Here is a 72,089-nt window from a genome sequence, read left to right as displayed (position 1 = left end):
CTATAATATAAACATCTAAATGATTAAATTACAATTTACCCTATCCACCCATATTATTTCAACTCTCTCTCTCTCTCTCTCTCTCTCTCTCTCTCTCTCTCTCTCTCTCTCTCTATATATATATATATATAATATATTTATATTTTCCCATTATTAAAAATGTCCATGAAAACCCTAATCTTCTTTATTATTATAAAACCCCCTTTTATTTTATTTTAACCACATTACATGCCCTAACCCCAAATTTTTTGGGCTAGGGCTTTATTTATTTTTTATTTCAAAATTTGCAGGGCCGAATGAAATGCATGGTGGGGTTTTTAGGAGAGGCGGCTTTGGAGGAGGAGGCGGGTTCTCCCCGGCCGACACTGTGTGTACACATAGCGGCGGCGGTGGCCGGGCACCACTGACTGTGTGTCCACACAGTGGCGGGGCTGCGGACCCCGCCCACTATGTGCCCACATAGTGGCAGTGCATACACACAGTGGGGTTCCCCCCCCGAAAACCCCTACTTTTTTTTATTTATTATTTTTTTTATATATATTTTTTTTTGTTGAGTTTTTTAATTAATTTAATATATATATATATATTTATGTTTATATATTTTAAATATATTTTTAAGTATTTTAGATGCTCTGGATTTCTAAGGTTAATTTTTTTTTCATGCAAATTTATGGTGTATATTTAAAAAAAAAAAAAACTTTTAACAGATCCATTAAAAAAATTCTAGATTTAAAACAATGTACTCTTTTTTTTTATATATTGTTTAGCTAGAATTGAGATAACTAATTAATTTAGGTTTAATTTCTGTAATAAATGATTGAAAAAATCCAATAAAAAATTAAACAACAATCTAGAGAAATATCATATTATTTAATTCAAATAATCTATTTAACCCTAGATTTTATTTTCTTCAAATAAACAAATGGCAGAATTAAATATATTTATCCAGCAATTATATAAATAGGTTATTATTTAAAATAGATAGATATTTAACTTTAGATTTTAATTTGCTGCAAATAAGTAATAGATAGAGTAAATCACTATATTTGCAGTTCCATAAATAGATCTAAATGTTTTATTTTCAGTCTACTACATTTACTACATGCATGCTAACCTATTTCATTTCTTTTCTAATATTTTTTTTTTTAAATGCATAAAGGGATAAAATAAATTTTTTGCTTTTAGAAATATTATAAACACAACAAATGTTATTTTCAGATCTATAGAAACTAAACCCAGAATACTCATTTCTTTTCTGCAAAATAGCATAATAAAATATTACATTTCTTTAAAACGTATTTAAAAGACACTATTGTCAACTTTACAATGGATCTCTCATTTCTAATAAATGAGGTCTTTAAAAATAATAGATACATTTCTTTTCGAAAATAGATAAAACATAGTTTTCCTTTACATTGCTGCAACTTAAAATATAAATATTTCATTTTCCAAATCTTTTTCTGCAACCACATACCTCCAGCAAACTTACACTTGTCCTATTCTCTTATTCCAACAACCTGCAAATAAATCATAGGATATGACCATGAAGTGCTCACCTCCCAGCCTAGAGTAACTAGTAGCCACCCTCGAGCCTGGAGAACCAAGCCCTAGATAGGTAACACACATGCAAACACAACAACCCAGAGAAAACAATCACAACAACATATTCCCAACCAAGGCTACACTTCACCATGCTATGTTATGATTTTACATGGGTGGTAGTGGACCAAATACCCTGAGGAGACTACAAGTCTGGTAAAACACATAGCCACCTCATGGAAAACAAGATATATCATAAGCATAATAATCCCCACATCCTTATGCCCCCCAAGGCATTCATGCCTTATTTCCCTCCTTATGGCCCCCAAATGCATAAACAAGCCATGCAGGAAGGATCACATAAATATCCCTTGAGATCACTCTCATAGCGAGAGCCTCTCACTCGAGGGCTGTCATACTTCTACCACCTACAAGAACATGATCTCTCCCAAGAGTAGGAGGTCTTGGTTACTTCCAAAACACAGAATGCATACAAGAAAACAAAGACATAATGCGTAATAATTTTCACAACCTAAAATGCAAGAGAATAAATTTTTCCACACAAACAACCTTTCCATAATAACATGCATATCATTTGTCTACACATTCTTTATGGATCATTGTCTCTTTCTTACCGATGAAATGCTTACTGGTTGGAAACCATACACTGCCAACAGATCACTCACCGGTTGGCATACCATACCGGTTTCCAATACTTATGTCTTCAACACAAGCACACACTAACTTGTGTACCAGTGACACCATTACCAGTTGAAATCAATGACAACCCAATGCCAACACTTATTCCAAAGTGTTCTCCAAAAATAACCAATAAACTTAGTATTTCTATCTAAAACTATGCTACTTGTTAATCCACACAATCTTACCACTTCCTTGAAAAATAGGTCAGCTATATGCAGTGCATCTGATGTTTTCTTACAAGGTATGAAATTAGCCATCTTTGAGAATCTATCTACTACCACAAATATAGAATCATTCCCTCTTTGTGTCTTAGGTAATCCAAGTATGAAATCTATGTGAATATCCTCCCAAGGTCTCTTTGGTATCATCAAAGGCTTATACAATCCCACATTCTGACTACCTCCTTTTGCAACATGACAAATCCTACAACTCTGCAGATATTTCCTAACATCCATGTGAATATGGGGATGAAAGTAACACTCACTCACCAATGCTATTATTTTGTCAACACCAAAGTGTCTCGCTAATCCTCCACTATGTTTCTCCTTTACCAGATTTTCCCTCATAGAACTCTTAGGTATACACAATTTAACTTCTCTAAATAACATCCCATCCCAAATGAAGTAATCGAACCACTTTCTTCTATCTACCATAACCGGTTCTCTGCATGCTTTCCAAGGTTCTGCAAAATCTAGGTCATTATCATACAAGGTCTTCAATTCTTCAAATCCTAATACTGTCACTCTCATCTTTGTCAGCAAATTCCTCCTTCTACTTAATGCATCACTAACTTTATTAGATTTCCCACTTTTATGATTCAACACAAAGGTGTAACTCTGCAAAAATTCTACCCATCTCATATGTCTCTAGTTTAACTTACTCTGACTATTCAAATACTGTAAAGCTTGGTGATTAGTATATAAGACAAACTCCTTAGGCAATAGGTAATGTCTCCATTTCTTCAAGGCTTAAATTATGGCATAAAATTCTTGATCATACACTGAATATATCCTCTAGGCATATTTTAATTTCTCATTGAAATAAGCTACTGCTCTCCCTTCCTAACTCAATATGGATCCAATTGCAATTTCACTTGCATCATAATCTACTTAAAACATTTTGTTGAAATCCGGTAAAGGTAACATAGTCTGCTCAATCACTTTCTACTTCAACAATTCAAAACTTATGTTTTCTCTGGTTATCCATTTGAATTCCTTCATATCTCCCCTCATTGTCCCAGTCATAGCGTTACAAACTGAACTAAAATTTTTGATAAACTTCTGGTAGAAACTAGCCAATCCATGAAATGATCTTACCTCTCCAATGCTTTCTAGTGTAGGCCATTCAACAATTGCTTTTACTTTCTCAAGGTCCATCTTCAACCCATCCGCAGATATCACAAATCCCAAATAGACTAACTCTTCCTTCATGAAAGTACATTTCTTAAGATTTATCAGCAACTTTTCTTCTCTCAACCTCTACAACACTTGTTTTAAATGCAACAAATGCTCCTCTTTTGTCTTACTGAAAAATCAGAATGTCATCAAAATATACAATAACAAACTTCCCTAGTGATTCATTGAATACCTCATTCATCAACCTTATGAAAGTAGTTAGTGCATTAGTTAACCTAAAAGGCATCACCAACCATTCATACAATCCTTCATTTGTCTTGAATGTTGTCTTCCACTCATCTCCTTCTCTGATTTTGATCTGATGATATCCACTCTTCAAGTCTATCTTTGTGTAGTATTTGACTCCACTCAAATAGTCCATTATTTCATCCATCCTCAGTAAAGGAAATCGGTGCTTCACTATGATCTTGTTTATTGCTCTGGAATCAATACACATCCTCCTTTGTCCATTATTCTTAGGTGCTAATACTGATGGCACTATACAAGGACTTAGACTTTCTTTGATCAAACCTTTCTTCTATAATTCCTACACTTGTCTATTCAACTCTTCATTCTCTATCGATGTCAACCGGTGTGTAACTTTGTTAGGCAAACTAGCTTCAGGAACCAAGTCCATGCAATGACCGATACTTCTCGTAGGTGGTAATCCATCATGGACATTATCTGCAATGATATCTTCATACTCTGTTGGTAACTGCTTTATCTCTTATGGTTCTTCTTCTTCATGCTCCAGATGCTCAGTCTTCTTAGGAACCAAGGCAAAACACACATTCTAATGTCTCATTCCATCAAGGAATTTCCTTCCATCCACCAAACAGATTCTAGCATTCGTACAAAATTCACTCTTTAGGGGTTCCTCCTAGGGTAACAAGGTTTATTTTATCCCATTTTCTACAATAGTGTAAATGTTCCTTCTCCAATCATGTATTTCCTATCTATCAAACTGCCAAGGTCTACCCAACAAAAGGTGACAAATATCCATAGGCATAATATCACACAAGACTTCATCATGATAATTCTCAATTTTCAATTTCACCTAGACATTGCTCACTTACTAACAACTTATGATCATCCTAAATCCATGCTATCTGATAAGGCTTAGGGTGTTTCAATATTTCTAACTTCAAGTTATTCACCATTTCTTGAAAAATAAGATTATCCAAACTACTGCTATCAATAACAACTTTATAGCACTTACCAAATACCTTACATCTAGCCTTGAACAAATTTATTCTCTGCAAGGGGTCCTTATCTTCTTTGATATGACACAAAGCTCTCCTCATCATCAACAATTCTCCATCTTTCAGTTTGTTAGCTGATCTGGTGGGGCTTTCTTCTACCAATGTTGTTCTTCCAGTGTTATTTGTCTTCTTATATTTGAAAGCATGATGTCCTTCTCCTCCACACTTAAAGAAATTTCCTCTGAACACTCTCTTGTCTTGTATTTTGTCATCTTATCCAAAATTTTCATTTTGGTAATCATTAGGTTCTCTTCTTCGGTAGAAATTTCTATCATCATTTCGGTATGAACCATGATCCTTGCTTACTTCCTTATCCTTGTTATGATAGATCTGTATAGATTCCTCTTCCTCCTTGAAATCTTCCTCTGGAAAACCTTCCACCCCTACCTCTCTGTCTCTCCTCATGTCTTTTGTTCAGCTTCTCTTCTTCTTTCAGGGCATACCGTTATGCTTCTTCAACACTCTCCAACTTGATCAAATTGAGTTCATCTTGTATAGACATCCATACTCCATTCAAATATCTTACAATTTGTTCAACCTCATCATCGAAATGTCTAAATCTGATATTCAACTTCTAGAATGCTACTGTTTACTCCTTCACACTAGATTCCTTCTGCTTCAAGTTTTGCAACTTCCAGAATAGGTTCACTTGATAATCAGCTAGCATAAACTTAAATTTTAACCTAGCAACCATCTGTTGCCATGTTTTGATCTTATCTTTACCTTTTCTCTATCTATCAATTTGTAAATGCTCCCAACAAAGAGATGCATGACCTTTCTGTATATTTTTCTCATCATATCAAAAGCACATACTTGTGATGGAGAGAGATCTCATCGTGGATATAGTCGCTACACCAACACCCTCCCACAACATAGATATAGATACAACCACGTACGATGTAGGATTCATACCCACTACGTACAACATTGATAAGCCATGCTTATATGGTATAAGAGTGCAGGTCATGGGTTAGGTGCAAGAGATGTAGGGCCATTTACCATTGCATTGTCTGTGAGATGGATCACTTATGTATTTATTCCTATGTACTATGAGATGCATCGCGACCATTTACCCATGCATTGTTGGTGAGATGGAATACTTACAATATTGACACTCTAACATTCGTATTTTCAATGGTTCTTTTTTCAACATCATAGTAGTCATTTGATGATAGTATTTGCAACTTCTTCATGCTTCAATGTTTCTTCATGCTTGTTTTTTTGCCAGTTTAAGTCAGACATTACAGTTTGCATGCCCAAGGGCATATCTTGTGCATCCGGACTGCATTTTTTGCAAACAAGATATCGTCAGAAAGGTGATTCAGTGCTCTATCCAGATCTCAGGTCCATTTTTGCAGATAGCTTTCTATCCCACTACCCCATTTTTCCAAAGTAATCAATGTATTCTTGGCCCTATTATGTCCTCCTATGATCGAAGCTCCATATTTTTGGCACACATCTCTTTTTTTTTAGCATCATGGACAATAGAATTCAGATCCCGTGTACCAGTCTTACTCTCCCTTGTCTGCATTATGAGGGGGTTTCTACTATTGTTTCTAATACTTTCTTGGTTTCATGTTGGAGTGCTCTTTGTATTCAGTACTTATTCCTATTTACTAGGAGATGCAGGGCCATTTACCCATGCATTGTCTATGAGATGGATCACTTATGTATTTATTCCTATGTCCTATGAGATGCATCACAACCATTTACCCATGCATTGTTGGTGAGATGGAATACTTACCATATCAACACTAGCATTCCTATTTCTGGAGGTTCTTTTTTTAGCATCATAGCAGTCATTCTATGACAGTGTTTTCAGCTTCTTCATACTTCAATGTTTCTTCATGCTTGTTTTTTTGTTTCTCTTTTGGAGAGGAGTTTTGTTCTGATTTAGGGTTTTCTCCTTTGCTCTATTTCTAAGAAACTTGCATGTTTGTTAATTGGGTACCTCATCAGGCCTTGTTGCTGAGACCAAAATTTGCATGTAGAGTTACCTTTGTTGCATGTAGATGCATTAATGCACTTATATTTTTGGATATTCCCTAACTTCATCTTAAGGGGGGGTGTTCGAGTAAAAGGTATTAGTTTACTTAATTAATTAAATCATGTTGACTTAATAATTAAGTTACCTTTTCTCTATTTCACTTAAGCTAAATTTAGGAAGCTTTTTAGGCATTTAATAATCATTTAATATGCATGCATCCCTTGGGGATATTAATAATTAATTAATTATTAATTATTAAATTTACTTTTAGGGTTTCTATCTTTAGAATTATATTTCTTTATAAGGATGTCATATCCTTCATTTTAAATCAAGCAATAAGCAATTTTAAAGCAATACATTCAATTATTGTCAATTGTCTTCAATTCTCTTTGTTGTTCAATTTTCTCTTATTGTGTGATAGGTATTCTTGTAGAAGATAACTGAGCTTGTGGGATTCATGTCATGCCCAAACTTTTGGGCACAAACAGGATAATTTTTTTTTTTAAATCACAACTTAGTAACATTAAATGTTCCTAATACGAGACACACTATCCAGTTTTGTCTTAACTATGTTTGAGTTAACTTAAACCACTAACTCAAGTAAACGAAAATAATTTAAAATTAAATGCAAAATACTAAAAATATTATTTATTACATCATCCTTCTTAAATCAACAAATTAATTTAACCAAAAATCTCTAAACTAATTCACAAAGATAATGTTGTTCCCCAATAACCATTAATTACTTTTAGGAACTAATTAAATTAGTCCTAGCACTTAGATTTATTAATGTCTATATTTATATTTTAACATTTAATTAAAATGTGTCTAGACTAAATCGACTAGAGGGGTAATTAAACACATAATGAATATTTTCCTATAAAGTTTAATCTCCCCATTTACCTATATTTGGGTGGAGTAAAAATATCCCCTTATAGTGAAACTAGCTAATAATAATTTTTATAAGATCCTAGGTAATTAACCTCCAAATTAATTACAAATTTAAAAAGAAAATAAACGTCATAATAAATTTAATCCATATGTTTATTACAAACATATCTATAATATAAACATCTAAATGATTAAATTACAATTTACCCTATCCACCCATATTATTCTCTCTCTCTCTCTCTCTCTCTCTCTCTATATATATATATATATATATATATATATATATATTTATATTTATATTTTCCCATTATTAAAAATGTCCATGAAAACCCTAATCTTCTTTATTATTATAAAACCACCTTTTATTTTATTTTAACCACATTACTTGCCCTAACCCCAAATTTTTTGGGCTAGGGCTTTTTTTTTTTTTTTTTCAAAATTTGCAGGGCCGAACGAAATGCATGGTGGGGTTTTTAGGAGAGGCGGCTTTGGAGGAGGCAGTGGGTTCTCCCCGACCGCCACTGTGTGTACATACAACGGCGGCGGTTGTGAGGCACCGCTCACTGTGTCTCCACACAGTGGCGGTTGTAGGCGCTGCCCAGTGTGTGTCCACATAGTGGCGGTGCGGGTGCCACCCACTATGTGCCCACACAGTGGCGGTGCCATGGGCGCCATCCATTGTGTGCATACATAGTGGGGTTCACCCACCCCAAAAACCCCTACTTTATTTATCTATTATTTATATATATATATATATTTATGTTGAGTTTTTAAATTAATTTAATATATATATATATATATATATATCTGTGTTTATATATTTTAAATATATTTTTATGTATTTTACATGCTCTGGATTTCTAAGGTTAATTTTTTTTTCATGCAAATGTATGGTGTATATTTTTTTTTAAATTTTTTTACCAAATCCATTAAAAAAATTCTAGATTTAAAACAATGTACCCTTTTTTTTTTATATACCGTTTAGCTAGAACTCAGATAACTAATTAATTTAGGTTTAATTTATGTAATAAATGATTGACAAAATCCAATAAAAAATTAAACAAAAATCTAGAGAAATATCATATTATTTAATTCAAATAATCTGTTTAACCCTAAATTTTATTTTCTGCAAATAAAAAAATGACAGAATTAAATATATTTATCCAGCAACTATATAAATAGGTTATTATTTAAAATAGATAGACATTTAACTTTAGATTTTAATTTGCTCCAAATAAGTAATAGACAGAGTAAATCACTATATTTGCACTTCCATAAATAGATCTAAATGTTTTATTTTTAGTCTACTACATGCATGCTAACCCATTTCATTTCTTTTCTAATATTTTTTTTTTTAAATGCATAAAGGGATATGTATATGGTGAAAATGGATAACAATAATAATGATATTGAAAGGATAAATGAATTCAACCACAAAACCCTAGCCTAACAACAACAAAGATCCACCATAACATATGAAGATTACCTAAGACAATGCAAATCAAATGAAATCACAAAGATTATACCATCACATGTCCAATAGGGTTTGGATCTCCATTCTTCCTATCTCCATTGATCTTGCTTGATATATTTACTCTCAGTTTTTATGTGCACAAGAGCTCAACAAAGAACGGAATGTGGTTGCTAGCAGGATCGTAGTGTAGTCAAGTGCATAAAAGAAGATTAGAATACATAGAACGATTAGGGTTTGATAATGAAGGAAGTATCTCCTTATATAGAAGACACTATATGAAATGGAGGGATAAGATTGAGAGGTGTAAAAGGAGGTCGGCTATGATTAGAGGGTAGGTAAAAGAAATAATAAAATAATGAAAGGGGTAGGTAGTGTATGAATTAAGAGATGAATGACATGTGTCATGGGTAGAAAAGACTAATGAATTAATTAAATAAATAAAGATTTATTTAATTAATAGAAGAAGTGGGATAATTAAGTAAATAAAAATATTTATTTAATTTAGGAAAAGGATAATTTAAATAAATAAATGTATTTATTTAAATGAGAAATAAGGCTAGAAGAGGATAAATGAATTAATTAAATAAATAAAGATTTATTTAATTAATAGAAGAATTAAGCTTAGATAATTAAATAAATAAAATATTTATTTAATTAGACATGACAATTTTGGGTGTCTACATTTTGCCCCTCTTTGAGACAATGCGGCTTGTCGCGTTGTTTCAAAGAAGATAAGATTAACTGATACAAATTTGCCCCAAGATGGGAATGATATGCCCCCTCGAGAGATTGGATGAAAATGTTTGAAAAGATTGCAGACAATCTCTCGATAAGAAAGACAGGATAGAATGGACTAACCGGATAAAGTGACAGAGTCACGGGATAATGAAGACTGACTTGGGAGGTGAGGGCTATGGCTAGGGTAGTCTATAAGATAGACCACGAGGGAAAATACATCATCATTGTCATCCATACATCCACAAGAGTAGAGTGCAGAGCGAAAGTAGAGCAGTAGTAGTCAGTAGCGATGGCATTGGTTCACAGATTCAATCGCGTTCGCCGATTTCAGATGCCAGTAGAGGCAGGAGAGCCAGTAAGTACCACAAAACCTCCTTGTATTTTGATGCATTTATTGTTGTCATTAGTGCATGCTAGGTAATGTAATAAATGCGCGTTTATGTCAGGAAAATGCGTTTGTGTCCAAAAATGTGAATTTTTGTCTTCTAGGTCAAATCGACAGTTCTATGATGAACATACGTTGTTGATTGGATAAGCTGCTGAGAGGATACACTCAAGAAGGTCCTCTAGGGAAGACTAGGATAGCATATAGGTCTAGGATTGACAATTCTATGATAGAACATACATTGCCAATTAGGAAACTACTCAAGAGGATTCACTCAAGCATAGGCCCTAGGATAAGATAGATCAAGGCACTTTGTGATGAACAGTGAGTACCAAGATATAGTACTTTGTGATGAATAGGGAGTACTAAAATATGAGTAGCACTTTGTGATGAACAGTGAGTGCAAATGTGAGCAACACTTTGTGATGAACAGGGAGTGCCACACACGTAGTACTTTGTGATGAACAGGGAGTACCACTAGGATAGAAGCAACACTTTGTGATGAACAGTGAGTGTCACTAGGATAGATAGCCATATGCATTTAGATAAAAAGTAGCATTTTGTGATGAACAGTGAATGCCACTATGACTGACATGATTGATTTGCTTGACTGCAGGAGTATTTGCCTATGCTGGATTCACGAGCGAGATTCCCATCGACTCAAAGATTGCGACCTGAGCTAACAGCCAAGGAGCGAGCTACTATCGAGGCTATGGGATAGAGACATGTTCTATATGTGCTTGAGTTTCGGGTGAACATGGGACTGTTGACTGCGCTGGCGGAGAGATGGTACTCTAAGACTTGTACATTTCATTTGCCGATGGGGAGATGATAGTCACCCTGGAGGATGTATATAGGATTATGCGGATACCGATTGATGGGGAGCTGATTCCGTACGATCAAGACGGAGACAGGGATGCCCTTAGATGAGTGTTCTAGGATCCAGGACTGGAGATGAGGGCTGGACACATGGCATGGGACATGATGACATGGATAGGATTAGCACTACCAACAGTGTTGGCAGGAGTTATCAGTGGGTTCCTCTGTCCGGATAGGGCGACACGAGGGGTGGCTGCGGGATCGGGGAGGAGGAGGATGAGACAACTAGGCTTAGGAGACAAAGGGGATAGGAGAGATGATCTTGGGGTGGGTCCTTCAAGGGGTCAGACTCTGTCGAGGCTAGCCGGCTCTGAGGGAGGGAGTTCATCATAGCCGTAGAGGGCTCCCTATGTATCAGTATTGTACCATTTTTGTATGATGATGTAGACACCTGCGGGTGATTGTAGCCATATGATTTTGACATCATTGTATCATGACACTTTATATATATATATATATGAGATGATTCATCTTTGCAACAGCTATATGCATGCGTACCTATGTGATGAGATGTTCTTATGTGATGCTTATGATATGGATGCAAATATGTATATGACGCAATGCAATATATTTTTTTTTGTTCTTTTATGTTTTATATGTGTATGCATGATGCAAATGTGAATGTATGAAATGTGGATGAATATGACAATGCAAATGTAAATTGTGCTAACAGGTGTTGTGTGCAGGATGTGATGCAATTGTGATATCTATATGTATGTATGAAATGCTTATATGTAGTAATGCAGGTGCAACTACATGAAATGCAAATGTTTTTGGTGTGTCATTATACTCAGTCATGTGATAATAGGCTACGTGGACTCGAGAAGGATGATGGAAGTCAATCAAGACAGGGGGATGGAAGACAGAAGATATGAAAGTGAAAGAGCTTCTTGTGCGTTATCATCATTGAGCTTTATTATGGCAAGTAGGTTATGACAATCGAGGCATATGTTCGACCCAGAAAGTCATTGTACCTGTTTGCATGGAGATAAGACAGTCACAAACAAGGAATGCCCCAGTTCAAACTAGACTCACAGTGTCCTCATATCCTTGGACAAGTCATAGCATTACTAAGAGACAATCCACAGACAGCAAAGAAAAATAGATGATGATACCCCATCCTCGCCTTTCTAGTCAAAGACATCCTGGAGATAGAATCTCTAGTCAGAGACATCCTGGAAAAGCTAAAAGACATGTCACCAAAAGATAACATCAAAAGAAAACCAAGACTCGACACCAACATCCACTGTAGTGCTCAAGTTTAGTGTCTCTTGTCACTTGTATAAGTCTTATTTGATTGTGGTCACAATGTTTACTTTCACAAAAAGGATAGATAGCATGGAACCATATGTTGTCCGAGTCTATTGAAAGATTTGATTTGTTGAAGCCCATTGTTGCTGTTGTGTCTCATCTGAAACTGACTGCATCCATGAAACTAATACTTTATTGCGGAGAAGACGAAACTTTATTACGGATTGGTGATGCAAGTGTTTCTTTATTGTGGATTGTGCGTGGATAGACTGAAGGAAGCTGGAAGAAACTGTACTCCTTGAAACATGTGATGTTCTTAGTTCCACACCCATCACTAGATGTAGGATTTGCCTTAGCCACAGATAGGATCTGATTTATTATGGATGGAAAGGGAGGTTTATTATGAATGTCTAACCAATCTTTGGTAGATCAATAACAAGCCATGATGGGAATGGGTAAGTTTATTATGAATGAATAGGTTGTGAGTGTGTGCAAAGTGAAAGGATGAAAGTGAATCCTAAAGGAGGGAGGAGCAATGTTTCTACACATGGCGCTGGTGACCCAGTTTTCACCATGGTACTTGCCCAGGGCGCCACAGAAGTGGTTTTCACCGTTGGACGAAATTATTTCTCTTTACTTTTTTTCTATTTTTCAATGTTTTTTGTGTCACAAGGTGCCTGTTTGCCAGGTTTTCACCAAGTAACGATTTTTATGTTTTTTATGATTTTTTTGTATTTTTGAATTTTTTTATTTTTTTGTATTTTTTTTTGAAATTTTTTATTTTTTTTTGTATTTTTTTGAAATTTTTGATTTTTTTTTTTGTATTTTTGAATTTAGGATATTCCAAAGAGCTATGTGTAGAACCTACGAAGGTGGATGTTGTTGATAGGATCCTCCAAAGGTTCACCTTCTATAGTTGAGAGCTGATATGCCCCAGATCCATATGCTGCTGTAATGATGTAAGGACCAAGCTAGTTTGGTTCAAACTTGCCCTTCTTCTCTTTGTCTTGCTGATTTTTAGGATTTTCTCTAAGAACCAAGTCACCTACCTCAAATGTGCGAGGCTTGACTTTATGATTGTAGATGCATTGTTCCTTGACTGAATGATGTGTAGCTCGAGTGATTGTCTTCCTTGATGAAGGAACTAAGATAGAATTACTAGTGTGTGGACTACACAAGCCCGTATGCATGTCACCTGAAGAAGTTTGGGCATCCCTGATAACAAAGTCCCTCGAGGAAGCTCCATAAAAGGTCCATGATGTATCGCTAGAAGGTAAAGGATGTGTGGAACAAGTGGATGAGTTATGAAGGCTTATGATTGTGAAAAGAAGTGAAAGTAGGATAGCATGATGGAGACTTAGGATCAACAAGTATGCTTTTTGACTTAAAATTTTAGAGCTTTTACCCCCAGTTATTTTGGTGTTAGGGGAGATCAACTCTTTCTCTTTTTGCTTCATAGGAATTTTATCCTTGACTTTGATTTTTGCAAAGTCCAATGGCTTTTGATTTTGATTTGGACTAAAGGACTTTTCTTTAGTTTTGACTTTTAGATTTTTCTTTTCAACGCTTGATTTTTGATCCCTAATGAGTGAGGGCTTTTGTGATTCTTGTTGATCCAAGTCTGGGAGCGGAGTGGAAATGGAATGAGTGGATGAAATGGTAAGGCTATGTGAGTTATCAAGAGGGTTGGCGATAGACTCAATAGATTCTTTGTTGGAACCACTCTTAGGACTATTGATATCAAGAGTTGCTTGCACCACTAGAGGAGATGTGCATTCAGACTTAGTAGCCACAACACTAGGTGGTTCATACCTAATTCCTTGGCATTGCAACTTGTTTGTAGACTGTTCCTGTTGACTGAATACCTTAGGAGATAATGGGAGTTGGTCAACATGAAATATATACTCACCACATCCTAGGTCTTTAATCTTGAACTTTTCTTTTAGCTCTACTTGTTTGGATGTAGAAGCTTTTAAGGATTCAGGATCCACATATGCCGATGAAGGAACAACTTCGCGATTGACTGGGATTGTTATTTCTGATCGAGGTTGCAGATTGTTGCCATATATGAATGGATTTGGATCCGCTTTGATGGTCACTTCAACTCCATTGTGTGGAAACTTGATACATCGATGATATGTAGATGGTATTGCACTCATCTCATGAATCCAAGGACGTCCCAAGAGTATGTTGCATGTGAGATCTAGATCAAGGACCTAAAAAACCACATCCTTTGTAACGGGCCCAACTCTGAGAGGTAAGGTGACTGTGCCTTTGGATGAACGCTCTTCATCATCATATGTCTTGATGGTAATTTTGTTTATAGAATTCATAGCTTTATCAGAATATCCCAATTGTTTAATAGTGCTCAATGTACAAATGTTCAGACCTGCTCCTCCATCTATTAGGACTCGTTTGATTCTATGTTTGTGTATGAAGGCTTCAATGTGTAAAGGTGCATTATGTGGCTGACTTACAGAGGCGTCGTTGGCTTCTGTGAATGTAAGGGAATGTGGAATGGAAAGGTACCCCACCATGGCTTGAAACTGGTCCATGTTCAGATCAGTAGGAACATAAGTGTCTCTCAAGATTATGTCAAGAATGGCTTTATGTGCGAGGGATATGCGCAAGAGTTCAAGTATGGAGATAAGCATGGGTGTCTTCCCTAACTATTCTACAAGGTCATACTCAGGTTTGGTTGATGAAGAAGCGGTGTTCTTAGCTGGAGCACCTTGCAAAGTGATTTTACCTCGACAAGTTGTAACATGACATTCAAAGGTAGGTTCGGAAGAATATCCAACACCTTGTAAGACAATCTTGGGTCTCTGGGTAGAATTATTAGGGTTTTTGTCCTTGATGATAATGGTAGAGACATAATTGTCCATCGAGATGTGATTGATAGTTGAATCATAGTTATAGGATGCTTCGATATAGTTGGTTTGATCATCTGTGACTTTAGCTTTTCCTTTGTCATGTTTTGGGAATGGTTCCTTAAACATCTCATGTTCTTGATTGGAGGAATGTTCCTCAATCTCAATGTTACCTCTATCAATGAGATCTTGTATGATGTTCTTCATTCGATGACAATTTCCTATCTTATGACCCTTGCTCTTATGAAATTCACAATACTCATCATCGTTCCACCAATTTGGTTTAACCTTTGCTTCATATGGAGGAAAATCTGGAACTGTGATTACCTTGTTTGCCACTATCTTTTTGAAAACTGACTCAAGTGGTTCTCCCAATGGGGTGTACTTCCTTCGTGATCTGGAAGTTGTTTGAGTATTCACTTGACTGTTTGTAGAACTTGATCCCGAAAAGATGAATTTGGGTCGCACTGTGTTGGCATCAACAACACCATCATTGACTGTGTTCTTGTTTTTATTCCAAAATCTTAGCTTGTCTTTTCCTTTAAAGTCATCTTTGTTTTCCTTGAATATCTTAATAACTCCTTGTTCAATTAGGACCTTTTATGTTGCTAAGCCTTTTTCAATGACGTCCTTGAAGGTGGACAAGCAAGCTTTTCTTAGGTCATAACCAATGTCCTTGTTAACATTTTGGGTGAAAATTTCTACCATTTGTTTTGTGGAATTTCACAAGAGCATCTACTGGCTAGATTCCTCCATCTTTGTAAAAATGATGCAAAAGACTCTCCCTCTTTTTGCTTGGTGTTGCACAAAGTAGTGACTGATATGTCTGTCTCTATATTGTAGGAGAAATGTTGAATAAATGCCTCTGCTAGATCATCCCATGACTTAATACCAGGTGGGAGTTGGGAGAACCATTCCATAGCTTGATCACCTAAGCTTTGTGGGAATAATCTCATCAAATATGTCTCTTCTGCTGCTACCTCAATGCAAGTTGTGAAAAACTATCTTATGTGTGCCTTAGGATACCCTTTTCCTCTGTACTTATCAAACTTAGGTGTCACAAAGTGTGTAGGAAATGGAGGCATTGGAATGCTCTTGTCAAATGGATAAGGACATATGTCTCTCATTGTGTATGTTGGCTTTGGTGTATTTATGTCCTCCATTTTCTTTTGTAAGTCCCTGATTTGTTGCTCCAAATTGCTCTTAGGTGGAGATCAACTTCTTGGACCATACCCCATGCTTGAGGCACCAATTGGAGGAGGAGAATGTTGCATATATGGATGATATTGATCATACACATGTTCATATGGAGGAGGTCTATAGTGATGCTGTGTATATGGACCACTTGGTATAGATTCATGTTGAGGAATGAAATATCTATTTTGTCCATGTATACAATACTCTACAGGCATGTCATGTTCTAATGTGTTGCCCCCAAATTTGACACGGGGTTTCCTTGTGTCCAAACTTTGAGCATGCCTTTGAATATCCAATTTCTTTGGTGGTTGATCCTTAGCATTGATATGTGATTGAGCATATTTCTCTGCATAAGACTTCCATAATGGTCTGCGAAGGTGAGTATCATATGCTTGACCATGTGTATGTGGGACCTCTGGTTTTTGAAACAAAGATGATGGTAATTCAGGTACCATATGTGGTCCTCTATTGCCTCCACTATTAGGTCTCGTTTGATCCATGTTGGAGTGAGGTTGTTGCAAAGGTCGATTTTCCATTATTTGAGACATGTCAAAATCATGAGGTTTCTTGGCTCCACTTTGTGCCATCATTTGTAAGAAGTATTGTCTATCCCTCCTCATTATTTCCTCAACCAATCGATTGAAATGGGGATCCATAATGGATTCTTCCACATCTGTTGAATGTACTAAAAAGTTGTCCATATCATCATTGTGTGTATCATTGTTGTTTGTAGTGTCCATGTTCTCAACATTTGGAATGTTTCTATAGGCATCCATGTCAAGTAATGTAGTATGATCAAAATTGAAAAAGATATCATTGTCATACTCATAAGAACTCATGTTTGTGGACTCTTGAGCCTCTTTAGTTTCTCTCCTAGATTTTTGAAGACAGGTTTCAACCATGAACTAGGTATTGACTGAGATGTGTGAGACTAGATGAAAATGGAAAAAGTATGGAAGACCAAGAGTTGGATGGAATGTAAATGAATCTGAGGTGTACTTGCAATGTCCAAAATGTAAGACCAAGTATGTATGTAGTAGAGTAGGTGTGACTTCCAAAGAGAGGATAGTTTCTCTTGATGAGGTAAGTTGACCTTGACTCTAAGTAAGACCAAATGAGACCCAAAGGTGATAGACCTTGATGAGGGACCACTTCGCAAAATGTTGTTGTATGTAGTGTGTTGACAAAGTATAGTGTGGACAAGCAAGTGACCTTTTGACTCAAGTTTAGACAAATGTGAATGTAATGTAAGGGGTAAAGCAATGATAGATTTTGTGAGACCCAAAGACAAGTTGAATGCTAGATGAAAACCCAGAGAAACAACCTAGGAAGCTCAAGAATTTTGAAACTGATTGCTCTTGTTTGCTGGACTGTAAAATTTTTCCAATTTGTGAAGTTGTTAGTTGTGACCAAATCTGAATGTTTGACTATTTTTTGTGACAAGAGGACACAATGTTGATGAGGACTCAATGTTTGCAAGTGTTTAGACTGACAATGACTCCAAAAAAAGTGTGTTGTTTGATGTAAAAAATGTTTTGCATACACTTGAAGACACAAAAGACACAATGTTTTGTTGTTTGGTCTTGAATGTTTTGAATGTTTAAAATAATTCAAGCATAATTCTTATAGTTGGCCAAGACAATAGTTGTTGATCCCACATGGGGTTTTACCCTCGAGGCTACGCTATTCAGAGTGGATACTTAGATGCTTGACCTCACTGGCTCCACCCTCGGCACTCACTTCTTGGGTTAGCCAAGCATCAGTCCCCATGGAAACTCCCCGTGGCAAACTTTGTATCTCTACTAAGAACCGTATGTGTGTGGGCCGCTACCAGAGGTCCGACCTCCTGCCTCAACAACTAGAAGGATTTTGGCTTCTAAAACAAAAAGGTGCTAGTAAGGGCATCCACTCGTGTGGCCATACATGCAGCACTTTCAGCTCTGTAAATACAGAAGGCTCCCAGCCAGTAGGGGTTACGCCCTACAACTGATCAAATAAATTTGATCAAACAGGTTAATGGGGAGACATAGTGTCGGTATGAACTAATCAGCACACGTTATCCATAGTTTTCACCATGAATATAGTTGTTTATAGTGGTTCAGAAGAGGTGGGTTTTCCTCACTACCACTTGGGTCGTTCTCTTCTCACTAGTAGTCCTAATGACCACACGGGAAGACAGGCCCTCTAAAGATTAAACAAAAAGAGCCTATTGCTCAAGACACAAAAGACAATTATTCAATTTTAGTGCACCAATTGAAGTGTTTGCTAGTCTATGAAAACAAGGCACACAATAAAAATCCAAAAACCCTTGCCAAGGACCTGCAACAAAGATTTATTAGTAGTTTGGATTGTTTCAAATGATCACCCCTTCTTGCAAGCACACAAGTTAGGTAAATTTTAGATCCAAAAGACTTTGTGAAATAGGGGCCTTCAACAATGTGTTTTGTTGACCAATTCAAAGATTTGATTCATCATTAAAAAAGGACCACCTATAAAATTTCAAGAGATTTCCAAAAATGTAAGAAAATCCAAAAAATTTGCTAATTTGCTCCAAAAATTAATTTTTTATGAAAAATCATAAAAAATTCATATAAAATGAAAAATCGATCCAAAAACTCTAAATATTTTACTAGAGAGTCCTGATGGTCTTCCAAACCTTCATAAAAACATTTCTGTAACAAATCCAAGCAGTTTGTGAGATATGAGTAAAATAATGCCAAACCCTAATTTTCAAAGATCTAATTTTTGAGGAATGATTTTTCATCAAATTTAAAATCACAAAGAATAGATCCTATGTATAATTATGAGAGATTTCCAAAAATATAAGAAAATCTGAAAAATTCACTAATTTGCTCTCAAAATTAACTTTTTATGAAAAATCATAAACAATTCATATAAAATTCAAAATTGATGTAAAAAATCTAAAATTTTTACTGAATCTTTCTTATATTTTTCCTGACCTACACAACAAAGTTGATGTTAAAATTCGAATCTGTTTGTGAGATCTAATCAAAATAAGGAAAAACCCTAATTTTTAAAGATCTAATTTTTAGGGATATATTTTGCATCAAAATTAAAATCACAAAGAACAGATCCTGTGTATAATTATGAGAGAATTCCAAAAATGTAATAAAATCCAAAAAGGTCTCTCATTTTCTCTTAAAATTATTTTTTTATGAAAAATCATAAAAAAATCATAGAAAATGAAAATGTGCTCCAAAAATTCTTAATTTTGGATTGAGAGCTCCTGATACTTTTTTCAACTTGAAAAAAAAATTTGGTGCAAACTTTCATAGCCGTTTGTGAGATATGATCAAATCTCTCCAAGATCTTGATTTTGTGTCCAAAACCCTAGCTGCACAAGATTATTCTCCAAATTGTTTTACAAAACAACAATATAGGGTTAGAAAAATCTACAAAAAACATAGATCTAACAAAAATCCATGTCCCACGGGGCATGCCAAAATGTATATGGTGAAAATGGATAACAATAATAATGATATTGAAAGGCTAAATGAATTCAACCACAAAACCCTAGCCTAACAACAACAAAGATCCACCATAACATATGAAGATTACCTAAGACAATGCAAATCAAATGAAATCACAAATATTATACCATCACATGTCCAATAGGGTTTGGATCTCCATTCTTCCTATCTCCATTGATCTTGCTTGATATATTTGCTCTCAGATTTTATGTGCACAAGAGCTCAATAAAGAACGGAATGTGGTTGCTAGTAGGATCATAGTGTAGTCAAGTGCATAAAAGATGATTAGAATGCATAGAATGATTAGGGTTTGATAATGAAGGAAGTATCTCCTTATATAGAAGACACTATATGAAATGGAGGGATAAGATTGAGAGGTGTAAAAGGAGGTCGGCTATGATTAGAGGGTAGGTAAAAGAAATAATAAAATAATGAAAGGGGTAGGTAGCGTATGAATTAAGAGATGAATGAAATGTGTCATGGGTAGAAAAGACTAATGAATTAATTAAATAAATAAAGATTTATTTAATTAATAGAAGAAGTGGGATAATTAAATAAATAAAAATATTTATTTAATTTAGGAAAAGGATAATTTAAATAAATAAATGTATTTATTTAAATGAGAAATAAGGCTACAAGAGGATAAATAAATTGATTAAATAAATAAAGATTTGTTTAATTAATAGAAGAATTAAGCTTAGAAAATTAAATAAATAAAATATTTATTTAATTAGACATGACAATTTTGGGTGTCTACAGGATAAAATAAATTTCTTGCTTTTCAAAATATCATAAACACAACAACTGTTATTTTTAGATCTATAGAAACTAAACCCAGAATACTCATTTCTTTTCTCCAAAATAGCATAATAAAATATTACATTTCTTTAAAACGTATTTAAAAGACACTATTGTCAACTTTACAATGGATCTCTCATTTCTAATAAATAAGGTCTTTAAAAATAATAGATACATTTCATTTTGAAAATAGATACAACATAGTTTCCCTTTACATTGCTGCAACGTAAAATGTAAATATTCCATTTTCCAAATATTTTTCTGCAACCACATAACTCTAGCAAACTTCCACTTGTCCTATTCTCTTACTCCAACAACCTGCAAATAAATCATAGGCTATGACCATGGAGTGCTCACCTCCTAGCCTAGGCTAACTTGTAGCCATGCCTGAGCTTGGAGAACCAAGCCCTAAATAGGTAACACACATGCAAACACAACAACCCAAAGAAAACAATGACAACAACATATTCCCAACCAAGGCTATACTTCACTATGCAATGTGAGGATTTTACACGGGTGGTAGTGGACCAAATACCCTAAGGAGACTACAAGTCTGGTAAAATATATAGCCACCTCATGGAAAACAAGATATATCATAAGCATAATAATCCCCGCATCCTTATGCCCCCTAAGGTATTAATGCCTTATTTCCCCCCTTATGGCCCCCAAATGCATAAACAAGCCATGCAGCAAGGGTCACATAAATATCCCTTGAGATCACTCTCATAGCGAGAGCCTCTCACTCGAGGGTTGTCATACTTCTACCATCCACAAGAACATCCTCTCTCCCAAGAGTAGGAGGTCTTGGTTACTCCCAAAACACAAAATGCATACAAGAAAACAAAGACATAACGCGTAATAATTTTCACAAACTAAAATGGAAGAGAACAACTTTTTCCACACAAACAACCTTTCCAAAATAACATGCAATATGAAAGAAAACAATACAAAGGAAAGTTTAACCAACCTTCAACTGTCCTAAGGTATGCTAAATCTAGTTGAGGATGAGCAACCCAATTCCACAATTCCTTTCTTCTCTACCCTTAGCCAAATTCCTGTACCAAATCTATTTTTCTTTTCAAAATTGCATTGTCTCTAAAAATGGAGAGTGGGTGATTACTCGCAAAATCTCTCATTCTTGCCTAAGAAGACCTCAGTGAGAGTTCTCATAGGTTTCTAAAATTGAAAAAGGAAAAAGTCTGAAAAAGATCAAAATGGATCTCTCATCAAAAAGGAAAGTTAGCTAACCTAGATGATGCCTTCTAAATTCAATTTTCGCACATATTAGAAAACTCACTTTTTAGGGTGACTAAACATCCACATGGGAGTTGTCACCTGCCTAAAATTACTCCTAACCCTTAGGTATACCTTATGGGCTTTAGGAAACACCTTTAAACTACCCCTATGAGTCCATTTAACCCCTTTTAAACCCATCTAAAGTTAACTTTCGGGACAAACCTATGTTGACCACCCCAAAGATTCTCTACCCAAGGAAAATATAGAACCATATTAAATTATTTGAAAAAGCCATAATTAAAAACAACTCCTTCCAAGAGACAATTCAAAAATCAAGACATAAATCAACACATGTGTCAAGTGACACAATAAAAATACTTTTACAAAATTACACATGAAATTTTGTCTCTTGTTGGATTTACACAATTTAATAAATTCAATTTAACACACATGCAACATACACTTTCACAAATAAAATATGATACAAACGGGGTGTTGTCTCTCCAAATAGACAAACCTTGGTTTTATGAACGTACATACGTCTAGGTTTGGTTCTCCATAATATTTCCATGGTCACATGGATAATTTTTCTGTGCATCTCAATTACACATTAATAATTCCAAATAACCTCATAAAACATTTACACACATGAATAAGAGTACACGTCAAACACTCTGCATACAATTTTAAACAAAATCAATATATCTTGTATCAAAATAATCCACATAAACAATTATCATAATCCTCATAATTTTGATCCATTCATAAACATGCATCCTATTTCAATCATCATAGTAAAGTCCTGCAAATCCAATAATGACATATATCACCTCAAATTTATCCTATTCTAGAATCATATAGAGTTCTATATCATAAAGCATATAAATGAAACATCATTATATATCAATGTTATCCAAATCATGAAATCATATAAGTTCCAATTCCATAATGCATAAAAATAAAGCATACATAATAGTCTCAACATGGAAAATACTGAAATGCTAGGATGAGTCGGGGTATGGCCTCACACCCTCCCCCTCTAGGCATGAACTTCCTCCTAGAGTTCATCAAAAAGATGGGGGTACTGTGATCTCATATGTGTTACATCCTCCCATGAAGCCGTAACCTCATCATAGAAATCCCACTGGACCCTAACCTGGTCCAGCTCTCGACCTCGAAGGGCCAATGTCTGGTGTGCCAAAATGCGAATGGGCTCCAAAGCTAGCTGCCCATCCGACTCCACCTGCAAGGCATCCCAATCTAAAGTATGAGACTCATCATAGACATACCTCCTCAAAACTGATACATGAAACACATCATTGATGCGTGACAGGCTAGGTGGCAATGCTAAATGGTAGGCAACTGGTCCTATCCTCTCAAGTATCTCAAATGGTCCTACAAAGCGAGGTGTGAGCTTAGAACCCTTTACATAACGGATTGGACTCTTATGCGATCGCACTCTCAAGAACACTCTGTCTCCAACCAAGTAGTTATGGTCTATCCTCTTCACATCTACATATTTCTTTTGTCTATCTTGTGCCTCTCTAAGACACTGCCTAATCAAATGCACCTGCTGCTCCATATCTTGAACTATCTCAAGACCAATACTAACTCTGTCCTCTGTGCGGTCCCAACTCAACAGTGTCCTACAAGGCTTGTCATATAATGCCTAATAGGGTGGCATCCCTAAAGAAGTGTGATGCTCATTGTTATAGGCAAACTCCACTAAGGTAAGGTACTCCCCCCATCTGGTCTGATGATCCATGACGTACATGCAAAGCATATCCTTTAACACCTGGTTCACCCTCTCTGTCTGACCATCCGTTTCTAGATGATAGGTTGTACTGAAGTTGAGAGTGCCCATAGCTTCTTGTAATGCCTTCCAAAAGGATGAAGTGAAGAGGGAATCCCTATTAGAAATAATCTTGCATGGAATGCCATGAAGTCTGACAATGTCTCGCAAGAACACCTGTGCTACTGCTAGTGCTATGAAGGTAGTTCGAACTAGTGAAAAGTGGGCCACTTTGGTCAACTTGTCAACTGTCACCAAGATGGCATCATGGTAACGAGATGACATAGGAAGACTAATGATGAAATGCATGGATATAGTATCCCAATTCCACTCTAGTATAGCATGAGATTGGAGCAACCCACCTAGATGGTGGTGCTCCACCTTGACTCTCTGACACTCGAAGCATTGGGCTACTAACTCAGCAATGTGTTGCCACATTCCTGGCCAATGATATAACTGTCTCAAGTCAGCATGCATCTTCTTAACTCCAGGATGTGCTACATAAGGAGCTCTATGAGCCTCCATGACAATGATCTCTCACAAACCTCCGAAAGAAGGTACATAGATGCACCCTCTATGGCATAATAGTCCATTAGACTCCGAGGAATAACCCACATATTTTCCTTCTAGAGTTTCCTGAGATTGTATTACCTAACAAACCTCTAAATACCATCCATCCTCTAGCAACTACTGCAATATCCGATCTCTCAAATTTGTGCCTATAGATATGGTGTATACCTCGTGAGGTCTCGTACTCAAAGCATCTGCAACTACGTTTTCTTTCCCTTTGATGTAGTGAATGTCAATATCATACTCACACAAGAACTCCATCCATCTCCTCTGACATGCATTAAGGTTCGGCTAAGTGAACATGTACTGAAGGCTTCGATGGTCTAAATGAAGCTCAAAATGATGACCCAAAAGGAAGTGTCTCCACCTCATGAGTGTATGCACTACTGCTGCAAGCTCAAGGTCATGAGTAGGGTAGTTAAGCTCATGAGTCTTAAGTTTCCTAGACTCAAAAGCTATAGCCCTACCATCCTGCATAAGGACTACTCCTAATCCCTCTAGGGAAGCATCTATGCAAACCATGAAGTCAATTGAGGGATCTGGTACTACAAGGATAGGTGCGCTAGTAAGTGCCTTTTTGAGTTCCTGAAAGGCCCTCTCGCACTTCTTTGTCCACTCATGTTTTGGCAAACTATATACTGTTGGAAAGCTCTTTCTAAACCTGATCTAGACATGGAGGTATATTTTTTTGATTTTTGATTTTGAAATATTTTTTCCAGTTGAAGTCAAAAGTTGCAGTTTGCACTCCCGGGGGCATATCTTGTACATCCGGACTCCGTTTTCTTTCAACTGAGTACATGCATACTTCATATTTCTTTCCTCTATATTATTCTCAAAATCAAAATACTTCTTCATCTCCAAGATCCAATCTATCAATTCATCTGAATCCAACTTTCCATCATGCTCTAGTGGGGTAAAATAAGGTTTAGTGGTCACCCTACTCAAAATGCTTAAGAACATTTCTTCATTTGGATCAATCGCAGGTGGGTTTGCTTGTTCTATCGGGGCTTCTTCCCCTTTATCTTTACTCATTTCTTCAATATGTTAGCCTCTGCTATGGGTTGTCTCAATGGCTTCCAACCAAACTATAATTCCTCGCAACATTTCCATCATAGCAGGGTCTGCATTCCCATGCACTCTACCATTCCTATTTTCTCTTCATGCCATCTTCACACCAGTCCTTTGTAGCTGCAGGTCAGATTCATAGTCTTCCACCCTACAACAACATTCTCAGGACAATGCAATCTACAAAATGAAATCTCACTTTGATACCACTTGGTGCAATCACTGGTTAGGAGGGACCTCAAAGATATCAGTCCAAACTGGTCAACATGAGTAAATGTAGTGGAAACAAAAGGATATGATGGAGGAAGTGTAGAACTGAATGAATTAAATCATGAAAACTAATTAGAAGCAACTAATAGAATCCAGGATACAAGATTAGGCTCACTGGCCTACTACAAACATGCTCAATTACAGAAAAGGTCCCAACCGGGACCTCAAAACTTTTTACCTAGCTTCTATGCTCTATATTTCCTTTGATCTATATTCTAATGCTCAATTACAATGATTTATATGATCCAAGGGATCCTATTGGCCCAAAAAGGGATCAAATGTCGAAAAATAAGACCAAAATGTGTAAAACCAAAAAGGTCAACCTCTGCTAAAGAGATTCCTCTGGAAAATGAAGAGGATGAAGTGCAAATAAAAGGGAAGGTGGGACACATGCCAAGGAACATCAAAATAAATGCTCTAGGCTCCGCGAGCTTCAGAAGGGATCCAGTAGATTCACCAAAGCAAATAAGTCCAGCCAGTTTTAGTACCAGAAAACCGTCTCAGAAACTGGAATCAATAACTTGCCGAAAAATGATCCAAATGATCTGTGGTTTAGGAATAAGGAAGATGATCAAGTCCTAAAGAAAAATTCAACTCCTCAAGATCCGGTGAGACAAAGCCAAAAAATGCAGAATGAAATGTTGAAACTGCAAAACAAAAAGAATAACAAAATGGAAATATTTTTGGTTGGTGCAAGATTGCCAAGAACCAAGGATGCTCCCGCATCAGTTACAAAGATTAAAGGTAATATCTTTCACTTGAATGTTGGTGGTAAAGGTTGTTTGATTTCTCAAATTGATGAAAGTTGGTTATGGCATAGGAGGATGTGTCATGTGAATTTTGATTGCATGGTTAAGATAGGTTCTACTCAAGCAGTGAGACATCTTCCTAAGTTTGTAAAGCCTACTAATCCAGTATGGCAGGAATGTCACTTAGGAAAGAAGACAAGAGTTACTTTCAAAAGAAAATAGCATAGTTCTAATGGATTATTGGATCTTGTGCATACTAGTTTTTATGGTTCTTCTAGAGTAAGAATCTTGCAAGGAGATAGGTATTTCATGTTGCTAATTGATGACTATTCATGAATGATGTGGGTTACATTCTTAAGGGAGAAGTTTGGATCATTAGACAGTTCAAAATAACTGGAAGACAACTGAGAGGGGGGGTGAATTAGTTGTCACAGATTACCAAAAGTATTTACATTTTAAACTTAAGTACCAAAACCCAAAACAATAATACTGGAATAGTAGTTAATCCAATTAAGCATAAACTATAATCACATAATAAAAACCATCCACACAATACCAATATTTATATGTGGAAAACCCAGTAAAGGGAAAAATGACGATAGGAAGCCTACCCACAGTCAGATAATACTTCTATAGTAAGTATGTGAATAACAATGAAGGGACCTACACTTCCAGGAAGGCCAACAACATTGAGCACACTGCTCATCACAAAGGGAGCCTCACTGACTACATATAAATCTAGACTACAATCTAGGGAAGTGTTGAACTCCAAGAAATAGCATCTCTAATGCCAAAGTACAGTTCACGTTAAGCTCAATATCAGAGTAATAAATCCTCTTACATAAACCCAATTTTATCTCCAATGATCGACCAACTCCTCTGCTTCAATGATATTATATTATTCGCACATTACATTCATTGACCATGACCTCTTACATTAACCATGATGATCTACAATGAGATCGTACATCAATATATACAAACCCTCGACCATAAACAATTAGGTCAGACACCAGATAATAAAATAATTACATAATTACAAACCATGTTGACCTAAGACCAAACAAGTAATATCAACACATAAGACATCCTAGAAACACATCAATAGGTTCTATCCACATGTTATATTTGTTGGTATTTTGGTTATATTGATATGGTTTTGTCATTGATGTCAAACCTATTGACACTTATAAACTATGACACTTTGAAGAATTGACAATGTTCACCGGCAAGCAAGTGACTTATGCACAGTCACCGATATCTGGTACACCAGTAGGATATATTGTTCACCGGCACTTGGAATGACATGGAAAACATCTATTTATGTTGAAGACATCATTTGGACACTTTTTCTTGGAGATTTGTTCATTGGATTATTCGTATTTGCATATTTGTTGTTACCAGCAAATAGGTCTAGGTTATGCACCGGCAGGCTTATCTATTCCAGATCAGCATGACACGCTATGGAGATGATTTATTATTGTTGTAAATGCATTAAGCCGATATGTTGAATCAGATATTGCATCGGTTATTGATTTACTTGTAATTATTTTATTGTAATATCTTGTAGAGCCGACCTACTAAAATTGGTCTTAGGTTGTGATATATATGTAAGATCTTATTTGTAAGATCGGTATGTGATTGAGAAGAGGAATTGTAAGAAGGTATATGCAAAAATAAGCAGAGCTATACACATAGACATAATTTGAAGGTGAAGCAAGGTTTTTGTGAAAGCAATCAGAACTACACTGATACTAAATCCAATATATGAAGATGCTATTTTAAGCAGTACATCACTATTAGATTTAACCATCCAATTGTAGTCAGTGTGACTCCTATTTGTGTTTGAGCTGTAAGCTCTAGGCACTTGGTCTTTCTGCATGTGCAAACCCCATTTGTATACACATACCATCTGCAGTAGTATCATCTGATTGTGGGTAAGGTTTCCCATCGTGGTTTCTCCCCTTATAAGGTTTCCACGTACAAACATTGGTGCTATGTATTATGGATGTTGTTGTCTTTCTGTTTCATGCATTAATCTTTATCGATACTGTAATTAACTGATAAACTGTGTACCGACATAAAGTTTGGTTAAGTTTTTTTCGGTTTGAATTTATTAGACAACTGATTCACCCCCCCTCTCAATTGTCTCTGGGACCTAACAATTGGTATTGGAGCTTAGCCCTCTTTTTGTAGAAGTTTAATAGCTCGAGGAGATCCAATGTCTACTAACTATTTCAGGAAGGACAGTCCTAAACTTGATGGAACAAACTATGGCATATGGAAGATTAGAATGGAGACACATTTAAATTGCATTGGAAAGGACATCTAGGATGTTACAAAGAATGGCTATACTGCTCCTACTCCCAATCAACCCAATCCACCTACCTTAGGAAAAGATGAATAAAATGATTGCAAAGAAAGGAAAGCACTTTTGAGCGCATTATCAGATCAACAAATTATGGGATTATCAAATAGGTCTACTGATAAAGCTATTTGGGATCAGTTGGAAACATTGAATGAAGGAGATTCCATAGTCAAAATTGCAAAACTTGAAAGCTTCTGGGTCAGGTATGAAAATCTAAAAATGGAAGAAGATGAAAGGATTTCTTCTTTTATGGAAATAGTAAATGAAATTGTTTTGGGTATTAAATATTGTGGAGGAACCTTAAGTGAGGATGAAATTATTTCAAAAGTTTTAAGAGGATTGCCACCGGCATATAAAATGAAAGTTAATACTATAAATGAGTTGAGAACAACGTGTAATACATTAGTAACTAGGGATACATTGATTGGAAAACTTTCAGCTTTTGAAATTGAGGAATTTGGTCCTATTACTATTATAAAGACAGATTTAGCTTTTAAGGCATCAACATCATCTGCACCATCATTTGACAAATCTTATTGGAAAGCCTTTTATGCAAGAGAACCTGAGGAAAGGAGGAGAGAAAATGAAGAACTAGAAGAACTTGAAGCACTATTTGCAAGGAAAATGCCTAAAGGTCTAGTTGGAAGTAAGTATGAAGGTAAAGCACCCTTTAAATGTTTTAACTGTAATAAGATTGGTCATATGGCTTCAAGATGCCCTGATAGACATGCTAGACTAAGAGAAGAAGGTAGAAGAACATACAAGCCTAACCCTAAATATCAGAGATACAAATTTAAGAAGAATAAAGATAAATCTTGTTATCTTGCTAATGAAGGAGTCGCTGATGATTCTAATGAGGATCCGACAAACAATGGATGGGTTTTTTTTGCTATAACAGAAGATCAATTGGCACCTACTATTCAACAAGTAGAGTAGGCTCTGGCAGCTGAAGTTGAAGTTAAGGATGAATGGATCATTGATTCAAGATGTTCACATCAAATCACTGGTGATAAAGGTAAATTCTTGAACTTTCAGGAATATAATGGAGGTCTAGTAAGATTTGGAAATGATAAAGCTTGCTTGATCAAAGGAAAAGGTACTATATCTCTTGATGGTAAGCATAATACTGACAATGTTTACTATGTAGAAGGTTTAAAGCATAATCTTTTGAGTGTTGGTCAATTAGTTGAAAAAGGATTTCAGTTACAATTCAAGAATGGAAAATGCAAGATTATGAACAACACTAGTTTGGAAATTGCAACCAGTAATCAAACTAGAGGTAATATCTTTCATTTGAATAACAATGAAAAGACATGCTTGATTGCACATATTGATGAAAGTTGGCTATGGCATAAGAGACTCTGTCATGTAAATTTTGATTGTATGGTAAAAATTAGTACTACTAAGGTAGTTAGAGATCTACCTAAGATTGTTATACCTCACAATCCGGTATGTAAGGAATGTCAATTTGGAAAACAAGTTAGAGCATCTTTTAAAAGCATTCCAGAAAAATCCAATAATGCTCTTAACTTAATTCACACTGATTTATGTGGTCCAACTAGAACTAAAAGTTTACAAGGCGATAGATATTTCATGCTAATCATTGATGACTATTCTAGAATGTGTTGGGTTACTTTTCGTAGAGAAAAATCAGAAGCACTTGGGAAATTCAAACTATTCAAAGTAATGGTAGAAAATGAATTTGGTACGAAAATCAAATGTCTAAGATCAGATCAAGGAGGTGAGTTCACATCTAAGGAATTTAATGCATTATGTGAAGTGAATGGAATCAGAAGACAGTTATCAGCACCCTGGACACCACATCAGAATGGAGTTGTAGAAAGGAAGAACAAAACTATCTTGGATGCAGCTAAAAGTATGTTATCAGAAGCAAATCTACCACATGTATATTGGAGAGAGGAAGTAAGCACAACGGTCTATACATTCAACAAAGTTCACATCAAAGGAGAAACTAGTAAGATCCCTCATGAAATATGGTTTGGTATTACTCCTACTCTTAAATATTTCAAAATATTTGGAAGTAAATGCTATATTAGAAGAGATGAGTATATTGGAAAATTTGATCCTAGAAGTGATGAAGGAATATTTCTTGGTTATTCATCTAAGAGCAAGGCATATAGATGTTTTAACAAAATATTGTAGAAAATTATTGAGAGTACAAATGTGAAGATTGATGAACAATTTAGAGGAACTTCAAGGCATATAGACTTTGAACTGGCAGCAAAGATACTAACAAATGAACTGACATTGAATCCACCGATAGAGAATGATGATCTAGTTACATCGGTATCATATTAAAATTCCACTATAACTGAGGAACAGTAGAAAATGAAGACACCCCGGTATGTAATATTGAACCACTGTGAAAATCATATAATTGGAAACAAGTATCAAGGAGTTATGACAAGAGGAAGACTGAAAAATGAAGAGGTATGTCTTATTTCTCAAATTGAACCATCATCAATTAATGAGGCATGTGAAGATAAGCACTGGATTAAAGCGATGGAAGAGAAACTAGAACAAATTGAGAATAATAACACATGGACATTAGTTCCTCAGCCTAAAGACAAAAATGTGATTGGAACAAAATGGGTATTCTAAAACAAACTTAATGAAGATGGGAAGATAATCTGAAATAAAGCAAGACTAACTTGTATAAGGGATATTCTCAAAAAGAAGGAATTGATTATAGTGAAACCTTTGCACCAGTAGTTAGAATTGAGGTAGTCAGATTATTCTTGGCTTTTGTAGCACACAAGAACTACAAAGTATATCAAATGGATATTAAATGTGTATTTTTGAATGGAGATCTTGAAGAAGAAGTTTACATTGAGCAACCTGATGGATTTTCTTTAACAGATAACAAAGATATGGTTTGTAGGTTAAGGAAAGCTTTGTATGGGTTGAAGAAAGCTCCAAGAACTTGGTATGCTAGATTGGATAAATATCTTTTGAAGATTGGATTTTATAAAGGTAATGCTGACAACAACTTATACTATAAAGTGACTACTGATGACATCTTGGTTAGAGAAGTTTTTGTTAATGATATAATCTTTGGAGGAGAAGATGGATTATGTAAAGACTTTTCTATTGAGATGCAACAAGAATTTGAAATGTCTATGATTGGAGAGATAAAATTCTTTTTAGGATTGAAGATTTCATAGACTGATAAATGTATATTCTTGAGTCAACCAAAGTACTTAAAGGAGTTACTAAATAAATTTGGGATGGAGAACTCTAAACCGGTAAGCACACCTATGACTACAAATGACAAATTATCACTAAGGGATGAATCTACACCTGTTAATTTGACTAGGTACAAATCTATGATAGGAGGTTTACTGTATTTGACACAAACAAGACTTGATATTATGAATGCAGTATGTATTGTTTCAAGATTTCAGAGTAATCCTAGAGAAAATCATGAATCAACAGTAAAAAAGATTTTCCGGTACTTACAAGGCACTACAAATCTTGGTTTATGGTATCCTAGAGATGAAAACTTTCAATTATGCGCATATAGAGATACAAATTGGGCAGGAGATGTGGATGACAGAAAAAACACCACCAACGGAACATTTTTTCTTGGATGTAGATTAATTTCTTGGTTGAGTAAGAAACAAAGTTGCACATCTTTATCAACAGCAGAATCAGAATATGTTGCAGCAACAACTAACTGTACACAAATATTATGGCTTGATAAAATGTTGAAGGACATAAAGGTAAAATTCAAGGAACCTATAACTATCTATTATGATAACACTGTAGCAATTGATATATCTAAAAATCCAGTACTAGATTCTAAAACTAAACATGTTTCTATCAAATTGAATTTTCTGAAATAGAATGTTGAAGCAAAAGAAGTAAAACTAGTTTATGTGAATACTAAAGAGCAGATTGTCGATATTTTCACTAAGCCTTTGCCTAAGGACACTTTTGAATATCTCAGAGACTAGCTTGGGGTCATACCCCCACTAGTAGAGAGTTAGACAGTTGATGTTTATCATCAACCGACAGATTTAACAGAGAAATCTTTTACTCCAACTTTGATGAGGACAACTATTTCTCAAGGGAAGTAGTTGGTATATTGAATTGGTTGGTATTTTGTATTTGAACCTAGCTTTTGTATTAAATTTGGCATTTGATGTCAAAGGGGGAGAGATTGATATGGAAAAACACAAAAACACATGTTACTCTCAGGGGGAGAGATTGTTACTTTGGGAGAGATTGATTACTCTGTGTATCTGAATTTTGATTTCTAGTTATGATCTCTTTTGGGAGATTGTTGGTTTTTGGTATTTGTCATTTCTGTTTTGGCACTTTGATGGTTTTTTCATCTTGTGTTGCCATCAATGCCAAAGGGCGAGATTGTTGGTATTTTGGTTATATTAATATGGTTTTGTCATTGATGTCAACACCTATTGACACTTATCAACTCTGACACTTTGGAGAATTGACAATGTTCACCGACAAGCAAGTGACTTATGCACAGTCACCGATATCTAGTACACTGGCAGGATATATTGTTCACCGACACTTGGAATGACATGGAAAAGATTTGGTTATGTTGAAGACATTGTTTGGACACATTTTCTTGGAGATTTGTTCATTGGATTATTCGTATTTGCATATTTGCTATTGCCGGCAAATAGGTCCAGGTTATGCACCGATAGGCTTATCTATTCTAGATCAGCACGACACGCTATGGAGATGATTTATTATTATTGTAAATACATTAAGCCAACATGTTGAATCGGATATTGCACCGGTTATTGATTTACTTGTAATTATTTTATTGTAATATCTTTTAGAGCTGACCTACTAAAATTTGACTTACGTTATGATATATATGTAAGATCTTATTTGTAAGATCGGTATGCAATTGAGAAGAGGAATTGTAAGAAGGTATATGCAAAAATAAGCAGAGCTATATACGCAGACATCATTTAACGGTGAAGCAAGGTTTTTGTGAAAGCAATCAAAACTACACCGGTACTAAATCCAGCATATGAAGATGCTATTTTAAGTAGTACATCACTATTGGATTTAACCATCCAATTGTAGTCAGTGTGACTCCTATTTGTGTTTGAGCAGTGAGCTCTAGGTGCTTGGCCTTTTTGCATGTGCAGACCCCATTTGTATACACATACTATCTGTAGTAGTATCATCTGATTGTGGGTAAGTTTTCCCACCGTGGTTTTTCCCCTTACAGGGTCTCTATGTACAAACATTGGTTTTATGTGTTGTGGATGTTATTGTCTTTCTATTTCATGCATTAATATTTATTGGTACTGTAATTAACTGATAAACTGTATATCGACATAAAGTTTGGTTTACCGGTATTAAGCATTAAGGTTGGTTAAGTTGTTTTTGGTTTGAATTTATTAGACAATTGATTCACCCCCACCTCTTAGTTGTCTCTGAGAACTAACAATATTAAAGCCGGTCCATAACCTAGATCAGCCGGGACCAACTATAGGTCCACACGCTTCCAAAATGATCTCCAACCACCAAGTCTCAAACATGATCACCAACAACATCCTGAAACTCCTTCAAAACTTGCACCAACACTACTTATACAATTCATCGAAGATCTCCACCAAAAGCTCTGTCGGTGAAATCCTTGCCGAAACCAGAAACCAATCTTCTAAGAAAGAGAGATAACATCCAATCACTAGACTAAAACCAACTGACCAGATATGAGTATAAGTATCATGAGAAAGCCAATTCCATCACTAGATTATACTGGAGCCTACCGGATCCAAGTTAACTAGAAACCACTCAACCTTCTGGGACCAGAAGGGTGTCGGTAAAGCATCCAAATAGCTAGTGTTGACATCAATGACAAAACATCAATGCAACACATAATCAATTCCACCAATTGGCCAACAATCTTCCCCTTTGGCATTGATGGCAACATTAGATGTGAAAAAACATCTAAGTACCAAGAAATGCCAAACAAGTCTCCCCTTATGGAAGACAACTAGCAAACTCCAACATATGGCTCTGAATATCAATATCTTTCCCTTTTTGTCTTTTACTTTTTCACATCAATATCACCCTCCCTCTGACATCAATTCCAGAAATCTAACAAAAATATTAAAGAAAAAACATAAGCCTCTGAATCACAAAGCTGACTACTCCCCTTGAGCAGTAGCATCCCACATCAGTGCCAAAATTAATAGTATCTCAGATAATGCATGCCAAATTGATGCCAAACTGCATCAATCAAGTCTTTGCCAAAGGGGCAGAAACCCCAATTCTGTCTCTCAGGTACTCAAATGATTCTTTGGATAAAGGTTTAGTGAAAATATATGCAATCTGTTCTTTAGTGCTCACATAAACCAGTCTAACTTCATTTGCTTCTACCTTTTCCTCCAAAAAGTTGTTCTTGATAGATATGTGCTCTGTCTTAGAATGAAATACCAGATTCTTTGATATATCAATAGCAGCAGAGTTATCACAGTGAATAACTACCGATGCATCACAACCCACCTTAATGTCCTTCAACATTTACTTCATCCATAAAAATTGTGTACAGTTTGTAGCAACAACAACATACGAAGATTCAATAGTAGATAGATAAGTAGATGACTATTTCTTGGTAATCCATGAAACCAATTTCTTTCCAAGAAAGAAAGCTCCACTAGAAGTACTTTTTTCGTTATCAACATCTCTAGCCCAATCAACATCTATATATTCACATAAAGTAAAGTTATCATCCTTAGGGTACCATAAGCCATATTCTAATGTACCTTACAAGTATCTAAATATCCTTTTCACTGCCATCTCATGATTTTCTCTAGGATCACTCTGAAATCTTGAAATAATACAAACAACATTCATAATGTCAATCCTAGTCTAAGTCAAATAAAGAAAACCTCCAATCATAGATTTGTATCTTGTAGGATTTACCGGTGCATAAACATCTTTCTTGTCAATTTCTCACTTGTAACCATAGGTGTACTTACCGGTTTAGAATCTCCCATACCAAATTTCTTCAAAAATTCTCTAGCATATTTAGTTTGATAGATAAAAATACCTTTGCTATTCTGAGTAATCTACAAACCTAAGAAAAATTTCATCTCACCAATCATAGACATTTCAAATTCTTTCTCCAAATTTTTAGAAAATTCTATGCATAGTTTATCTTCACCTCCAAAAACAATGTCATCAGCAAATACCTCAACAATCAATATATCATCATCAATGATTTTATAATATAAATTACTGTCAGCATTGCCCTTTGTAAAACCAAGCTTCAAAATATATTTATCCAACCTTGCATACCAAGCTCTAGCTGCTTGTTTTAGTCCATATAAATCTTTCCTTAACCTGCAAACCATATCAGTATTATCTGATAGTGAAAAACTATCAAGTTTCTCAATATTAAATTCCTCATCAAGATCCCTATTCAAAAATTCATATTTAACATCCATCTAATAAAACTTAGAGTTTTTATAGGTAACATAGGCAAGAAATAATCTTACAGCTTCAATCCTAGCTACCGGTGCAAATGTCTCTCCATAATCAATTCACTCCTTCTGAGAATATCCTTTACAAACCAGTCTATTTTTATTCCTTATAACTTTACCATCCTCATTCAATTTATTCCTAAAAACCCATTTAGTTTCAATAACAATTTTTTTTTTAGGCCAGGGAACCAAAGTCCATGTGTTATTTTTCTAAATTTGATCTAATTCTTCTTACATAGCTTTTAACCAATCTTCATATTTACATCCCTCAAATACTGATATCGGTTCAACTTGTGAAATTAAACATACCTCATTAGTTGCTAGTATTCTTCTTGTTATCACTCCATTGCCCTTATCTCCAATGATTTGATCTTAAGAATGATTCAGTCTCACATACCTAGGAGTCTTCTGACTCTCTGTTCCTCTTCCCTGTTATTCAATTACTATAGAATTATTTGATGTTGTTGGAGTAACTAGTTCAACTCTTTGTTCTGATAAAGATGCTACCGGTTCAGATATAATCATTTCCAATTCCGGTTCCTTCTCATAAACTTTGATTTGACTTTTGTTTAGCTCATCTACTTTGACATTAGCACTCTCCACAATTATTTGCAATCTCTTGTTATAACTATTAGTTAGATGAGAGGGGGGGGTGAATCAGATAAACTCATAATACAATGATCTATCTAGATTCAACTTTGGTAGAACTTACTTGATATGCAACTATGACTGTAAATCATTCAAACTCATAAATTGATAAACTTGAAATGACAAAACACATTTAACACCAGATTTAATGTGGAAAGCCAAATAGGGAAAAACCACTGTGGGATTTCAGACCCACTAAGAAAATATATGCTTGGTTAAAAGCGAATCCTGTTAAATATTACATAAACACATTTGCTAGATGTGACCCAGTCAAAGGATTTCTCTCAGATCTATCAGAATCTTGCACTTTGTTAGAAGTGACCTTGTCAAAGGATTTCAAACACTCATTCAGAATGTTACCTTGCTAGAGGATTTACAAATAAGACTGTTAGGTCCACTCAATTAAGAGATTTCCTATCAATTACAAAAATAAATAACAGTAATAAAATATATCTGCAACTTCACATCTGAAATGTTAAAGCAGACTCTATGTGCTCAAAATAATCTTGTCAAAAGACTTATCTTCCTCCGTGCTGGGCTTCTCAATCTATTTTTCAATCAGATCTTCAATCTTCTGTACTCGGTAATCACCTCTACAATATCATTGCTCTTCTATTTTCCCGCATATATTGTTCATCAACTATTCTTTATTTATAAGCAATTCCTAACTATTTGATCTCCTTAATAACATTTCCCATGATTAATCTTAGCCATCAGATCTTCAAACTTGATTAGCTTCATTGAATCCTTCGAACTGAAAAACATTTTATCTTGCTTTGAAACTTGAATTCCTTCCTTGGTACTTGTGCTCAGTTATGACCGTTCAATCTGTGTTGTAGATCCAACTCTTGAATTTTCATTTCTGTTGATCCTGAACAAACTTCTTGCACGACATTCCAATCTTCTATAAATCTCCAGCTCATTGGCATCCTTCATTTAATAGTGTATTTATTCATCTAATGCATTCTGTTACTGCTTGGTTGATACTTGGTAAATACAAAACTTTACTCGATAACTTCTTCCTTCTTTAACCGACACTGATAACCTTGGTGTTTACCGACTAGCTCCTTGCTCAGTAAAATATAACAGTATCAAACCTTTACTCATTCTGTTACATGAAATCTTTTCTCCTTCTTATTCAGTCTTCGAATACACATATATAGGATATCAAAATAATCAAAATAACATATTCTCATCACTATCTAACTTGGTAATAGTTTCCCATTGAATAACTTATTACTCCCCTTCATTTTCACATTCTTTCTGTGTCACTTACTGACATATTTATGCTCATCAAAACACACTCTTTAAGATATGACAACATCATAATGAATCAGAAAATCAATTGCTTGACATCAATGACAAAATAATATTATTAAGACATTAATCATCCTTTATCAATTATATCATTAATCTCCAACAACCTAATGTAATGCCAACAATCTCCCCCTTTGGCATTGATGGCAATACCACCTTGATTTATTCCAATTGATTTGGACTACTGTAATTTTTCTCTTATTACCCTTGAGCTATAAACTTCTCATGTGATCTTCTCCCCCTCTCATTATTCTTCTCCCCCTTTGACAACAATGCCAAAAGTAAAACCTAATTCATGATTACTTCCCTTGTGAAGTAATTTCCTTTCTTGTTGAAACATATACAAAGGTATCATCTCAGTCTTGGTCAGGGCATCTTGTCTTTATTTACTATTTCCTACACAACTTTAGGCAACCTCCTAAAGTGTGTAAATCAGCATCAACTCACAAATAGTATTTTGTAGAGTCCTAGAATTGATGCTTTCACTGAACTCTATCAGTGAGTACTAGATAGGGGTAGGACCCCTAACTTACTTCTGAGATACTCAAAAGTGTCCCTTGGTAGTGGCATTGTGAAGATGTCTTCTAATTGTTCCTTTGTGCTAACATATTCTAGCACAACTTTCTTTTCTTGAACTTCTTCTCTTAGATAATGATACTTTATAGAGATATTCTTTGTCTTAGAGTGCATTACCAGATTCTTTGAAATGTTAATAGAAGTTGTATTATCACAAAATATAGTTACTGGCTCGGTAACTATCTCATTCATACCTTCCAACAATTGTTTGATCCATGCTATATTGGTACAATTCAATGTTGTAGCGACATATTCAGCTTTAGCTGTTGACTGTGAAATGCATCCTTGTTTCTTGCTAAGCCAACTCACTAGTCTTTCTCCCAAAAAGAAAGCTCCACCACTTGTGCTTTTCTTGTCATCAATATTTCCTGCCCAATCAGCATCAGTATAGACTTTTAAGTCAAAATCATTCATCTTTTTATATAGTAAACCATAATCTTCAATGCCTCTCAAGTATCTGAAAAATTCTCTTGATTGCTGTCATATGGGTTTCTCTGGGATGTGTAGAAAATCTTGCAGCTATACCTATTGCATGTGCTATATCAGGCCTGCTGTGAACTACATATTATAACTTTCCAATCATAGATTGGTAAAGTGTCTCATCAACAGATGCAGATTCATCATTCTTTGATAGTTTACAATTAGTAGTCATAGGAGTACTTACAAGTTTAGAATCCTCCATTCCAAACTTCTTCAAGATTTCCTTTATATACTTGGATTGAGTAATGATAATCTCAATTTTCATTTGTAGTATCTGTAAACCTATTAAATACTTTAATTCAGTGATTAATGACATCTTAAATTCTTTGCACATTTCATTTCCAAAGTTCTTGCATAAAGAATTATTTCCACAAAAAATGATATCATCAACAAATATGGTTGAAATCAGTATTCCATTATCCTCATCATTCTTCATATAGATGTTGTTTTCACTAGTCCTCATAAATCCAATCTTGATTAAGTAAGAGTGCAACCATTCATACCATGCTCTAGGTTCTTGCTTTAGGCCATATAAAGCTTTGTTCAACTTACATACTTGATTTTTATTCTTCTCTTCAATAAATCCTTCAGGCTGTTCAATATAAACTTCTCCTTCTAGTATACCATTCAAAAATGTAGATTTAACATCCATTTGATATACCTTGAAATTTTTGTAAGTAGCATATGCCAACAATGTTCTCACTCCTTCAAGTCTTGCCACAGGTGCAAAAGTCTCACCATAGTCTATTCCTTCTTCTTGATCATGACCTTTGCAAACTCACCTTGCTTTATTCCAAATGACCTCACCTTTTTCATTTAGCTTATTTTTGAAAATCCACTTTGTACCGATTACATTTTCCTCTTTTGGTCTTGGGACCAGTGTCCATGTTTCATTTTTCATGATTTGTTCAATCTCTTTTGTTATAGAATTCACCCAGTCTTCATTGCTTAATGCCTCTTTCACTATCCTCGGTTCAAACTCGGATATCAGACATGTGTTTTGTCTCAGTTTGTTCCTTGTCATCACTAGAGCATCCTTATCTCCTATACTCTGACTTGATTCATGATTTCTTCTGACATATTTTGCTAATATAGGCTCAGTGTAATGCCCCTACCCTAGTCGGCCTTGTAAAACTCGTTTGACCTTGGTTGACTTCCTATGTGGCATTTTTGAATGGTTGGTTAACCGTGATGCAAGGTTGTAGATTAGATAATATAAATAATTGTGCATACCTATTATTGTGCTTTTGCATCGATTCTTGTGTAAATGTAGTTGTTTCCTAATTCTTGTTATAAATCTCAAGCTAAAGCCTTCATTGAATATGTATATGTATATGTATGCTTGCATGATTCATGGGTGTAGGAGATTGCGGGTACAACACCGCCTAGGGCTAGGTTCATCTCCTTCGGGATTCGCAGGGTTGAGTATACCTCCTTCATCCTTAGAATTCGGATTTGGTGGTCATAAAACTCTTGTCTTGCCTTAGCCATGGTTAGGTGAGCATTGTGTGTGGTCCATAGGGTTTTCTTTTCCTTTGGGTTGCATGTGGGGAATGGAGTATTTTATCCTTAGTATTTAATTCAATTTAATGTGTGGATGTATGCATTAGTAATTTAGAAATTTAAAATAGGTAGTTTTCTTTTATATGATTAATCGTTAATTTAAGAGATCGCTTTATTTATATTTGTAGCAAGCTTAAGTATTTAAATTGAATTAATGTGTTCATTTACGCATTAGTAGTTGAGGAATTAAAATAAATAGGTTTCCTTCATGAGATTAGTCATTTATTAAAAAGATCACTTTATTATGTGTAGCGAGTTTAATTTAATAGTTAATTTTAAATAACGAATTTAATTAGGTTATGCGTTTTTAAAAAAGGAAGATTTAAAGTCATTTGGAAATAGAAATAAATTAATCATTTTCGCATTTTTGAAAAAGAAAGGGTAAAGTTTATTATTTAAAGAAAATTATTTTAATTTGTCAAGTTGATATAGTATAAAAGATTGATTTTGGAAATTTAAATTAATCTAAATGCTTTACCCTGGTCAACAATTTCGAAATATAATATAGGCCTAAATTAATATTGAGAAATTAAAATTTAAAACTAAATAAGAGATAGAAGCATTTTAATTTTAATTATAAAAGGGAGTTTGATTTAATGAATAGTGGAGGAGAATGATTTTGATTTTGATTTTTTTTTATTTAAAAGAAAAAAATGCTTAAATTCGAGATTGGATATTAGGTCAAAAAAAAGGGGGGGATTTCCATTTTTTAACCTAGTTTTTGAAAAAAAATAATGGGGGGATGGGAAAATTTTTGGAGAAGAAAAGAAGGGAAGAAATGGAGATTTTCTTGGAGGGGGTTGGAGCTCGTCTTCGAAATCTTGCCTAGAAATGCGATAAAGGTAGGATTCGAATGCACCTTTTTTTTTCCTTTTAAAATTTTGGGTATATCTCCAAAATTGGTTCTTGAAGATTTCTTACTCCAAATCTCCATGATTGTTGTTAAACTATAGATTTCAATTTTGGAAAAATGGGTTGTTCTTTGGTCAAAAAATTTGGTTTTAATGGATTCCATGTTTTAGACTAGTTGAGAAAATAATTTCCCATACAGTTGTTTTGAACAAACTGGAAAATATTTCTGACTATGAAAAAAAAAGGGGTATGGGGTTTTTACGTTTTTTTTATCATTCTATTTAGTTTTATTCAAAATTTAAAAAAAAATGGAAACTGGAATTGGATCAAAAAATGTATACAAAAAAAAATAAAACAAAAAAAAGGGGGAAAATAAAATTGGGGTTTTCTGGGGGGGGGAGCCGAAGCTCAACCCGTCGCCTCTCCCCGCGCTGTCGCCGTAGCTCCACTCGGTGCCCACACATAGTGGGGGCCGGAGGGGACTACGTCTCCCATGGAGGCCGCAGCTTCCCACCATCTCCACTGTGTGGGGAGCCGAAGGGCTTGCGACCCCCATGGCGGCTGCATTACCCTAGTCTCCACTTTAGGTGGGGGCCGAGGGGCTTGCGTCCTCTGTGGAGGCCGTAGCCTCTTCGGCTAGGGCACGACCACCCTAGGGTTTGGCCGCCCATAAATTATTATATTCTTTTTTAATATTTATTATTTGTTTTGTATTTTAAACTTGAATATGGTGTTTCCATTTTATAAAAAAAAAAAAAAGAATTACTTATTAGTATAAATTTATTGTAAGTAATACTTTTGTACTAGAATGGGAGATGTGATTTATATTTTAGCAAGTATGTTTTTTTTTTTTTTTATAAAAAAAGGGGATATATATATATATATATAAATATATGCTAATATAGATAATATCTAATTAACATATATTATTAATTATATATATTGATTATTGGACTAAATATAGCAATGATTTCCATTATGTTTACAATTGTTGAAGTGTTGTATTTAATTTTATTTCATTTAAGTGGGAAAATATTGGGACTCATGTTCAAATGCTAATGAGTAAATCAAATGGTGCTATTAGTCTTTAATTTTTAAATGTATGCAATAGAAGCTTAATCTAGCTCAGAAATGATTTTCCCATTCTTTATTCACTCTTAATGTATTTTGTTCATTATAGTAAAAGGGTAATTTTTGTGTAGTTAGAGAAGGGGCTAGATTATTGTTGTAAAACCAACTTGTCATTAGAGTTTATCTAAGGATTAAATAATTTGTTTAGATGCTTAAGCCAACTTGAGAAAAGACTGTATTTACCCGTTAACGCTTGAGCATGGCTTAATATTTTGGTAATCATTATGTCTATAATAATAGCACGTCCTTGATAGGTATGTTGGGTCCTTGTCGTCTGATTGCTTTTGTCTGGTCATAGGCAGTCAAGTCTCCATTTAGGGTACCGACAGTTAAGAAATCCTTGTTTTTGCTTTGATGTATTTAGTAGGATCTGCTTCAAAAGGAATCATTATGTAATTATCAACCAAGGTGGCTGTTGTATATTGGTTGTATTTGCCTAAGTGGCAAAGATGTAAAAGACATGTAAATTATGTATTCCTAACGATATTAAATGCCAGAGGGGTTTTGCAGTTGATTAGACCAGGAGATGTAGCCCTCTAGGGGTGAACTCCTAGATCATATCCGTGTTATGCGATGCCTTGTCTCTATTATTTCATACTTTAAGTTATCACGTATGGTTGTTTTTTTTTCACAAGTGTATAATGGGAATTTAATGAAGCTAAATCAAAGTGCATAAAATTAGTCATCTTGATAAATGTAGTAATCAGGTTCATAAAATATAGTAATTATGATTATGGAAAACTATTTTGTTAATGTTAATTAAAGAAAGTAACAGTGGAAAGAATCTCGCTAGGTTACCATTATTGGATTAACTTGTTATAAAGCTTATAAATTGAACGAATGTGAATGGGTAACAAAGATAGGATTAATGTCATAATTCCTAAGTCGAAAACTAATGGATGAACCTCATATGGGAATTTACCTTTTTATCTTAGGAAATGAATATCATCATGTTAGTCATATGTCACTATATTGGATGAATTTAATTAGTTATTTTTTGTTTTAATCTTAACAAATAATCTTTACCAAATCAATTTTATAAATGGGTGAATTCAACTAGCTATCCATATTATAACCCTAATAAATGAATTTCTTTATGATTGCTAAAATTGATTTGAAAGGGAAGGATTCATTTAGTTGTTTATATCTTAATCTCAGCAAATATATTTCTTCACATTAATTTTATTTTAACTAAAAAAAAATGACACATATTAAGTTAGTTATATTTTAATCCTAATGGAAGAACGTCACTATGTACTTATATTTGAATCCTGAAAGAATGAATATCATCTTGCTAACTATATTTTAATTAAGGGATGAACTCATGTGGCCCTAAAACAATTTCACCTTAATGAATTGAGCTCCATCTATTAGCATTATATAAACTTCAATGAAAGAACTCCACGGCTACTTACATTTTATCCTCCATAAAAGAACTACGACTCATTAGTTGGTTATGCTTAAAATCAAATGAAGGAACCTCGTTTTATTAATCTCAGTTTAATCCTAAATGAATGAATCTCATTAGGCATACTTTTAATTGTAAAGGATGATATCAATCGTGGGTGGTTACCTTTAACCCAAATGAATGAACTTCGTTATATTAGTTATATTGTACCTTAATGGGTGGACATCTTAAGTTAATTATGCTTTAAAGTGCATTGAGTAAATAACCTCGTGTTAGCCTCCTAAAATTCTAAGATGTCAATTTATCAAACATATATATATCCATGTCTTAGGTATTATCTCATTATTAAGAAATCCATCTTATTGGATCAATTGACGCGGGTTGAGTTAGGTGTAAGGTTACGTAATCGCGTTGGGAAACTCCTTAGGTTCGTTTAGCCTTTCGCTGTGTTATCTAAGTTTTAGATAACTCCTAATTATCTTAATGTTGTAACTTATTATTAACGCTCGTTGATGCCCTCCTAAATGGCACAATTGTTAGTCTAAGATCAAAGAACACAAAAAACACAAGATGTTAGAGTTAATCAATCTAAAAACCAAACACAATGAAGGCATTCCAAAGGAGACACTAAAAACATGTTAATGAATCTAACTGAAGAAGTAAGACAATGAGATATCTCCAACTATCTCTTAACATGATATTAGCTCTTTCTCCCTTGTTCCTCTCCTCTCCAAGTTCCAAAATAGTGTAGCTCTCAGCAGCTTTTTGCACTATGGATGCTTATGGAGGAGGAGGTGGAGGAGGAGGAGGAGGAGGAGGTGGTGGAGGAGGTTTGGGGATGCCGAGGCAGCGGAGAGGGAGAGGGGGACTACCTCTGCAGATATCACAGGGACCATTGATGCAGGGAGGAGTGCAGCTGAGTGGGAGGGGGATGGAGAGAGAGATCCCGATGGATACAGGTGCAGGAGAGGGTGGTGCAGGGGAGGGACCTAGTGGAGGGGGTGATACAGGTGCAGCAGCCATGGATATAGGGGAGGGAGCTACTGGGGATCTGCGGGAGCACATGATAGGTTATTTGCAGACCCGGGTAGAGAGATTAGAGGCGGAGATAGCAGCTAGAGATGTGCAGCTATTTGCACGTGAGTCAGAGCTGACAGTGGTGCTGCGGGAGAGAGATACGGCGGTGGAGAGTTTGGCGGAGCTGCAGGAGAGAGTCCGAGCAGGAGCACAGGGTCCATCAGGGGAGACTATGAGGCAGTTTGGGCGAGCGCAGGCCGAGATAGAGTACTGGCGAGGTTTATATGAGCAGGTTGTGCCATTCAGTCAGCGAGCTCTCAGTTATACCCAGATGCGGCAGACGAGATCCGAGCGATCACAGAGGATGCAGAGCAGTGGGGGAGTGATGGGTCCTTTGCGACGGGATAGATCAGGAGATGCAGGAGGGAGTGGGGGTTCGATGAGGCCTCCACGGAGAGATGGATCAGGTGGGGCAGGTACCAGTGGTGGAGTAGGTAGGGGTGGGGCAGGTACAGCATCTGGCCAGAGCGGCATCTGAGAGAGCATTTTTGCATACATGTGTTGTATCATTGTCTATGTTTGGACTGTATCTTGGATGGCTTTTTGGTAGCCGATTTTGTAGACTTCATTGTACTCTGATATATGAGATGATATATATGAGGAGATCCCATTTTGTGATGATATGCATGTGATGATGTATGGATGTTTATGCATGATGATGATTTATTACTTAGATGTATATGTGTACATGTATGCATTTGATGAGATGTTTCTTTTATGCATGTTTTTATGATGTTAGATACTGACATATGAATGCAGGTTTATATGTGTATGATTTGTTTGATTTGTGATGTAATGCTTTATGTATGGAATGCCATGATGATATATGCTTATGCTTTGATGTGTGAACAGGATTTTTGATGTTTCCTATTGCAATGTAATGATGAGACGATTTATGTGACAATGTTAATGCAATGATTTGATGTATAAATATGCAGCTAGATGTGTGTTTTTAGATGAATGTAATATGGATAAACAAAATGTTTAAGTGCAAATGTTTATATGATAAATGCAGATGAATAAACAAATGTAAAGGACAAGTGTTTATATGATAATGCCTAAATGAATGCAGATGGATAAACAAATGTAAAGTACAAGTGTTTATATGATGATATTAAAAATGAATGTAGATGAATAAACAAATGTAAGGTACAAGTGTTTATAGGATGATATTAAAGTGAATGTAGATGAATAAACAAATGTAAGGTACAAGTGTTTATAGGATGATATTAAAGTGAATGTAGATGAATAAACAAATGTAAGGTACAAGTGTTTATATGATGATTTTAAAATGAATGTAGATGAAATAAACAAATGTAAAGTACAAGTGTTTATATGATGATTTTAAAATGAATGTAGATGAAATAAACAAATGTAAAGTACAAATGTTTATATGATAATGCCTACATGAATGAGGCTAAATGTTTTTTTAAATATGTTGGTAAGTGCAAATGATAATGGGATGATATGATAACTAATGGGGATAATAATTGCACCTTAATGTTATGATAATAAATGCAATGTAAATGAATCCTAAAATGAACATTTATAAGATACTTAGTAATAAATGAATGCATCTTTTATCTATAAAGAAATGAATGCAAAGGATAAATGATGAGAAGTTTAATAAAAGGATAATGGATAATTGATATAAGATGAATGCTTATGCAATGATTTTAACACAATCAAAGACAATTTAATCCCATGAATGGATCTAATTATTGATGATTGATGCAATGATGAAAATGACTTTACTGCAACTAATGTCAATAATGAACTTATATGCAAGGTTTATGTGTAAAAATGACATGAATGGACGTAATGCAAGATGCATCGAAATGCAAGGATGATATGATTGTGAGGAATGCAAGGTTGTTTTAAGACTTTGCATAATGCATTGATGATGTATCAGAGTACTCGGTCGTGAGTGTATCCAAGACCATTTTTTTATTAGTCAGTTTTGCATGTAAAAGCCTACATATGAATGAATGAGTGGATGGGTGATATGCAACGGAATGCAAGATATAAACAGATGAGGTGAAATGATGATCCATAGTGCTCTATTTTCATCATTGAGCTTTAAAATGTTGGAAGAGAATACAAGCATCTTGACACAATGATTCAAGATGACCTGAGTATTTCTTTCATGGATTTTAATATAGCAAGTTAATACAAACGACTTGATATAAGGGTCAAGTCGACCAGAGTATTGCTTGCGGAACAGACAAGGATTATCTCCTTTCGTGCATGACTTGGATCGTCCTCCTTGATCTTAGGTTGATCAGATCCTGAGACAAGTGCATACCGTACTAAGAAAATAAAACCTTTAGCCAATTTGGAGGAAGAGGAATCAAAGGATGAGCATTGTACCTGCAACCAAACAGTATATATACATAAAGAATAAAGAATATGGATCCTTGGTAATGGTTCATGTGCATATAGTCGAGGTATACGCTGTAGTCAGCAAGCCGTAGTGATCTATGACTACATTTTGCATAAGATCACGTAGCTTAGTGAACTTCCCACGTAGACACCATTAGTACATGCCCCAGAACTTCATCGGATCTGGATTATGAAGGAATGGGCTCTATTTATAGGAAAAATGGAGCAATGGATGGCCAGGATTGAAGGGTTTAATCAAGGGTCAAGCTTGAAAGTTGGGGATCCATGTGCACAATTGGCACCAATGAAATGGTGACAAGTGTCAACACGGGATTGGGTTGAGAGAAGAGGTTGGAGGCATTAAAGGCCTGAGAAGACCTCATGGTTATCTAAAAGGTAAGGGTCAAGTCTAAATTAAGATTACCCACTGGATTAAGAGTTAATCCAAGGATAAACCTTTGTGCAAATGATTAAGAGATAATCATGGTCAAAGCATTAAAGGCTTGATAAGACCCTTGGGTTGGGTAGAGGTTGAGTCAAAACAAATGTTTTAACCATGTGGGAGGGTTTGAGGTAACCATTAATGGTTATTGGAGACTTTGGGGATTAAGTGGTTGAAGGTTGAAAGCCTTCAATGGTTATCCAAGACTTTGAGGGTTAATTTGTTGAACACACAAAGCATTAATTGCTTTTCAAAGACTTTGGAGTCTTTGAGAAGTGACTCCAATTTGCTTAGGAATGTGACAATATTTAAGGGATGGATTTAGGCTAATTAGGAAGGGGTTAGAAGAATCTAGAAGGGGATTAGATTTTGCAAGTGGATTTGGTGGGTGAGGGAAAATAAGATTTTATTTAAAATAAAAATTCATTTATTTCAATAAATGTGTGCAAGTTGCATTTGTAGGAAAATGCAAGTGGGGTGGGGATAATGATTTAAATAAATGTTTTATTTAATTTATTTAAAAGAGGAAAAGGGGATTTAATTAAATAAATAGATTTTATTTATTTAATTGATTTGTATTTGATTTAATGAATTAATTAAAATAAATTGAATAATTTATTTAATTAATAGAAGAATGTTTTGAGGATGAATTAATTAAATATTAATTTAATTAATTGGTGGCTAGTGGATTTTTAATCAAATAAATACGAAATATTCATTTAATTAAAATGGACAGATTTATGTGACTACATTTGCCCCTCTTTGAGACGGTGCGGTTTATCGCATCGTTTCAAAGAAAGAAAAATTGGTGTGAAGAAATGCCCCATAAAATGTAAATTTAATGGGTGGTATGCCCCCTCGAGAGATGGGCTGAAAATTTTTGAAAAATCGGGCGATCTCTCGAAAAAGAATGAAAAGTGGAGGGGAGGTAGAATAGAAGAAATTAGAACTAATGATGAAAGAATGGGAGAAAATGGAGTGAATATGAAGAAACAACAAGCCAGTGGGTACCCTGAGGTCATGCAAGAGATACATAGCAGATGTAGTGTGGGGTTTTGATTGATGCTATACAATTGATCAAAATTGGTTGGACAATCTGGTGCAATCGGTTTAATTGCCCCGGTCAAGTCAAAGCATGACAGTTGATGCCAGTTGTTTGCTTGGACAAGATAAAGTCTGAGTAAGTGAATCAAAGTGACCTGATGAGACTTAGGCAATTGATGCAATTGCCCGATGAAGTCAAGGTATATGAAGCAAAATACTCGTTGAGACGTAGACAATTGATGTAATTGTCCGTTGGATTGTGTTTGATTGGTGGATCAATTGATAGTGTGTGCGTGTGATGGATGGTTGTGGGGAATCATGGCAGCCCCGTTGAGACTAGGTCATTATGATAAATGCCTGATGTAGTCTAGGATTACCATGATCGATTACCTGTTGAGACCCGAAGATACTTGATCAGAGTATCTGTTGATAGTCTAGGTGTGTGGGAGTCAATGTATCTGTGTAGACAGAGCAACTTGCTTGATTGTGTGGATGAATGAGGATGGGAAACACAATCCCTCCTATTAGAGATGGATGGTGATGAACATGGCTTGATTGGGTTGATGGGAAACGATGAAGGGTATGTGATGGTGATTATCGAGATGGGGAGGGTGAGGGGGGATTCGATGTTAGATAGAAGATATGGAGGACTAGGACCGAGTCCTATGGAAGAAGAGGAAAATAGAGTATGCATTATTATGACTATGTATGCATGATATGCAGCTATTATGAATGTATGGATGGTTGGAATGCAACGAAATGCAGTATATACAGATGAGATGGAATGACGATCCATAGTGCTCTATTTTCATCATTGAGCTTTTAAAATGTTGGAAGAGAATACAAGCATCTTGACATAATGATTCAAGATGACCTGAGTATTCCTTTCATGGATTTTATATAGCAAGTTAATACAAGCAACTTGATATAATGGATCAAGTTGACCTGAGTATTGCTTGCGGAACAGACAAGGATTATCTCCTTTCATGCATGACTTGGATCGTCCTCCTTGATCTTAGGCTGATCATATCCTGAGACAAGTGCATACCATACTAAGAAATAAAAACCTTTATCCAGTTTGGATGAGGTAGGAGGAACCAAAGGAAGAGCATTGCACCTGCAAACAAACAATATATACATAAAGAATAAAGAATAAGGATCCTTGGTAATGGTTCATGCTCATATGGTCGAGGTATACGCTGTAGTCAGCAAGCCGTAGTGATCTATGACTGCATTTGGCATAAGATCACGTAGCTTGGTGAACTTCCCACGTAGACACCATTAGTACATGCCCCAGAACTTCATCGGAAATGATGCGCAAATGATACAAAACAATGCTGCAAGATCCTGATATAGATAAACGAGCGATTGTACTCACAAATCAACCAAGTATTTGATAGCTTAGCATAATTTTCTTGTCAAAGAAAATGTCACTTTTGTCTTTGTTTTGGTAAGGAAGGATGCATCCTCTTTTTTAAAGACAGTTTCTGATTTGTTGGATGTGGATTGTGTGGTCGATTGATAAATGGTCATTGTGTGAGTACTGTGTTAATGTTGGTTTTGCATCTGCTTGAATGAATATGTACAAGGTGTTGCCATGTTTTTGTGTGATTTTCGATGTTTTTGGATTTTGTGTAATAGTTTTTGAATGTTTTTGGATTTTGTGAGTCATTGTTGAATGTTTTTGGATTTTGCGAGACATTTTTGAATGTTTTTGTATTTTCTGGGACATTTTTGAATGTTTTTGATATTTTTGATGATTGCTTGAATGAAGAAATTAATGAATCATAAGACAATGTAGAATCCACTTCCATCACGAGGGTAAGGGTATTGCCCCCAGTTTGTAGACCGGACTATGAAAAGGTGGGATGCTAGACGCGTGGAGTACTTTCTTAATTGCAGATCAAATAACAAGCCATAGTTTGGATGGATGGATGTGTGTGTGCATGAATGTGATCGCAACAAGTCTGAAAGATAATGGAGCTATTGCCTTTACGAGTGGCGCCTGTTTGCCAGGTTTTCGCCATCGTATTTACCCAAGGTGCCACCGGAGTGGTTGTTCACCATTTGGATGCATGATTTTTCTTTACTTTTTTTTTTTTTTTTTTTTTTTTTGTTTTGAATGGTTTTGTATTTTCTTTAGGACATTTTCTGAATGTTTTTGATATTTTCTGATATGTATACCTTAGGTATAAAACCGTTTGAGGTGCATGCTATTGATTGGATCTGCGAGCGGTTCTCCGTCTGATGTAGCCAACTGATATGCCCCGGACCCGAATACAGCAGTGACAACATATGGGCCCAACCAGTTTGATTCAAACTTGCCTTGATGTTCTCTGTTTGGTTGGTTGCGAGGATTTTCTCGAAGAACAAGATCACCTACCTCAAATGTATGAGATCTAACTCGGTGATTGTAGCTTCTACTCATGCGCTGCTGATAGGCTTTGAGGTGATTGTATGCAGCTTGTCGCTTCTCATCTAGTAACTCTAAGTCCTGAAGACGGGATACTCTGTATGCTTCATCATCGATGAGATTATGCAAGGAAACTCGTAATGATGGTATCTCGACCTCAATAGGCAAGATAGCTTCTGCACCATAGACCAATGAATAAGGAGTTGCACCTGTAGGGGTTCGAATGCTAGTTCGATATGCCCATAGCGCTGGATTTAGTTGAACATGCCAATCACGACCGGCATCATTGACTGTCTTCTTTAGGATCCTCAGTATGTTTTTATTGGATGCTTCGGCCTGACCATTGCCTTGTGGGTAATAGGGAGTGGAAAAGCGGTGTTGGATATGAAATTTTTCACAAAGCTCACGGACATCCTGATTTTTGAAAGGGAGACCGTTATCTGTGATAATGGACATGGGCACACCATACCGGCAGATGATGTAATTGAGGATGAATGAGGCGATCTGCTTGCCGGTAACTTGGGTAAGTGGAACAGCTTCGATCCACTTGGTGAAATATTCGGTGGCGGTAATAATGAATTTATGGCCATTGGATGAAGATGGATGAATCTTACCCACAAGGTCAAGGCCCCATTGACAAAAAGGCCATGGTGTTGTGATTGGTTGTAGTTCCTGTGCTGGTGCATGTATCAGGTCGCCATGAACTTGACATTTCTTGCACTTCCTAACAAAGTAGTAGGAATCCTTTTCCATAGATGGCCAATAGTATCCAGCTCGCATGATCTTCTTGGCTAGTGATGGACCACTTGAGTGAGTCCCGCAAATTCCTTCATGTACCTCTTCCAAAGCCTTTGTTATCTCATCCTGTTCCAGACATCGAAGGAGAGTACCATCAAGACCGCGTCGGTATAGGGTTTCGGCAATAATGGTATATCGAGCAGTTTGGCGAATGAAGGTTTTTCGTTGGTTATTCGATTGGTTGGGAGGAAGGGTGTGATCGCGAAGATAGGTGTAGAACTCATCGTACCATGGGGATTCGGAACCGACAAGGCGACATATTATTTCAGATTCGGGGATATCATAAGCGGGAATCCAAAGCTGTTCTACCAAGAACTCGTAGCGTGTTGAATTCTGTGGAAGATCTAAGAGAGATGCGATAGTAGCCATAGCGTCAGCAGCTCGATTCTGATCTCTTGGTATCTGCTCAAAAGTAATAGTAGTGAATGATGTCTTTAGACTGTCCACCATTTGTTTGTATGGCATGAGTTTATCATCTTTGGTCTGATATTCATCTGTTTCTTGTCGAATAACCAGTTGCGAGTCGCCATATACTTGCAGTTCTTGTAATTTCCATTGTATGGCTAGCCTGAGTCCTGTGATCAAAGCCTCATACTCTGCTATGTTGTTTGTGCATGGAAATGTGAGCCTGTAAGACTTCGGGATGCTATCACCTTGAGGTGTGATAAACAAAATGCCTGCCCCCGAGCCGTGCGTAGTGTATGAACCATCAAAATATAGCTTCCATGGTTGTGCTGTTGTAATCATGAATATCTCTTCATCTGGAAAATTGGAAATGAGAGGATGATCGCCTATGAGTGGTGCATCGGCTAACTGATCTGCAATAACCTGACCTTTGATAGCTTTACGGTCCACATACTCGATGTCGAATTCACTTAGAATCATTACCCATTTGGCCAAACGACCTGTCAATGCTGCTTTGCTGAGTAAGTACTTGAGTGGATCAATTTTTGCGATGAGTTGCACCTTGTGTGTCAATAGATAGTGCCGCAATTTAGTGGCTGCCAAGATTACTGCTAAGCAAGCTCGCTCAATAGGTGTGTAATTGAGTTCATAGCCAACCAGTGTGCGAGAGATGTAGTATACAGCACACTCTTTACCTTCTGCATTATGTTGTGCCAGTAGTACACCCAATGCTGTACTTGTTGCTGAAATATAGAGTAACAACGGTCTACTTGGATCTGGTGGCATCAACAATGGTGGATTCATGAGATAGTCTTTAAGTGCCTGAAATGCTTGCTGGCATCTGTCATCCCATTGAAAGCGTATGTTCTTGTGTAGCAGGTGTGTGAAGGGGTGACACTTATCAGCCAATTGTGCAATGAATCTTCGGATGGATTGAAGCCGTCCTTGTAATGTCCTTAGCTGACTGATATTCTTTGGAGGTGGCATGTCCATGATTGCTTTAACCTTTGCTGGATCGACCTCAATGCCTTTGCTTGAGACAATGTATCCTAGAAGCTTCCCGGAGGTCACTCCGAAGACACATTTCTTTGGGTTGAGTCGAACATGGTACTGTTCCAGTCTATCAAAGATTTTATCTAAGATGTGAAGATGTCCTTCTCTAGTAAGTGATTTTGCTAGTAAATCATCCACATAATCTTCCATTATAGTATGCATCATGTCATGGAAGATGGTGGTCATTGCTCTTTGATAGGTCACTCCTGCATTCTTTAGACCAAAAGGCATTACATTCCAGCAGTATGTGCCCCATGGACATGTGAAGGCTATCTTATGTTGGTCCTCTGGTGCGATCTTTATTTGATTGTATCCCGAAAAGCCATCCATGAGTGAAAGCATGGCATGTCCTGCTGTCAAATCTACTATGATGTCGATATTTGGTAGAGGGAAGTCATCCTTAGGACATGCCTTATTCAGATCTCTAAAGTCTGTACAAATGCGGATGCCCCCTTTTGGTTTGCCAACTGGTACAATGTTGGAGATCCATTCTGCATAATCAATTGGTCTAATGAAACCAACATCCAGGAGTTTCTTGAGTTCTGTTTTGACTAGCACGGCAATCTGAGGATGCATCTTACGAAGCTTCTGCTTGACAGGTTTGGCTCCTTTTGCTACTGTGAGATGATGCATGACTAAATCAGGATCAAGCCCAGGCATGTCTGCATATGACCATGCAAAGTTGATCTGACGTTGTTGGAAGAATTCTATGAATTGAGGCTGTTCCTCTGTAGTGAGAAGAGATGCTAGATGTATGATATGAGGGTTTTCAGGAGTCCCCACATTGTATTCTTGGGTCTCCTCAATGAGGATCGTTGATCGTTCCTGTTGTGTACTAGCAGGGAGAATGTCAAACCCTTCATCCTCAGGCGCCTCAGAGAGGTTTTCACCGTTGGATACGCTCTTTCTTTTTACTTTTGTTGGATCAAACAGTGCCACAGTGTGGTTTTCACTGGAAGATCCATGTTTTATTGTTATATTTTTGCAGCTGAAGGGTTTGGCATCCGCCCCGAAGTATGCTGCGCTATTAAGTTGAATGGCGAATCCAGCTTTGTGATCCCCGCTTGGTAGATTATCCCTTAATTCCAAAAAGTCAATGATAGCCTCATCGTTCTGGAAGAGGTCAAGACATGGGGGATTTGGTTGGTTCCATTCAATGAGTTCAGGGTGGATAATGGGCATTACTTCATCGATTAGGTTAAGTGCAGGAGATGTATCCATGAGGGTTAAGACGTTATGGTGAAGGTCATTGATGGTACTCTCCCTGTCAGAATCAGGCGTAGGATGAGACGTAGGGTCTGTGGAAGATGTTTCCAGCTCAGGTACCCAAGTGGTCTTTATCTGTGCTTCTCCGTAAACAGGAATGTCTTTGCGTGGCGGAGGTGGTGATGTGTCTTCCTCATCTGAAGTGTTAAGTTGCACTGAATCAAATTCCCATTCATGTGAGTCGGTCTCTGAATCACTTTCCAGCATCCGATTGCTATACCATACTGGGATGTCTTTGGAGTTAAATACTGCAGGTGTGATTGGTTTATGTACTTTTGTGGTGATCGATGTTGCAGGAACCGTGATGGGGTTTAATGGATTTGTCATTGGAAGTATCGGTAGTGTTGATTTAGTGGCTTCTGTGGGAATGGCTGGTGCCATAGATGTTGCTGTAGGTTTCCATACAGTTGTTGCTACAAATGGTGTTGCTGATGGGATTACTGGTTCATTTGGTGGGATGATTGGCATTGTAGATGGTTGTGGTAGGTTTGTGAGCCTCGATGGGGCAGTGGGGATAGTGTTTGATGGTGCTTTGATTATGAAAGGTGTCCTCTTTGCAGTAGGCGGGCAAAATGGTTTGCTAGGTTTTCCTTTGAATCTGAGTTTAGGAAGGATCTCTTTTTCAAAACCTAGGCCTGTATTACCTTTGGGCTTGAACTCTGGCAACAGCGGTTCATGTCGTCCTTGTTTGCAGTATCCCAAAGCACTCTGACCATCATATCCCATTCTTTGCATAATGAGGAGGCCTTTGCCATATTGTTCCGTAGGAAGTGTAACTCGCGGTATGTCAGTGGTGATGGGATCTTTATAGATCCAATCCGCTAGGTCCTCATCTTGTGTCTCTTCCTCTTGACTCTTTCCAAGAATGAAAGGCGTTAAGGCACATGGAGGCGTGATTAGTGGTTGCTGGAGCAACTGCTGTGGTTTACCATGTGTTCTAGGAGAAGTGGGCATTTGTCCCACACAAAAGAGCTGACTCAAGTTATATTCTCCAGGACCTTCCTCTGCTACTTTCATCTTTAGCTTTTCTTGCTTGGGCATAGGAGTGTTTGAACTGGCAAGAGAGGCGGGATTTACATATGATGTGGAGGAAATGGCTTCCCTATTATTAGGAACAGTAATCTCTGGTTGATGGCTGATATTATGGCAAAAAGCAAAGGGATTTGCATCGCCCAGGATTGTGATCTCTACACCGTTATGTGGGAACTTGATACATTGATGGTAGGTAGATGGAACGGCTTGCATGGCATGTATCCAAGGTCTCCCTAATAATAGATTATATGGCAGAGGAAGGTCCAGAACCTGGCAAATGATGTGTTTTACCACAGGGCCAACCCGGATTGGTAGTACTACAGCTCCTTTGGATGAACGCTCTGCATCATCATAGGCTTTGATGGTGATCTTCTTGCGAGGATCCACTGATTCTACTGCATATCCCAATGCTGTGACCAACTGTAGTGTACAAATGTTTAGGCCTGCTCCATTATCGATCAAGACTCGCTTGATCCTGTGTTGGTTGACAAAGCCTTCAATGTGGAGTGAGGTGTTATGAGGTTGCTGGAAGGAAGAGTTATCACTTTCAGAAAAAGTGAGACAGGGTGATGACTTTAGACTTCCAACCATGGCTTGAAATTGGTCCGTGTTTAAGTTTGCAGGGACTGACGCCTCTTGGAGTGCTTGATCCAAGATTGTTTTATGAGAGGGTGACAGACGCAATAGCTCCAAAATGGATATAAGCGCAGGTGTTTTGTCTAATTGTTCCACAAGATTGTACTGCTTTGGGATGGAGGTGGTGCCTTGTGGAGCTGCCTTGATGGTGACCTTGCCACGACGTGTAACAACATTGCAATTTGAGGTGGGATTTTTGAAGGTGATAGTTGCAATTTGTTCACTGGCATCATACAGGTGATTGACAGTGTAATTATACGCAGCTTGCGTATAATCAGTGGTATCAGGACCTCGTCTGGAAGTGGAAGGACCCCTTTGATCTTGCGATGGAAGTGGATTCTTGAACATCTGATGATCATTATTGGTTGTTTTTGGGTCATGTCCTTCAATTTCAATGTCTCCTCGGTCAATAAGATCCTGAATGAGATCTTTCAATCGATGACAATTACTTGTCTTGTGTCCTCTTCCTTGATGGAACTCACAGTGTTCAGTATCTCTCCACCATGCCGGTTTGACTTGAGGCTCATAATTTGATAACTTAGGTAGCGTGATCAAATTCTGAGAAATGAGTTGTCGCATCACTATTTCAATGGGTTCCCCTAAGGGAGTGTATGTGCGTTTTTGTTTTTGTGGACGAGGTCTTGGTTCATCCTGAGATGTGATGCGACCTTGATTAGGAAGAACATTTGTGTTATTTTGAGGTGGAGGATTTTGTCCTGCAAACCGAACCACAGGTTGTGCATTTTGGACAGTCCGAGCATCCACAACCCCATCATTGACGATATTCTTATTCTTGTTCCAGAAGTTCGGTTTATCGCTATTGAAGCGCGGGCGAGGACCATCTTTGGGTTCATTAAAGATTTTGATGAGTCCTTTTTTGATGAGTGCCCGCTCACATTTTATACCCTTGGTGATCATATCATTAAAAGAATCTGTGTCTTTGACATCCAGGTGAAATTCCATTTCTTCGTTTAAGTTGGAAATGAAAATTTCCACTAGTTCTCGTTCAGGTAACTGAAGAGAACGTCTGCTAGACATTTGGCGCCATCGTTGCAGGAATACTGAGAATAATTCACCTGGTTTTTGTTTGGTGTTGCATAGATCAGCCATGGTGATGTCACGTTCAATATTATAAGAGTAATGAGATAGGAACTTCTGGATGAGTTCCTCAAATGTTCTTATGCCACCTGGTAGTCGGGAAAACCATGATGTGGTTGTTCCTCCCAAGCTTTGGGGAAAAAGGCGCATTAAGTATGTGTCTTCATATGCAACTTCGAGACAAGCGGAATGAAATTCTCGGACATGATCGCGGGGATCTCCCTTTCCTCTATATTTTTCGAATTTTGGTATTTCGAACCCGCGTGGAAAGGGTGGCATATAAAGATTCCTGTCAAACGGATAGGGACAGATGTCGTTAAGTGAGAATTGATTGGTTTTAACACCACTATGAAGTTGCTGGGCGAGATTCTCAACTTGTTGCCGCAACATCTCTATTTCGTTAGGAGGAGGAGGTGGTGGGTTACCTCGAGGGATGTTATATCTGATGTGGTCTCTACGCCTTTCCTCCTCATGGCGACTTTGTCTTTCTGATGCTTGTCTTAATTGGGCAAGATCAAAGTCTGAGGGGAGTTTGGCTCCTTCTTGAGCGAGTCTTAAAAAGTGAGCATCCGCATTGCTCCTTAATATTTCATCAAATAATCTGTTAAAATGAGGGTTATGCTGAACCCTTTCGATTGTTGAAGGAGTGGGAGTACTTGGGTTTTCGTCATTCACATTTCCTCCCAGTGCTTCTTGAAATTCATTGAGGTTGTCCTCTTCTTCCTCAATTTCTATTTCTCGCTGCCTTGATCGTGATCGGGTTTGAGCCATTTTGTTTGCAAGTTTGTTTTTGAAGTTGATTGAAGATGATGATGAGTGGTGATGAAGGATGGATGTTTTTAGTGGATTGGTGGTATGTAGGTCTCTAGCACTTTAAGATAGATGTAACCAAAATTCCTTCTTTGAATTGCTTGCTTGTTTTGATAAGTTTTGATGTGATAAGGTGTAGAGAAATCTGAGATGTGTTACAGATTTTGACTACCTAGTAATGAGAGGATTCACTCATGAACTAGTTTTAACCTGCGTAGATGTGTCTCTTAGGATGAGCTTATCCTAGATGTAGAAACAATCTAAAAGTGATGTGATGTGTTTGATTTCAAGCAATATCTAAAAAGAGAATTTGGGACAAGAACCTCTGAATGTTTTGAGAGTTTTGGGATGAATTGATGATGGAATGATAATGTATGAGTAAGATGATGGATGTTTTGTTTTCAACTTCAATAAAAACTTTGTGTCACAAATGGGACAAACTCTATCTCTTCCCTTTCGGGTGTTGGTGGCACTTCTCGAGCTGTGTTGTAGGTGATACAAATGTTTGGGAAGAATTTGGGGTTAATCTTTCCTCCTTGATTTTTGTGATAACTTAGAGCTCTATATTGCATAAAAGCTCTGCGGTTCAATGATTCTGAATCAAACTCGTTTGTTTTACCTTGAAGATAGAGACGCATGCGATGTAGAAAGACTCTATGTGAGACAAAGATTTGTCTATTGAGATAGAAGAATTTCCTCCTTTTGATCAAAGCCTTTGAGCTTAGTGGTCTCCTTTTCAAGGTGATATTCTAATGACACTTCTTCTTTCGCAAGATGTGAAGAATGGTCATAAATTTTTGATTCTTTGTTTGTTTGTACCTTGTTTTTGATGTTTTTGGTTGTGTTGACAGATGTTGGATGAATACTTTGTTTTTGGGATTGATTTTCTGATTTTTCTTTGACAAGAAAACAAAGCAAGCACACAAACACAAGAATGTTGCCTCAAAAGGCACAAATGAGTATGGGTCTAGATCAACCCAATTCTTGGACTTGTTTTTGACCCTTCCTTTAGATTTATTTTAAGATGTATTTCCAAAGCCTGAAGTCGGCTCAATTTGCTCTAGGTCTGTAAAACGAACACACTTCAAACACTCTTTATCCCTAAGGTCAAATGGCCAGTTGTGATAAATTTAGCCCACATCTTGATATTTCTTCGACTTTGGTACTACATACCTTATGAATCCCGCCGTGGCAGGTAAGGATGTGATATACTAAGTCTTGCACGAGCATAACAAATAGATGATCCCTATGATGGGGGAGTCACCACTTTTATCAAGCCACAAGTGACCTTTCAAAAAGCTATGTTTCTACTCAAGGAAATATGTATGGTGAGTATCTTGGGAGCAAAACCATCTATGCTCTTGCACTAAATTATACCTCAAATATCCTCAATCAATAGAACAGGTGGGCTACTACTTAAAGGTGTTTAGTCATGTTCGATGGCTTTGGACATAAGTTCATTCTGCAGTGACTCACTTAAGAGCCTTGTAACTGGTGGTGGGGCCCATTTGTCCTTTCGGCCAGTTACACTGTAGGAACAGCTATACCCAAGGCTACAGCTTTCGCTCTCACCTGATTTCTATAGCGGCTCGAAGGATTTACCGCTCGAGGTCATTCCCAAGAGTATCGATCCCTTGGCAGGCCTCTCTTAAAAAGATAAAATTTTGAGCGTTACTAACACTTTTCTCTTGCACCTAGGACCACGAGAGCCAAGGGAGAGGATAGTGTGTGTTAGAAGTAGGACCACTCGACTGACTTTTTGTGCACAAGCGTGCCAAACACGTAAAACACTTGTTCCTTTTAATCCAGCATTTGCAAATGTGATCTAACTATTTGGAGATGTTGCTCCAACAGCCATGGTGTTCTTTTTAACTTCAAAGCAATATGTTTTGTAATCTAAAAGTTGAAAGTCCTGGTCAACTTAATGAAAAACACGATTGCATGAAGGAAAATTTGTTTTTGCCAAAATAAAGACAAGTGGATTGTTCTTTTTACTGCACCAAAAAAAATTTGAAGTGTGGATTGTGATTTTTAAGTCCCAATTGATGCAAGAAATAAAGTTTGTTTGGTTGATTTTAAGCACCAAAACAAAATGTATCCCTAACTAGAAAACAATGAAACTATTTTTTTTGTGTTTTTAAGTTCTTTTTAAGCACTAAATGAAAATTTTTTTGTGATTTTTGTTGTGTTGTTTTAACCTGCACAAAGAAAAGAAACAAGTTAATAAAATCGATGCTCAAAGGGGGGCTTCCACAAGCCTAATTTTTGATTTTTTTCGGTTACAAGTCCCTTTGGTCGACACTCTGTCGCAATAGCGCTATTCTGTGTTTTTTACAGAAGCGCTAATTAATACGAAAGCGCTAGTCTGCGTGAGCAGAAGCGCTAATTTACACAGTAGCGCTTAAATAAAAGAAAATCCCGAGAATACAAAAGCGCTAGAATGGAGTCAAAAGCGCTGAAACGGTGACAATAGCGCTGGAATGTTGTTAATAGCGCTGAAACATTTTCAATAGCGCTACTTTAGGGTCAATAGCGCTAAAAGAAATTTTTCAATAGCGCTAAAACGCGTTCAATAGCGCCGAAGCGCGACCTGTGTGGCAATTTCAACAAGAAAAATGTTAATTTCAAAAAAATCAATCAGAAGGTTGCGTGTTCGATTCACGTCGAGTTCACCAAATGATGCCCTCCTAAATGGCACAATTGTTAGTCTAAGATCAAAGAACACAAAAAACACAAGATGTTAGAGTTAATCAATCTAAAAACCAAACACAATGAAGGCATTCCAAAGGAGACACTAAAAACATGTTAATGAATCTAACTGAAGAAGTAAGACAATGAGATATCTCCAACTATCTCTTAACATGATATTAGCTCTTTCTCCCTTGTTCCTCTCCTCTCCAAGTTCCAAAATAGTGTAGCTCTCAGCAGCTTTTTGCACTATGGATGCTTATGGAGGATTGAGATTGTAGAATAGCTCCAAACATGAAATGAAAAAGCTATTTATGCTAAAATGATGTGTTTTAACCAAAAAAGACAATATTTAGTTATGCTATGCTAAATGCTCTCTAAAATGGCTATAGTCTAAATGCTTACAAGTTTTCAGGATCTGGATTATGAAGGAATGGGCTCTATTTATAGGAAAAATGGAGCAATGGATGGCCAGGATTGAAGGGTTTAATCAAGGGTCAAGCTTGAAAGTTGGGGATCCATGTGCACAATTTGCACCAATGAAATGGTGACAAGTGTCCACATAGGGTTGGGTTGAGAAAAGAGGTTGAGTCAAAACAAATGTTTTAACCATGTGGGAGGGTTGAATTAACCATTAATGGTTTTTGAAGACTTTGGGGATTAAGTGGTTGAAGGTTGGAAGCTTTCAAAGGTTATCCAAGACTTTGAGCCATTTAGTGGTTGAAGGTTGAAAGCCTTTAATGGTTATCAAAGACTTTTAGGCTTTGAGAAGTGACTCCATTTTGCTTAGGAATGTGACAATATTTAGGGGATGGATTAGGTTAATTAGGAAGGGGTTAGAAGAATCTAGAAGGGGATTAGATTTTGCAAGTGGATTTGGTGGGTGAGGGAAAATAGGATTTTATTAAAATAAAAATTCATTTATTTCAAATATGTGTGCAAGTTGCATTTGTAGGAAAATGCAAGTGGGGTGGGGATAATGATTTAAATAAATGTTTTATTTAATTTATTTAAAAGAGGAAAAGAGGGATTTAATTAAATAAATTGATTTTATTTATTTAATTGATGGGAATTTGATTTAATGAATTAATTAAAATAAATTGAATAATTTATTTAATTAATAGAAGAATGTTTGGGGATGAATTAATTAAATATTAATTTAATTAATTGATGGCTAGTGGATTTTTAATCAAATAAATACGAAATATTCATTTAATTAAAATGGACAGATTTATGTGACTACACTCGTAATTAGTATTATTATTAAAAAAAAAAAATATTTACACTCTATTTGAGTGTTTTTAACTTAAACCCTTAGGGGTTTCCTGGCGGGGCATTACACTTGGTATCAGAGCCCATGTTGCAACACTAGGATCTCTGGTTTCGCTTGTGCCCTTAGTTGGTGTGTGTGTGTCTACCTTATGTTGTATGCTTGTCCTCCTTGATGTGAGGGTGTGATTGAACAAACCCTACTTGTGTGTAACACGTGTTCACACCTTGTTTTCACCTTCTTGATGTGGGTGTTTTGGGAATGATTATAGGTGTTTTGTCTACTTATTGAAGTCTTGGTCTGCGATTTCTCTTACTCTGAAAGAGAGTCATATGTACCTTCATTCTTGATTTGTTTTACCTCTTTTGACTAGCCATCTTGATTGTTTGGTATTGTCTTGACTCTAAAAGTATGAAATGTGCTTGTTTATGGTTTTGATCTATCTTAATGATTGTCCTCTTGAAAGACTAGTATGGCAAAATATTAATGCTTATTATGTAGTAAATTGAGTGATTATGACTCTTACTCTTCTCTCTTTTTAGTAAATTAAAAGGATTTGATATGGGTAATTATCTCTTATTTAATTTTTCTCATTGCAAGAGAAATGATGATATTTCTTGAGCCCTTGTGTGAGCCTCATAACGTTTTTGTGTTTTAGATTGTGAAAGGGATTTGGTTTGGGAGTTAATTTTTGGTTAATGATAGAAAATGGTAAGTTTGCATTAAAGGGTTCTCCATGTGCTTGTTAGGAGTAATATAATTAAATTCCATCTTAAGTAAGGTGCATTAATATGCGCATAGTTGATTTTGAGCAAATTGCTTGTTGTGAAAGGAGTACCAAAAGAGAACATGTTACAGTAGCTTCGAGGGTGTGTTAGTGTGTCCCTTGAAAGGTTGTTTTATGTGCTTATTCAACTAGTGTGAGTTAGGACCTATTCAGAGACACACCATTTAACTTACTTTGGATATAGATAATTGTCTTATTGTGTTTTAGAAAGAGTAAAGGAAAGACTTGTTAAATTGTATGCCTTAAAATGTGTAAAATCTAGTAGATAGCCCTTCATTTACCTTCTTATCGTATTATAAATTTTCAATGTTAGATTTGATGTATTATTGTATTGCATTTCGAATAGTGATTATTCTCAAGAAGACTTGTGTTACAAAAAATTTGGTTTTCTTGAATTCTTGTTCGGAAAACTAGAACATTATATTGCAACAATAATAATTAGAAATGTCATGTTAGGTTGCTTTGGCACCCTTCTAAAAGATAGCGAAATGAAAACTGTGCAACTAAAATGATAGACTTGTATCTAAGCATATAGTGTGATCTTGTAGGTCTTGTGTATTCGAAGGAAATAGATGAATTTCCAACTCTTTTCCTCCTCATGCCTAAACTATAGGATTTGTTGTTTTTGAAATATTATTAAGAATGCAGTGATTAAGAAGAATTTTTATAACGCATATGAAATCGAATGCTACTTTTGGCTTCTCATTGAGAAAAGGAAAGTTTCTCGCCTTGGAGAAGAAAATTGCATTGTTAGTTATGTGAATGAAAATTCTTAGTAGAATTTGAGAAAGATATCAGAATGGTCATGTGTAAAGCATAATTAAAACTTCCCTTAAGTATGTGTTAGCATAGTGTAAAGTACTCCCTGTAAATGTGACTAAACCAGTAATGGTGCTATTCCTTGTGTGTTGTAAGAGACCTGTACTTTCTTTGTTTGCCCATGGGATGGTGAAGTAATTGACCATAGAGAATATGTTTGCTTATGAGTGTGGGAAACCATACTTATTTATGTGATGTTACATATTTGTTCCCTTACTGAGTGCCAACCCACAGGTTGTTGATAAGTTAGTATGTGAAGGGGTAGTATTAGGAGTCACTATTCCTTGAATAGGATGAACAGCGTATGAGTGATGTCGACGTGAAGTAACTTTAGCTTCCCTATCTCGAGGAAAAATATAGTTATATAATAAAACTATATTATAGGTGTACTCAGTACTTTCCCTTGTGATGAACCGATTTATGAGGTTCATGTGTGCCAGCCTAATTCCTATCCTTTATTTTGATTATATAGATGACAGTTCTTGAGCATATTGATGGATTTTATTGGAGCATCTTTTGCCTTGTCTTCATGAGAGGCGTGTTATTTTTCTTACATGAGTTGCCAACTAATTAGTGCTGGTAGACTTGTGGGTAGACCTTATGCATGTATACCTCTGGCTTACGGCGAGTATCCTGAGAGGAACATCGCTATGCGGGGTGTGACCGATGCGTGCCTTATCTGCGAGGTACACTGTCATGCGGGATACGTCCATTGTGTGCCCTATCTGCTTGGAGTATTTCGATGTCGTGCTGAGACATGATGTGGGTTGTAGTAGACATTTCCATGTGGCCTACTGATAGGGTAGAGCCATGTAGAGCATTATCTCGTAATTAAGATATCCAGCTTATTGGATCAATTGACGTGAGTTGAGTTAGGTGTAAGGTTACGTAATCACGTTGGGAAACTCCTTAGGTTCGTTTAGCCTTTCGGTGTGTTATCTAAGTTTTAGATAACTCCTAATTATCTTAATATTGTAACATATTATTAACGCTCGTAATTAGTATTTTTCAAAAAAAAAAAATATTTACACTCTATTTGAGTGTTTTTAACTTAAACCCTTAGGGGTTTCCTGGGAAGGCGTTACACTCAGCAGGCTCTGTATGATCTTCTTCATCACTCGATAACTGAGTATTTTCTTCATCAGCTTTCTCAGTTAGACTTCTCAGTTTTACATATATAAACTCTTCATAATCTTCTGGTTCTTTGGAATTTCCCTCATCATTCCTTTCTGCAAATTCATCAATTTTCACATTTGCACTTTCCACTATTTTGTTAGATGATTCGATCAGACATTTAAATACTTTACAACTAGAGGAATAACCAAGAAATGTTCCTTCCTCGCTTTTCTGATCAAATTTTCCATTTCTGTCATCTTTGTGAACATAACATCTACTTCTAAATATTTTAAAATAACTTACATTTGGTTTCTTGTCATACCAAATTTCATATGGTATCTTAATAGTTCCTTTCTTCAGTTGTACTTGGTCCAGGGTGTAAACTGCAGTGCTTATTGCTTCTCTCCAAAATATTTGAGGTACTTTCTTTTCCATCATCAAGGTTCGGGCATAATCTACAATTGATCTGTTTCTTCTTTCAGCTATCCCATTTTGCTGTGGTGTTCTCAGTGCAGATACTTGTCTTTTTATACCATGGTCATTGTAGAATAAGTTAAATTCATCTAAAATGAACTCTCCTCCTCTATCAAATCTTAGACATTTCAACTGTCTTCCTGTTTCATTTTCAACTCTTGCCTTATACCATTTGAACATTTGAAAGGCTTCTGATTTCTCTTTTAAAAACATAACTGACATCATCCTTGAGTAATCATCCACAGATAATATGAAGTATTTATCACCATAATAGCTTTGAACTTTCATAGGACCACAAAGATCAATGTGTACAAGATCTAAAATTCCTTTAGAAGTGTAAGACATACTTGTAAAGCTTGATTTTGTTATCTTACCCATTTGGCATCCTCGACATATTGCATTCTTAGGTTTTTCCAAGCTCAGTAGACCTATTACTCAGTGCTTCTTACTTATTTTGATCAGGTTATCAAAATTTACATGACAAAACCTTTTATGCCATAACCAAGTATCTTCTATTTTTGCATACAAACAATTGTTTCTAGTTGAGTCAAGATGAAATGTATTACCTCTTGTTTGAGTCCCGATAGCAGCCAACTTTCCATTTTTGTCATGAACTTTGACAATTCCTTTATGAAGTTCTATTCGGTATCTAGTATTGTTTAGTTGTGCTACACTCAGAAAATTGTATTTCAAACCTTCAACCCAATATACATCACCACATTTAGCATTGTCAAGAAGTGTGACAGATCCTTTACCTTTCACAGGACATGGTGCATCATTACCAAATCTTACATAACCTCCATCATAGTCTTCTAATTTAAAAAACTTATGTTTATCACTTGTCATGTGATGTGAGAATCCACTATCTATGATCCAAGAATCATTATTATTTATGTGTGATATTAAGGTTTTTTCTTCATACCTTTCTTTATCTGATCCATCTTTGATAGCCTCATATACAACTTCCCCTGTCTCAGTCCCATCAGATTTTTCATCATTGGATTCCTCATTAGCTAATACGCATGTCTTTCTATCTCTCCTTCTGATGTCTTGGTCCCCTCTGTATTGGTTGTCTTTCTGTCTGTCATCTTGGTATTCTCTCTTTTCACTAGATTCTTTGTTAGGATAGTTTGAAGCCATATGTCCAATTTTATCCTAGTTAAAACATTTCAAAGGTAACTTTCCTTTATACTTACCTTTGCCTCTCGGTAACCTTCTAACCAATAAAGCTTCAAACTCTTCTTGTTTTCTGATTTCCTCATATAGTTTGTGTACTTCTTCCATTTTTTTGCAAAATCTCTCACTTTCTCCACTGTGATTTCCTTCAGCATACTTATACATTCTATCATTGTAATCATTAGATTCACCAAGATGAAAAGAACTGAATGCAAATTCAACTTTGTTAACCAAAGACCCACTGTTATCTCAACTCAAAAGCATGTAGCTTACTGATAGTAGCATCCAAAGAGACTGGCATGTTTGGTATAGACCTTAATTCATTAATTGTAGAAACTTGAATGGCATAAGCAGGTAGAAGTGTTCTCAGCAACTTACTTGTTACATCCTTTTCTTCAATAGTTCCTCTTGCTCCTTTGATTTGATTGACAGTTTCCTTTAACCTTGTGTTGTATTGGATTATGTTCTCACCTTCATTCATTCTCATGGATTCAAGTTGTCCTCTTAGACTGTCTACTTTTTCTCTTCGACCATGTTCATCACCACCATACATAGATATAAGCTTATTCTACATAGATTTGGCATCATTACAACCTTCTAGATCATTAAACTCTGAGTCGGTCAATCTTGTTGTTATTTCAGTCATTGCTTGAATATGTTCTTTCTTTTCCTTTATCTCTTCCATTCTCATTGGGTAGGTGTTAGGTGCAGTGTAATCATTCTCCAGATAATATGTTGCATGTTCTCCAATTCCTTATAATTGTAGCTTCATCCTTTTCTGCCATGTGGAGAAACTTGACTTATTCATCTTTGGTGCATCCCTTTTATACATCTTCGGATCTTGCCTCAAGTTCCTTTAAATTTTTCTTTCGGAGTTCTATCTCTAATACTAATTGATAGTTAGATGAGAGGGGGGGTGACTCAGATAAACTCACAATACAATGATCTATCCAAATTCAACTTCGGTAGAACTTACTTGATATGCAACTATGACTATAAATCATTAAAACTCATAAACTGATAAACTTGAAACAACAAACCACATTTAACACCAGATTTAACGTGGAAACCCAAATAGGGAAAAACCACTATGGGATTTCGGACCCACTAAGAAAATATACTCTTCTAGAGTATGCTCGGTTAAAAGCCAATCCTGTTAAAGATTACATAAACACATTTGCTAGATGTGACCTGATCAAGGGATTTCCCTAAGATCTATCAGAATCTTACACTTTGTTAGAAGTGACCTTGTAAAATTATTTCAAACACTCATTCAGAATGTTACCTTGCTAGAGGATTTACAAATAAGACTATTAGGTCCACTCGGTTAAGAGATTTCCTATCACTTACAAAAATAAATAACAGTAATAAAATATATCTATAACTTCACATCTGAAATGTTAAAGCAAACTCTATGTGCTCAAAATAATCTTGTCAAAAGACTTATCTTCCTCCTTGCTAGGTTTCTCAATCTGCTCTTCAATCAGATCTTCAATCTTCTGTACTCGGTAATTACCTCTGCAATATCACTTCTCTTCTATTTGCCTGCATACATTGTTCATCAACTATTCCTTATTTATAAGAAATTACTAACTGCTTAATCTCCTTAATCACATTTCCCATGATTAATCTTAGCCATCACATCTTCAAACTTGACTAGGTTCATTGAATCCTTCGAACTGAAAAAATGTTTTATCTTGCCTTGAAACTTGTATTCCTTCCTTTGTACTTGTGCTCGGTTATGACCGTTCAATCTGTGTTGTAGATCCAACTCTTGAATTTTCATTGTCGTTGATCCTTAACAAACTTCTTGCATGATATTCCAATCTTCTATAAATCTCCAGCTCATTGGCATCTTTCATTTAATAGTGTATTTATTCATCCAATGCATTATGTTACTACTCTATTGATACTCAGTAAATAATAAACTTTACTCGGTAACTTCTTCCTTCTTTAACCGACACTGATAACCTTGGTGTTTACCAACTAGCTCCTTGCTCGGTAAAACAAAATAGTATCAAACCTTTACTCATTCTGTTACATGAAATCTTTTCTCCTTCTTATTTAGTCTTCAAATACACATATATATGATATCAAAACAATCAAAATAACATAATCTCATCACTGTCTAACTCGGTAATAGTTCCCCATTGAATAGCTTATTACTCCTCTTCATTTTCACATTCTTTCTGTGTTACTTACTGACATCTTTATACTCATCAAAACATACTCTTTAAGATATGGCAACATCATATCGAATCAGAAAATCAATTTCTTGACATCAATGACAAAATAATATTATTAAGACAGTAATCATCCTTTATCAATTATATCATCAATCTCCAACAACCTAATGTAATGCCAACAATAAAGTCTATATGCTTTTCTTTCATTAGAATAACCAACAAATATGCCTTCATCACATCTATGATCAAATTTCCCAATAGTATCATCTCTCTTGATATAACATTTACTACCAAAAACTCTGAAGTACTTAACTATAGGAGTGTTAGTCCGCTCTTGCTTTTCTGTCTTTTCACGTTCTTTAAATTTTTCCCCCTTGCAATTTTTCTTGAACTGAACCTCTCACTTGAACCACTTCAAGGTTCAAGGTTCAAGGTTTAAGTTCAAGTGTGGTATATGACATAGCGGCTTTGTTAAAAAAAGGTGTTAAAAGTATTGGTGTTCATAGTTCATTGAACTTGAACCATGAACCTTTAGAGTGGTTCAATGTTCAAGGTTCAACATGTTAAACCAAGTCTCGCATAAGTCATGTTTTATAATGGGTAAGCTTGACATTCTCATGTTTTTCACTAATGCTATTTTGAACGTGAACCTTTGAACTTCTTTTCAAAGGGTTCAAGGTTCAAGGTTCAAACTTTGAGGATTGATGACTTTGGAGATAAAGTGGACAAGTGTCGGCATATAGGGAATATTTTGGATTTAAAAGATGAACCTCGAGAAAATGAATTGTGATGAGAATCCGTACTTGGGAATAATCATTCCAAATAATCATTTCCAATAAAGGATGCGGAGGAGAAAAGACTTGATATTAATAAACTATCAGATATTGATATTTTCAGCATGATTTGGCATGAGTGAGTATGCATTTTTCAAATCATGATAGATCATGTGACCAATATTTTAGGTCAGTCCCTAAGGTTTATTTTATTTAAAACAAGTTACTTCCCTTTATTATTTACGCAATTTGGTAAGTAGAAGGCTAATGCAAGTGACATTTCTTTCTCCCTACTCTGTGAATTCTTAGTTCTGCATGAAAGGTGAGTGCAAGTTCTTCCTATTTTCTTGTTGGTTTTCATGAATTGAAATTGTTATTTGATACTTCAGTCAGTTCAGTAAATTCTTCTTGTTTTGCATTTTCTAATTGTAAAGTTAAAATGAGACCAAAACTACCTCAAGTAGACTAGAAGTCTTGGCTAGTTAGTTCCCTACCTGACATAGGAGATACTTTTTTGTCATCAGTAGATTTAAAGGAATTCCATGAAAGAGTGCAAAATTCGTCTAGCTCCCCATTGATGCAGAAAATTTCAGATAGTGGGTTGATAGAAGCTGCTGCATTTCCTCCTGTTGTGTCATGTCTAGAAATAATTTTGGAATGTATGAGCAGATATGATCCTATAGAGAGGTGTGTAAGAGATGTAGAGGGTAAGGTTTTCTTGCAATTAACAGGGAGGTTGTTTCCGCTATAATGAAAATACCAGAGAGAGAGCAATATGAGGATTGGACGGTATGAAAGTTGCAAGGGCTTTTCTTTGAGAAGTCATGTTATAGAAGTGTCATTGAAAGAAATTGGTTATTAAAATTTCAAAAGGGGGGTTCAAGACTACCAAACCCATTAACCCGAGAGAATCTAATTCAGGAAGTAAGGGACATAGCCATTTTATTGCATAGAATGTGGGGAAATCAGATAGCCTTTTATTGGGAGGATTGGATGTATTTCTTTATTCAAGTCATTTTTGGTGATAAGAGATACATAGATTGGGCAGAGTTAATTGCAGAAAGAATGCATGAGGGTTTAAGTTATTTTGGGAACATAAACTTCTATATGTCATCCTACCTCATATACTATTTAGCTTGTACTCGTCAATGGGTAGGTCTGTATCATGAAACTTGGCAGAATGATATGAATATATATGAATATCACCCGCATTTGCAACAATATAGAGTTATGGAAAATTATTATAAGGTTCACAATATTTTTCTGGGTAGGTTAGTATTTGAATTGAAAGGAGATGTTCATAAGAGGTTGACTGAGGAAGCTTATGCAGTTTATAAATATATATGGCAGCTTCTATATTCAGTTCTCCAGTTTCACTTATTTGATGGTTGGTGGCTTTGAAGGAGAACCCTAAAAATTGTCAAGGTATGCCTTTGACAGACAAGTATTAATTGAAGTTTGCAGGCAATTAGCTCATATAGATAAGAAATATGGGGAAGAACACCAAACAGGGGTTTCCTTTCCCATTGAGCTACACTTGTAGTAGTGTCTCAGATTCTTTGAATTTAGAACTAGAGTTCAAAAGGTTCAATTTCAGTTGTATTTCCCCTACACTGAATTTGATACTAAAGGATTTGCAATGACACACTTTACATTCAAGGAGAATTTTTGACATGTACTTGATTTAGAAGACTTTTGGGTAGATGTGTTGATGATTATGAAGTCTAAAAAAGAGATCACCTAAGACTCACAGTGAAGCAAGTTTGGGATTATGGTGTGAAGATAAACACTACAAATATTGTGGATGATGAAAATGATTTGCTTGATTCCAAATTTGTTGATGATAGGCAGCCAGGGGTAATACCAGAGATTGACTGGACAAAGGATGAGGAAGAACGGATTCAAACTAGGACAATCTTGGTCATTTAAAGAATAGAGAAGTGGCTTAAAAAGGGAAGACCAAGC

Source organism: Cryptomeria japonica, chromosome 3 (assembly GCF_030272615.1).
Source record: "Cryptomeria japonica chromosome 3, Sugi_1.0, whole genome shotgun sequence".
Classification (NCBI taxonomy): Eukaryota; Viridiplantae; Streptophyta; class Pinopsida; order Cupressales; family Cupressaceae; genus Cryptomeria; species Cryptomeria japonica.
This window is presented reverse-complemented; position numbering follows the sequence as displayed.